The sequence below is a fragment of the Narcine bancroftii genome, unplaced genomic scaffold (genome assembly GCF_036971445.1).
Source record: "Narcine bancroftii isolate sNarBan1 unplaced genomic scaffold, sNarBan1.hap1 Scaffold_260, whole genome shotgun sequence".
NCBI classification, from domain to species: Eukaryota; Metazoa; Chordata; class Chondrichthyes; order Torpediniformes; family Narcinidae; genus Narcine; species Narcine bancroftii.
This window is the reverse complement of record NW_027211995.1, coordinates 73,706-145,794: the sequence shown is the minus strand read 5'-3', so window position 1 is coordinate 145,794 and position 72,089 is coordinate 73,706. Positions and strand designations below refer to the sequence as shown.

Genomic DNA, 72,089 nt, shown 5'->3' with positions numbered 1-72,089 from the left:
AGCCTCATTAAGAATTGTACAATTCAATTTATAACTTTCACCATTATTCCCTTCGTTCTATAACTAAAATAGCAAAATAACATACACCAGAATTACCACTCCTTTCACCTTAAAGTTAAAGAAAAAATATTTAAAAAAAACTTATCCATCCCATTCACATTTAAATTTCAAATATTCCTTATCTACTGAATAAACTTTACAAAAAAAACCACATGAATTTTTAGTTTTTTAAACAATCAAATACTTTCTTATGCTTTTTTTTATAAACACAAAAGAAAACCCTTAACTCTTTAATCTAATAATACAAAAAAAGGAAAAAAAAAACAGGTAGGAGGTTAAAAATACCCCCTCCCGTCTAAACCGCGCAATGCGGTAACTCCCAAAAAAATGGGTGTGAGATAACACACACGTAGCAGATGACTTTCAGGAAATAGTGCCCATCCAGTTCTCTCCCCCAACTCTCACTTCATCTTAATCTAACATCATCATTATTTAATATTTAAAAAAAAATTAAAAAAAAAGAACAACTCTTCTTTTAATCAGCTCCAACTGCCGAGTCACCATTACAACCATTCCTTCTTGGAGCACGGCTCTTTTCTTCCATCTCTTGTCTCCTTAGAGATCGCGGTGGACTAAGTCTCTGTTGAAACCGAGTAATTGGCAGCTCTTGAGCAAATGCTATAGCTTCCTTTGGAGAATCAAAGAACTTTGGTTGGCAACCATCTTGAAAAACCTTCAAAACAGCTGGATATCTAAAGGTTGCCTTATAACCTTTCTTCCACAACAACTCTTTAGCAGAATTGAATTCCCGTCATTGGAACATAACTTCTTGACTCAAATCCGCATAGAAGAAAACTCGATTATTTTGAATCATCAAGGGTGATTTTCTCTGTTGTGCATTTCTAATAGCCACTCGTAAAATTATTTCTTGTCGTAATAATTCAAGCAATGAACCAAAACAGGTCTTGGACTTTGACCTGAAATAGGTCTTCTACGCAAGCCTCTGTGAGCACGTTCCAGTATTATACCTTCCAGGAAATGTTCTTGACCCAGCACCTGCAGAATCCATTCAGTAAAAAATTTTCTTGGGACTGGTCCCTCCATTCCTTCCGGCAAACCAATAATCTTTATATTGTTCCGTCTGGATTGGTTTTCCAAATAATCAATCTTTTTCACCAAATTTTTATTTTGAGTTTGTAAGTCTTTGACCATTTTGGTCACATCTGAAACATGATCTCGTATTTCGTCTATATCTTCTTCACACGAATTAAATTTATCTCTCACTTCAAGCTTAAAAGCTCCAAACTCAGCCATCTGTTGAGAATGTATTTTCACCACAGAGTATTAAACCTAGTACCAAGTTCAGTCATAATCTTGGATAATCCCTGCATTGTATAAGATCATTTAGATTCAAGATTCACAAGAATCTTTTCAATTGGAAGAGATTCTGGCTCAACAGATTCCTGCTTCTTCTGCATAACCAAAGGGTCTTCTTTTGCTTCCTTCATTCTGGTTGCCTTCCTTGTAGTATAGCTGCGTGTGGAAACCCCAGCCACAGCCTCTCCAGCAATGACTGGAGGACGCTGGCCGGGGTTTTCCCCAGTCCATCAAGTTGTATAGGTTCTTTTATCTCAAAAGGTGCAGTTTGCAGTGCCACCGCTACAGTTGACAAATGCCTTTCCCCAGCCGGTACTTCAACTGATGTTACTACAAGTGGTTCATTCATAACATTGCCGTCAGATGGTACTGCACATGTGCGAACCTGAGTAACTCTTTGTTCTAAAGGCTGTTTGGCGCCCACTTTAGAGGGCTCTACCGATGTAATATTGAACTCTACATCCGAAAGCTGTACCTTTCTCCTGGGATCCATTTCAGGCTGAGTCTCGATGTTTTTCCTGTAGGTAGGCTCCAAAACTTGAACTTTTGGAAAATGTAGTTTTTTGATAATCTGTTGTCGTTTTTTTTGCTCTTTTCCACCAATTTTACCATCATAAGTTAAATTAACATCACTGAAGTTATCTAAACTTTTAAAGAATTTTAACGGGCATTTCTAGACAAAACATTAAGATAGAGTCAGGAGAGGACTGGAAGGCATGTCTGATCCTTACACCATCTTGCCACGCCCCCCCCCCCCCGTGGCACACATCATGCGGAGAAAGGTAAAGACATTACCTGGGACAAAAGGATTTGAAGGCGTTCCAGAAGGCCAAGGACGCACTGGCCAACACAACCCTTGTGGTACACGCCAGGCCAGAGACACCCACCACTCTCACAGTAGATGCTTCCTGCACAGCAGTAGGGGGTGCACTGGAGCAATTCATCAAAGGGGAATGGCAGCCCCTGTCCTTCTTTAGCAGACATCTCTGGCCACCTGAACTCAAATACAGCATCTTTGACTGAGAGCAATTGGTGCTGTACCTGGCAGTCAGGCACTTAAGGTATTTTTGGAAGGTAGACAATTCAGTGTCTTCATGGACCAGAAGCCATTAACTTTTGCCTTCCATAAAGTGTTGGACCTGTGGTCGGCCAAGCAGCAGCGACTCCTCTCATATGAGTCTGAGTTCACTACCGACATTCAACACATCATGGGTGACGCACTGCCCCATCCCCGCAATCAAGTCTATCCAGGCCCTGTCCCAGTGAATAGACTACTTAGCCCTCGGCAGGGGACAGCAGGATGACCCTGAGATCCTTGCAAGCAAGAGAGCAGTGTCCAGGCTCAGGCTGGAGGATGTTAACATCGATCCTGGTAAGTAGACGCTCCTCTGCGACATTCCAATGGCAAACCCCACCTCATCGTGCCGACAGCATTGAGATGGCAGTTTTATGATGAGGTGCACAATCTGACGCACCCAGCCATCAGTACTGTCAAAATGGTGGTCAATCGGTTGGTCTTGCTGAGCCTTCAAAAACAGGTTGTCAGTGGGCCAAGGCCTGCACACTCTGCCAGATGACCAAAAGACAGACATACGTGAAGGCACCATGCCAGACATTCGAGCCAGCACCACATAGGTTCAGCCACATCTACAATGACATTGTAGGGTCACTACCGGCCTCCCGCGGGATGAGTTACCTTCTCACCAAGATTGCCTGCTCCATGAGGTTCCCCGAGGCGGTCCAGCTGGCTGACACAACCACTTGTGTCCTCCATTAAATTGGAAGCGGTAATAAATATAAAGGAAAGTTTGATAATAAATAGTCTCGCTTGCAGTTGGGGTACAATGTATTTCTTGAGATCAGAGGAATCCTGGAGCCAAGACAAAGTGATCCTGTGTTTCCCAAGGATTAGATTGAGTTGTTGGGGTAGTTGTAAGTGGAAGGGCCGAAAGGTCTCCTGCTCCTTCCACTGCCTTTGATTTCTGTCTTGCGATGCTGATTGGGTTCACCTGTGTGTTCGCTCGCTCGCTGATTGGTTGCTTCAGTTGCGCGAGCCAATGGGTTGATTGGGTGAGGCCGCTATGGGATTGGACGCTAAAGTCGGGTTGGATTGATGGGCGGTTTCGCGGGCTGATTGGCTCTTGCTGTGAGGAGGCTGGACGTTGGTGGCGGCGTCGTCTGCTCGGGGTCCGTCGCGTCGCCGCGGGCGCGAATGGGATGAAGTTGGCGGCAGCACCGGGACTTTCCTCAGCCGCGCAAGCGGGCGACCTGCAGCCCGCCGGGCCCCACCCAGGAGTGGCCGGTACCAGCGGGGTGTTTGGGTGGAGCCGAGGGGTCGGTGCAGGGGGCGGGGAGGGGATGGGGATGAGGGAGAGGGAGGGGGATGGGAGGGGCGGGAGCCCGGAGGGGGCGGGGCAGGTGAATGAGGGGAGGGGGCGGGGGCGGTGAATGAGGGGAGGGGGCGGAGCCAGGCAGGGGTAAGGGGGAGGGTGAAGGGGGAGTTGTAGGGCGAGGGGGAGGCTGGGCATCCAGAGAACTTGGAAGAAGGAGAAGTGAGATTGAACCTTGAACCAAAGAACTTTTCTTAAATTTATACACATTACAAACATGTGTGCTTAGAATTAGAAGGGGGTTCATTTGGATTAGTTAAGTATAGAGTTAATTTAAAGTTTCATTCTAATTTCATGTTTAAATTTGATTAAAAATAACTTCTGTTTTAAAAACCACTTGTCTTGGTGAATGTCTCTTGCTGCTGGGTTTTGGGATCCTATGGGCTCTTAACAATATGTGCTTGGATATTGACATTGGGCCTGTTCAAAGTAGGAAATGGCTTCTACCAGCAGCAGTTTCTGTTTGACAAAAAATATTGATAGGTGGCTGGCCACGTACGTTTCCTAAAAATTAATACCCTCACCCTCCCTAAACCACATTCAGCCCCGTGACATCTTTCTACGTTGCATTACTGGGACCACCAAGGACCTGACCCATTTCCCATCTCTCCTTGCAATGCCAATATGGCAGTTGCCATTAAGAACTGACAAATCACATTTTAATTCAGCAAGATGAAAATCATCCTGACATCCGCTTAAAAAGAAGGGGAAACAAACCTTCCTAATCTTGTCCCTTCATTTTTATTTCGATTCCCACGGAGCATTAGCAAAAAATGTCCCATCCATTTGCTCACCAAATTATGAGTAAAATCATGATCCCTGTTCAAGAAAACCCATAACATTCAATGTTAGACAGATAATCTAGGAAGAATTCTGTAATAAAGGTGAATGAAACATTGAAAGAATTTCCCCCTTATAAACGCTGAGGCCAAATCGCTGCAACACTTGGATAGTCCAAGATGGCACGAACTCCCCTTCACTGCCGAGAAGGAGCCCACTCCTAGCACCATGTATGGGCTGAGGAACCCTACACTTCCGCATAGCGGCATCCAGCTGGAGAGTGACACCACGACACAATGACGTAAAGCTGGAAGTCGGGGAGTACGTCACCAGAAGTGGGTGGGCCAGCGAGCACACATGGGGAATTTAAAACAGTATGTGGTAGCGCTGCCACAGCGGATGCTACAAGGCGATAACTTCTTACTTGCTGCAACCAAACAGGTCTGCAAGATACACCAACCTAAATAGAAAACATGACGAGAAATCCCAGAGATCATAAATTCAAAAGGATTAGTGAAATCTTTACTCTGTATTATTAACACCAAAGTCCCTATATTTTTAAGGCATTCGGACAAGTAACTGAGAAACATTGCATTTTAAACACATGGTACGTCAGGATCAGAAGGATTGGAGCATTATTGTTCAGGTGACACAACTTTAAAAAATAACATCTAACTTTATGAAGAATGTGATGCTACAACAGGAACAACGGATGGAATCAGACACATTCTATGAGCATTGGGAAACAAAGAACAATGGATTTGTGAGAAGTGGCTTCACGTTCACAAAATCTGCTCGAGACAAAAGTTGAGAACAAAGAACATTTATTTACATTTACAACATTGCAAGGTTTGATATCTCCCCCTACCTCGGGAAAGTACACCGAGGGCGGGAAGCTTCTTTGTTTTTATACATTTTTCAATTCACCTCCCCTTACATTTTTCCTACATTTATCCTTCTTGCATTGGTTTGGCACTTTTCTCTATTCGCCTGACTCTTGACTGACTCCGACTTTCTCCTATCCCGTACTCACACCTCCTTTCCCCACCCCCTATTAAACAAGCTCTTTGTGTGTGTACGTGCATATTTCTTAAATTCTTCTGTTATCTTGTTTACTCTGTTCTGCTGTTTTTCATGCGCCATTTTACACAAAGAACATTTTAGCTTTTTATTTGCTTTTTCTTTCTACCTTCTATAACTGTTTCAGAACTCCTAACATTAAAATAATAACTGTTTCTAAACTCCTAACATTAAAATAATAACTATCTCTAAACTCCTTCAGATTTGTTTTCCATCCCTTCCTAAGCGACCCAATGACCCCTGACAGGTCCTCCCCGACTTGCGACCGTAATGAAACCCGAAAGGTCCCACAATGGACGCAAGTCGGAGATTTGCCCCTGTGCGAGGAGCCCTGAAGTCTTAGAGACTATTTTTAAAATCAAACGAGAACAGAGACACAGGGCACGTACGACCCAAAATATGCAGATTGATTTTGTGACTCAGTTTCTCAGGGTCCATCGGCTGGGGGCAGCCATCTTAATTTCAGTGCGCATGCGCGACTTGTTAGTTGGCGCTTCCACAAAGACTTTACTGAGTGGCCCTCAGTCGGCACGTGCGTATCAGCCGCACATGCGCGAACCCAACTTCAAGTCGCAAATCCACAGCGCATGCGCCAACCAGACTTCCAAAACTTCACCAGTATGGAGGAACATAATCAGGTTGCCAGGCAGGGAAATAACTTATTCCCACAGGCCCACAGGTTGACAATGTAATGTCAGTTGAATGGGTCCGTCGAATGAAAAGGTTGAGAGGGATATGGTTTGTTTGCAAGCAGCTTGGCCAGCAGAAAAGAAGGAGCGAAAGGACTGTTTCAGAGTTGTCTATTTGGACCAGTCATTTGAGTTGAATCTTTAAAAAATTCATGACAGGCTGGACTATCATTTTAGATGGAGATTTTAGATTGACACCTGCAGCCCGGGAACAGGCCCTTTCAGTCTATGAGCCACAACCACTCAATTACACCAATGACCTACAACCCCCGGTACGTTTTAAATGGTGGAAGGACCAGGAGCAACTGGTGGAAACCCACGCAGACATGGGAAAAACGTACAACTCCCCAGAGACAGTGTCAAATTTGAACCCGGCTCGCAGGCCCCTTAAAAGCGTTGTTCTAACCGCGACGCTAACCTCGCCACTCTCAATGGTTCCCAGGGTTCTTCCTCCTACTTTCCATGAGCTGTGATTGCTTCAAATTCCAGTGCCCTTGTTTCCCTGAGGCTCTGACCCCTGCCCAGTGACTCTGTCCCCAATGCTTCTTCCTGGCCAGATGATCATCGCTCTCTTTCCCGGCTCTCACCCAAACTTTCTTACCCCATTTCCACCACCTACATCCCCCCTGTCATGTCCCACCCACTCACCCACAGGGCCAAGGGTAATGAGGTGGGGGAAGGTCCAGGCTGTAGTCACACAGCTTGTCGAAGGACAAGTGAGAGCAGGAGTCCTGGGGCAAATGGTGAAGGGTAGGGTGTACTGTAGCAGCCAGCTACAGGGGCACAGCCTCCAGTGTGGGGGGGGGGGGGTGGAAAGAGGACTGGCTCAGATGGGACAGATGTCCCAGTGCCAGGGGTCAGGGAATTCCCCAGCTCAGTGAAGGTCTGGAATGCTGCCACCGGCAAGTTGACTGGACCACTGCTCTCCCCACATCTCCACCGTCTGGGGGTCCCTGGAGCAACAGGTTCCAAGTCCTGTCAGTGGGGGAAGGGGGAGGTTCAGTAACTGGGGTGGGGCAGTTCCGGTGCGTGATCGATTGGAGATGGGCCTAGTGAGAGGATCGGTCCAGAGGGAGGTCAGACATGATGGGGAATGGGCCTTTGGGGCAGGCCCAGTGGAGGGCTGGGGCTTCAGGATGTGTCTAGTGGGGAGGCGGGGGCTTTGGACACCAGCCAGTGGGGGACAATGGCTTTGGGAATGGACCTGGTGGGGGTCAGGGGCTTTGGGGAGGGTCCAGTGGGGAATTGTGTTTGTGGGAGGACCTGTCAGGCAAAATAATTAGTGACAGGCCAAGTTGGGAACTGTACTGGGGACGGAATCGGTTGGAGTTGGGAGGTCCCGGTGGGGATGCGATTGGGAATGGATCCAGTGGGGGATGGTATTGGGGTCTGATCTGGTGGGGGACGGTATTCGGGTTGGATGCAGTGGGGGAATGGATTGGGGATGGACGCAGCGGAGGACGGGATTAGGGACGGACTCATCGGGAGACGGGATTTTGGATGGAACCGGCGGGGACAGGATTGGGGATGGTCCCGGCGGGGGGTGGGATTGGGGATGGACTCGTCGGGAGACAGGATTTTGGATGGAACCGGCGGAGACAGGATTGGGGATGGAACCAGCGGGGGACGGTATTCGGGTTGGACCCAGTGGGGATGTGATTGGTGGTGGACCCGGCGAGGGATAATATTGAGGATGGACCTGGTGGAGGAGAATTTTGGAGATGGACCCGGTGGGGGATGGACCCAGCAGGGGACTGCCCATTAACTCACTCTTCAATGCCTCACACCATCTTTGCCGAATGATCACAGCCAGATGATCACAGCTCTCTTTCCCAGGTCTCACCCAAACTTTCCTACCCCAATTCCACCACCTACAACCCCGTCGTCATGTCCCACCCATTCACCCACAGGGTAATGAGGATGGGGCAGCTCCTGGCTGTGGTCACATAGCTCATTGAAGGACAAGTGGGAGCAGGAGTCCTGGGGCAAGAGGTGAAGGGCAGCGTGTACTGTAGCAGCCAGATGAACTGGGCCACATTCTCCAAGGTGGAGGGAGAGAAAGGACTGGCTCAGATGGGACAGATATCCCTGTGCAAAGGGTCAGGGGATTCCCCAGCTTGGTGAAGGTATGGGACGCTTCCACCGGGAAGGAGATGGACCACTACCCTCCCCACATCTCCATTGTCTGGAGGTCCCAGGAACAGCTCATATTCCAAGGCCTGTGGGTGGCAGAAGGGGGAGATTCAAGAACTGGGGTGGACAAGTTGTGATGGGTGATTGATTGGAGAGGGTTCCATTGAGGGAATGGGTCTGGTGGGTGGACAGACCTGATGGGGATGGGCTTTTGGGTACAGGCAAATAGGTGAGGGGGGATGGGATGGGGACTTTTGGCTGGGCATGTTGGGGGACAGGGGCTGGGTGAAGGCACTGGTGGGAGTCAGGAGCTCTGGGAACAGTCCAAGCAATGGGTGGAGCATTGGGGACGGGCCCAGTGGGGGACAGAGGCCTTGGGGACGATCTCAGCAGGGGGAGGGGTTTGGGGATGGGCCTGGTGGGAGATGGGGGCTTTGGGGATGGGCCTGGTGGGTGACAGGGGACAGTATTGGGGATGGAGCCAGAGGAAGGAGACCACCCCTGGAGCTCCAGTTCGCCATTGGGTCACTCACCTTGGCCCATGGACGTACTTTGATCTGCGGGAACTTGAATTCGGTGCACTTGGGGTTCATCTCTCGGATCTGCTCCCTGGTTGAGGCCCCCAACACCTATTGGAACAGAAACCACCTTCACTACTGGCTCAAGGTGAGGGGAGCAGGAGGGTGACAAGGGGAGGGGATGCAGTGTATGCGTACCAGGTCAGGGACATGGGACGAGCCCAAGAACTGGGGTGGTGGTGAAGGCTGAAATCTTAGGGGCATTTAAGAGGCTCTGAGTCACATGGATGTAAGAAGAATGGAGGGTTATGAGGGAGGAAGGGGTTAGTTATTTTTATTTTGGTAGGAATACATCAGTCGGCACAACATCGAGGGCTGAACTGCTTGTACTGTGCTCTCGTGTTCTATGTTAAAACCTGTCAGTCTTTCAGTGAGCGGAGATGTTGTGGAGGGAACGCTGCTGACTGGGACATTCCAGGCTGCAGGAGTACATGATGAGGAATGGGTGGAGACTTGGCGCTGCCAACACGAAGGCACTATAGGAATCGATCATAACCCTCCCATTACTGGGCACTGAGAGGCTGAGACCAAGGGGAACTCCTCCAACAGCAGAGGGGGGCAGTAACCACATGGTATCAAAATGGTGGCAATGAAGATAAACAGAGACGTATACAGCAATGTGCAGTGAAGGGAATATCTGGATTCAACAGGAGGAGGAGAAAGGACTTGCAACGGTCTTCCTCTTTGGAAATATTTTCTGAATAATGTCAATTTTGTGGGGGGCGGGGGTTAGGGAAGAGAAAAGCCCTACTCAGTCAACTTTGCTTCATGAGATACATTCCCCGATCCAGGAAATCTCTTCTGCACCTGCTCCAAAGTACAAGGTCAAATTTATTACCATTGGATAACACAAGTACGACCTGATGAAACAGCGTTCTTGGGGTAAACACATGTAAACACACAACCAAGCCCTCACACTAACAGACAAATGATACATGTGCAGCACGTCCAGTAAAATAACTCCATATTGTTGAATAAATAGCAGAGTTGAGTATTTGTATGAGCAGCACATGAATCGTTCCACATTCTGCCTGCTTGGAAGAAGCAGCTGTTCCTGGGCCTGGTGGTACCGGCTCTGAAATTCCTGGATCTCTTTCCCGACGGGAATAGCTGGATGATGCTGTTGGCCGGGTGAAGGGGTCCTCGATGATTTTGTCAATGATCGTAGTGGTTCACATTGATATTTGGGGTGGTGGGGGGCAGGAGGGTGTCCCCAGTTACTCTAGGCCTCTTCAGGTCCCGTGGATTGACCTCTGATCATTTAAAAAATATATTATTTATAAATTAAATACACAAAAAATTAACACAATTAATAATAATACAAATGAAATACAAATATATGTGATATATATAAAAGAAAGAATAAAGAAATCCCCCCATAAACCACCTCATGCCCCCTCCATCTGGACATTAGCAAACTGGCCTCTACTCAGCCCCCACGACACAGATATAGGTGACCAAAAGCAGCAAACAGTGCTCTAATCACTGGTTCTGGGGAGGTGGGGGATCATGCTAACTGGGAATCCACCCTATACACAAGATGGTTGATGAACGTGGTGACCGCACAGAGTCCACGGGGACCAACAACATTCATCCCAGGGGACAACCCACACGGAAGGAATCAACAAGGACAGGAATACTGACCAATCGGAGGCCGGCGCGAATGTGACATCACTCCTGTCGACAGCAGCGGGGAGAGAATAGAAGTAGAGCTATCAGTGTAATGAAGCATCTTTAACTTTGATTGCTTGAGTGTGTGTCCTCCTTTCCACCCTTCACAGTAGCGCGAACACTCCAATTTCACATCGGGAGTCACGTGTCCAGTTTCCTTATATGAAGAATGAGAAGTGCATACATATTGTCAAATTTGTTTCTGGGATGTTTTAACCGGGTGATAGGAGGAAAGTTTGAATATGGATCTCTTTGTCATTGGAAAAAATGGAGATGACCTTACAACATTATGAGAGGACACAGCAGCAGGGATCGAGAGACGATAATGCAAAGGAGCCGAACACCAAGTGTCACAATTTCCCAATAACCGATCGGCTGCTTAGATGTCTTAAATGAAAATGAAATATCCTTGGAATTCTCTACCCTATTGAAGGTTCATTTGAAATTGGGATCCATGGACTTGTGATGAATTTATTGGCGGACACATTCGTAGAGGGATCATATGCATTTAACTTAGATGCAGATACTTTGAAAAAATTAACAGACATTAAATTGGAAGCGGTAATAAATTTGGAGGAAAGATTGAGAATAAATAGTCTCCCTTGTAGTTGGGGTACAATGTATTTCTTGGGATCAGAGGGATCTTGGAGCCAAGACAAAGTGATCCTATGAAATCTAAGGATTTGATTGAGTTGTTGGGGTAGCTGGAAATGGAAGGGCCGAAGGGTCTCCTGCTCCTTCGACTGCCTGTCTTCTGTCTTGCGATGCTGAGTGGGTGCGCATTTGTGTTCGATCGCTCGCTGATTGGTTGCTTCAGTTGCGCGAGCCAATGGGCTGATTCGGTGAGGCCGCTATTTGATTGGACGCTGAAGTCGGGTTGGATTGATAGGCGGATTCGCGAGCTGATTGGCTCGTGCTGTGGGAAGGCGGTACGTTTGTGGCGGCATCGTCTGCTCAGGGTCCGTCGTGTCCCCGCTGGCCCAACGGGAAGAAATTGGCGGCGGCGCCGGGATCCTCAGCCGCGCGGTCCAGGGAAAACGGGCGACCAGCAGCCCGGTGGGACCCACCCGGGAGCGGCCGGTATCGGCGGGGTGTTTGGATGGAGCCCAGGCGTCGGTGCGAGGCCTGATGACGCCGACAGGGCGAGGCTGGAGGACGCGGGGTAACTTGCAGCGGGAGTTGGCGGGGGCAGGAGATTGGCAAGTCTGGTTGGCACATGCGTGGTGAGTTCGTGCATATGTTGCAGATACGCATGTGCCGATTGAGGGCCACGAAGCGAAACATTTGCGCAAGCGCCAACTGATGACTGGCGCATGCGCACAGAAATTAAGATGGCTGCCCCCATCCAATGGACCCTCAGTCACAAAGTCAATCCGGACATTTTGGGTCTTTTGTGTCCTGTGTCTCTGTTCTCGTTTGTCAAATCATTTGATTTTAAAAATAGGCTCTAAGGCTTCAGGGCTCTTCGCACAGGGTCAAAACATCGATTTGCGACCATCGTGGGACCTTTGAACTCCACTACGGTCACAGGTCGGGGAGGACGTGTCGGGGTCATTGGGTCGCTTCGGAAGGGATGGAAAACCAATCCATTTTTCTTTGCTTCCCAATGCTAATAGAATGTGTCTGATTCCATCTGTTTTTCCTGTTGTAGTATCACATTCTTCATCAAGTTAGATGTTATTTTTTTAAAGTTGACGTACCATGTGTTTAAAATGCAATGTTTCTCAGTTACTTGTCCAAATGCCTTAAAAATATAGGGACTTTGGTGTTAACAATACAGAGTCAAGATTTCACCAATCCTTTTGTGAGAGATGGGAAAACTGATCTAAAATTATGAACATGAAGGAAACTAAAATTCATATATCAGTTAATGGCTGTAACCAGTACAAACAGGATGAGTTTGGGAATTAGGATGCAGGAAAGCAGAGTCAGCACGATTAACATAAGAATCTTCTAGTCTTTGTGACAAGAGCCACCATAAGACTAAGATAAGGAGTGGTAAGGAACAATAGAATGTAGGAAGTTGAGGTAGTCTGGATCAGATAAGGGTCTCCTAGCCCTGGACAGAAGTACCAAGTCCTACATATCTAATTAGCTAACCTTACACAGATTTATACATATTAAATTAGCCAACCCTAGACAGGATGAGCCAACTCTGCATATCAAGAGACTGTAGCCCCGAGAATCAGGAAGGTGTGAATAAGGACAATAACATGAAGGGACACCGACAGGATACCCCCTGGTCCTCGAAGTATACTGAAATTGCACGTAGGCAGGAAGGATTGCCTAATGCCAAACCTCTCCAGCAGGAGGCAGAAGAATGTAAGGGGGAGGGTATTCCTATACTGAAATCAACTGTATAAAAGTTGGGTGAGCCCCAGTGTATGTGTGTATTCCCAGGGTAAGGGGAAGCACCCAACTTTGCATTGTTGCTGTAATAAATGTTCTTTGTTCTCAATTTTTGTCTCGAGCAATTTCTTTAAAGGTACTTCGATTTCTGACACATTTGAATTTATGATCTCTGGGATTTCTGGTCATGTTTTCTATTTTGGTTGGTGTATCTTGCAGACCTGTTTGGTTGCAGCAAGTAAGAAGTTATCGATTTGTAGCATCGGCTGCAGCAGCGCTACCAAATAAAGAGACGTCCCCACAAGGTGAGTGTAAAACAAAGACTGGCTTTACTGGTTTAAATTCCCCACGTGTGCTCACTGGCCCGCCCACTTCTGGTGACGTGCCCCTGACTTCCAGCAGTGACGTCATTGCATTGTGGCATCACTCTCCAGCTGGCTGGTCGCTACGCGGAAGTCAGGGGCATCTCAGCCCGCACATGGTGCTAGGCCCAGGCTCCTTCTCAGTGGTAAAGGGGACTCTGTGCCATCTTGGACTGTCCAGGTGTTGCAGTGATTTGGCCTTTTTTGCTTGCCCAGTTGCCTGGTGCGCTACAATATCAGCGTTGATAAGGGGGAAATTCTTTCAATGTTTTATTCACTTTTATTACAGAATTCTTCCTTGATTATCTGTGTAACATTGAAAGTTATGGGTTTTCATGAACAGGGATCATGATTTTACTCATAATTTGGTGAGCCAAATTATGATAGGACAGTTTTTGCTAATGCCCCATGGGAAGCAAAATAAAAATGAAGTGACAAAATTAGGACGGCTTGTTGACCCTTCCTTTTAAGCAGGATGTCAGGATAACCTTCATGTTACTTGCTGAATTAAAATGTGATTTGTCAGTTCTTATGGCAGCTGCCATATTGGCATTGCAAGGAGAGATGGGAAATGGGTCAGGTCCTTGGTGGTCCCAGTAATGCAACATAGAAAGATGTCACGGGGCTGAATGTGGTTTAGTGAGGGAGAGGGTATTAATTTTTAGGAAACATATTTGGCCAGCCACCTATCAATATTTTTTTTTTATCAAATAGAAATTCCTGCTGGTAGAAGCCATTTCCTACTTTGAACAGGCCCAATATCATTATCCAAACAGATATTGTTAAGAGCGCAAAGGATCCCAAAACCCAGCAGCAAGAGACATTCACCAAGACAAGTGGTCTTTAAAACAGAAGTTATTTTTAATCAAATGTAATCATGAAAATAGAATCAAACTTTAACTTAACTCTATACTTAACAAACCCCAATTAACCCCCTTTTAATTCTAAGTGCACATGTTTGTAATGCGTTTAAATTTAAGAAAAGTTATTTGGTTCATAGTTCAATCTCACTTCTCCTTCTTCCAAGTTCTCTGGATGCAGGCAATTCTGCTGTGCACAGAATGGAATGTGAATAAATTTCACCAGGATTTGGTGCTCAAAAGGTAAATGTTTACCGCTCAGGATAGGTCTTGTAGGGTTTTTAGAGAGAGATTTGTTGTTCCAGGATTTCCACAACTGAGGTACCACCATTAGTCACCTCAGTGTCTCACTGATGAACCTTGCCCAATTAGGGTTTTCCAGATGGTACCGTCTTTCTGCAAGCTACTACAGAGTTCCATTCCTCTTATTCCAAACAACAGGAATTCTTTCTTCTGGTTAACCTAGTGTTAGATAAACAAAACCCAGGTGTGACTTTCCTCTAAGCACCCTGCAGAAAAGTACTTGTAGCCATCCTGGCTCCATTTTCAAACAATGGTCATTCATTTTATGACATCAGTTCGCTTAACACCTACTTGTGAATGTGAATAACATTCTCCAGAGATCTTCAATATTTCTTCAGTCTTTCAAATAAGATGTTTTAAAATGTATGTGTGTGTGTATGTATGTAACCTACTCTAAATCTTACCAAAATCCCAAATATACCAAATTCTTCAAATATATTTATCCATTACAATATCACATAAGGAGCATTTAATAGACTCTTAGACAGGCATACATAGGTGAAATAAAAACAGGGTTGTAGCGGATGCACAGCGCAGTATTACAAACCACCACCATCAGTTCACAGACTTACCTGACACATCGCGGGCTAACAGTGCTGGGCACCAAAGTACAGTGAGTGGAACAGATGAAGCCCCTGCCTAAAGGCACGGGGCACTAATGGCTCCTAGCTTTAACCTGCTGGTCCTGTGGACCGGAAGGTGTTTACTAATATTCTCATTGACAGGCAGGGAATAAAAGGTCTGTGTATGTCTGCAATAAACCAGTCTTGAATTGACCACCTTTGTATGTGTTTGCCTTTATTTCGCATCTATCTCAGTAGCTCCTACAGGGTATTATTTTTTTGTTAGAAATATCAAGATCAACACAACATCGTGGGCCAAAGGGCTTGTACCGTGCTGTAATATTCTGTTATTTCTATTATTGCTTGATTTTGAATATCTGTTATAAGTGTCACATTTGTGGCCCGAAATGTGAAGTTAATAAAACATCAAACACAAGTTTTATCAGGTAAACTTCTCAGTGTCTTTATCTTCCAGTTTCCTTTGTTCTCCTGCTTGTGCTCTTATCTCCCTCTCATACCACGTGATTTCCGGTACATCTCATACATATTCATTATCATGACAGTAAGCTCTGTGAGACTTCAATAATGTAGCAAATTTGCACAACAACATTGCAATCAGAAGTTTATATCTCCTGGTTGACTTGAGCTTTTCTCATTTTTACACAATGCTTTATAGTTCTGGTCAGTAAGAAAATAAATATTGTGCATGTTGAAGATGTCATTATGTCTGAAAGTAACACTGGAACAGAGTCATTAACACCAAGGTAAATATCACCCTTTAGTGGCTGGTGAAGTATCCTGATGGGCACAAGTTATCCCTCAGTGGCTACAGTGATGTGAAAATGTGGGTAAATTATTTTGTATATGATTTATACATATTAAAATTAGCTGTTGTTTGTTCCAATTTCAGGTAGGTGTGGTTGCAAAGTGGGTAAGGATAGAAAATACTTGGGGATAAAAAACTGGGGCTTGCATTTGATGGTGTGAAAGTCAAAATGGAAACTCAGAATAAGGCTCATCTGATTTAGCAAGCCACTGGCTCTTATACTTCCACCAGAAGAGAATCTAGAATTGAATTTTGAGTCATTTACGGTGGGTAACTTCAAAGTCTGTTGATTGCAAGACTAAATTAAGAGCCCTTTTGCCCCTGGCTGTGCTGAAAGATTGTTTTGTTTATCAACTAAATCTTTCTGAGAGGGAGAATAGAGTGAAGCTGCTTTCCTTCTCATTGGTGATGAATCTTACAGTAAGATCTTTCAAATAATTACAGATTACTAATTCCTCCCAGTCCTCAGGCATTTTCTCCTGCAATCTACATCAGTTACCACCATCCAGGGATTCTCATGCAGGGTAATGTTTCACATTCACCTCCTCCAACCATGTCCGTGCCCTCTGTGGCAGGAAACCCAATCCAGAGTAAATGACAGATTGACTGAATGCCTCCACTTGGATCACAATGGCCATCTTGGCTCATGGTCGCAAGCTGTTTTAAGTTCCATTCCATTCCCACTCTGACCTTTGTCTTCTGCCTCCTCCATTGTCTGGGTGATGTCAAATCCAGAGGAACCATCTCTTATTGCATTTGTGAATCGATGGTATGAATATGGAATTTTCCAAGTTCATGTAACCTGCCCACACCCCCCCATATTTTTCTCTCTCTCCTGTTAATTCACCCAGTTCCCCTCGTATTTTCCCTTCCAAACCAGATGACTTATAAATGTGGGCAGAGAAATGGCAGATGGAGTTTAATCGAGACAAGTGCCATGCACTTTGAGAGGACTTGTAGTAGTGTTGCAATGAGGGATCTTGGGGTGCAAGCGCGAGCTCCTTGAAAGTGGCAACACAAGTGTAGAGCGTTAAAGAAATTATTCTTCATTGAGCAGGGCATGAAGTATAAATGTGGTTAGGCCACATTTTGAGTGTTTTCTGCAATTCTAGTTGCTGCATGACAAAAGGAGTTTATCAGGGGGTTGCTTGGGATAGAGCATTGGCTCTGAGGAGTGATTGGACAAATTTGGATAGTTTTCTCTGGAGCATTGGAAGCTGAGTGATGGCCTGGTTGAAATTTATCCAATTATTGTAGTCCTGGAGAAGGTAGATTTCTTCTTCCCCCGCCCCCGTGGGAGATGTAAAAATACTACGATGCCTATATTGAACATGAGAGGGGGAAAAGGAGAAAAGTGAGGCAGGTTTGTGCACAGTGCGGTGGGGGTAGGGCCCACACAGCCAGGATAGTGGTGAAATCGCCATAATTTAAGAGGCATTTGGTTGGGCACATGAACAAGAAGGAATGGGTGATGTGTATGGACCATGTGCTGACAGATGGGATTAATTTAAATGAGCATCATGGTCACCACAGATATTGTTCACCAAATGGCCTATTCCTGGGCTGCTCTGTTGGGTGATGATTCATCTCTTTTCAAGGATTGTTGCCAATGGGCAGTAAACTTTTCACAGAGGTCTATCTCCAATGAATGTATTTAGAACATTTCCATGAGTTAATTCCCTGTAGAAACAGCAGTTTATCATTCAAGCTGTGTAGCCACAGCAATAATGCAAAGTTTGAAGGCCATCATTACGGAATCCATTTTAATCAGCCTTCACCTTGTACAATGTTCAGTTGAGACAACAAAATCAAAATGCAAATTTTAACCTCTAGGAAAGATTAGTTACCCTCTGCACCACAGAATTATTGCTGAAAAAATATATGGAAAATTTTGTGAATTCAGCTTCCAAAGAGGTGATGAAGAGGAGCCACAACGAGATTTTAAAAAATTAAACCCAGAACATTTATTAGAAGCCGTTCATCACAATAAACATGTTCAGGTTCAGTTATGATCGATTCTGGAATGGCATGTGGCAGTAATAAAAAGAATGCAGGATAGATATATTCCAAGGAAAAAGGAATTAATGATTTGGATTGTGGTTTAAATGGTTTTGTGGCCAAATTTGCGGAGGTCCCCAAGATTGGGGACAGAGTAGGAAGTGTAGAAACCGTAAAGTTGCAGAAGGATATAAACAGATTAGGAAACTGGGCAAAATGATGGCAGATGAGATTTAACACCGAGAAATGTACAGTTGTACATTTTGGCAGTGGAAATAAACAGGAAGCATACTATTTGGATGAGATGAAAATTCAGACCTTGGATGTGCAAGGAAACCTAAAAATTAATGACCAGGTGAAATTTGTAATGAAGAAAGCGAATGCTATGTGGGCATTCAAATCAAGAGAAATAGTGTACAAGCGTAAAGAGGTGTTAATGAAGCTCTATGGGGCACAGGTGGGATCTCATTTTGAGTACTGGGTTCAGTTTTGGGCCCCCTATCTGAGAAAGGATGTGACGTTTTTGGAGAGGGTGCAGAGGAGAATGATGAGGATGATTCCCAGAATGCAAAATATAATGTATGAGGAGTCTTTGACAGCGCTTGGGTTGTATTCATTGGGGTATCGGAAATTAAAGAAGAAAGCTCATGGAGACATTTTGTATTTTGAAAGGTTTAGACAGGGTGGATGCGGGTAAGATGTATCCCTTGGTGGGTGAATCGAGGACAAGAACATTAGAGGTTATCCATCCAAAACAGAGATTGGGAAGAACTTCTGTCACCAGAGTGTCATGGAGCTGTGGAACCGCTGCCTCATACAGCAGTGGAAGCCAGATCACTGGGAGTATTTAAACAAGAAATAGACAAGTATCTCATTAGTGAGGGCATGAAGGGATATGGGGAAAAGGCTGGAAATTGGGAGGAGTGTAGAGTAGCTCAGTGTGTATTTGTGGAGCAGACTCAATGGGCCTGGTGGCCTGGTTCTGTTCTTTTGTCTTGGGATCTTGTTCTCATTTGAGAGAGATTATCGAAGGCAACTGAGGAAAATGGAAACAATTCGAGGCAATTGTTGGAGTAGGTAATTTGTTTGCCATCTCTATGTAAAACTCCAAAATTATCTGTCACTTTGGAGTGGTGCCAGTCCCTCCAACCCCTGAGGAACATAGTCTTTCTAATATGTCATGTGTTCTTTCAGCTACAAATGATTCTCTTTTTCAAACATGGCCACAGGTTACTCATGCTTCATTTCTGTCTTGCAATGTTTTTGGGTGGCTTTTCAGATGTAAATGTGGCAAATTCCATTTTGGGAGTGGATTTCTTGTCACATTTTTCGGTGATGTATTTGAAAAAACGTTGTTGTGTGGACTGCAGCTCTTGAATGCAAGTGAGCTGCATTTGTTGTCCTTCCAATGCCATCTGCTGCCTAACAAGCCTTCAACCCCTGATTGCTGCCCTTTCCAAGCCTTGCTCGTGTTTTCCTCGCCTCGTGACCCCATTCTATTTTAGCAAATACATATTTGCCGTGGAGGTTTGCTGAGAAGTCTTGTAAATTTGGAATATTGTATCAGTCAGGCACGGTGGAATTGTTCAGGGGACGATCATCTCTGCAAGGCCGCCAATCCCTAGTTTTTATCAGAACCATATGCAACCTTGAAGCCCAGCAGCAGTCAAATCTGTGGACTACGCCCAACTCTTGCCAATCCAATCTTGAAAGGTACAGCTTTCGGATGTAGAGTTCAATATTACATCGGTAGAGCCCACTAAAGAGGGCGCCAAACAGCCTTTAGTAAAAAGAGTTACTCAGGTTCGCACATGTGCAGTAACATCTGACGGCAATGTTATGAATGAACCACTTGTAGTAACATCAGTTGAAGTACCGGCTGGGGAAAGGCATTTGTCAACTGTAGCGGTGGCACTGCAAACTGCACCTTTTGAGATAAAAGAACCTATACAACTTGATGGATGGGGAAAACCCCGGCCAGCGTCCTCCAGTCATTGCTGGAGAGGCTGTGGCAGGGGTTTCCACACGCAGCTATACTACAAGGAAGGCAACCAGAATGAAGGAAGCAAAAGAAGACCCTTTGGTTATGCAGAAGAAGCAGGAATCTGTTGAGCCAGAATCTCTTCCAATTGAAAAGATTCTTGTGAATCTTGAATCTAAATGATCTTATACAATGCAGGGATTATCCAAGATTATGACTGAACTTGGTACTAGGTTTAATACTCTGTGGTGAAAATACATTCTCAACAGATGGCTGAGTTTGGAGCTTTTAAGCTTGAAGTGAGAGATAAATTTAATTCGTGTGAAGAAGATATATACGAAATACGAGATCATGTTTCAGATGTGACCAAAATGGTCAAAGACTTACAAACTCAAAATAAAGATTTGGTGAAAAAGATTGATTATTTGGAAAACCAATCCAGACGGAACAATATAAAGATTATTGGTTTGCCGGAAGGAATGGAGGGACCAGACCCAAGAAAATGTTTTACTGAATGGATTCCGCAGGTGCTGGGTCAAGAACATTTCCCGGAAGATATAATACTGGAACGTGCTCACAGAGCCTTGCGTAGAAGACCTATTTCAGGTCAAAGTCCAAGACCTGTTTTGGTTTGTTGGTTGAATTATTACGACAGAGAAATAATTTTACGAGTGGCAATTAGAAATGCACAACAGAGAAAATCACCCTTGATGATTCAAAATAATCGAGTTTTCTTCTATGCAGATTTGAGTCAAGAAGTTATGTTCCAATGACGGGAATTCTGCTAAAGAGTTGTTGTGGAAGAAAGGTTATAAGGCAACCTTTAGATATCCAGCTGTTTTGAAGGTTTTTCAAGATGGTTGCCAACCAAATTTCTTTGATTCTCCAAAGGAAGCTATAGCATTTGCTCAAGAGCTGCCAATTACTCGGTTTCAACAGAGACGTAGTCGCCGCGATCTCTAAGGAGACAAGAGATGGAAGAAAAGAGCCGTGCTCCAAGAAGGAATGGTTGTAATGGTGACTCGGCAGTTGGAGCTGATTAAAAGAAGAGTTGTTCTTTTTTTTAAATTTTTTTTTAAAAAAGGAATATTAAATAATGATGATGTTAGTTTAAGATGAAGTGAGAGTTGGGGGAGAGAACTGGATGGGCACTATTTCCTGAAAGTCATCTGCTACGTGTGAGTTATCTCACACCCATTTTTTTTGGGAGTTACCGCATTGCGTGGTTTAGACGGGAGGGGGTATTTTTAACCTGCTACCTGTTATTTTTCCTTTTTTTGTATTATTAGATTAAAGAGTTAAGGGTTTTCTTTTGTGTTTATAAAAAAAAGCATAAGTAAGTATTTGATTGTTTAAAAAACTAAAAATTCATGTGGTTTTTTTTGTAAAGTTTATTCAGTAGATCAGGAATATTTGAAATTTAAATGTGAATGGGATGGATAAGTTTTTTTTAAATATTTTTTCTTTAACTTTAAGGTGAAAGGAGTGGTAATTCAGGTGCATATTATTTTGCTATTTTAGTTATAGAACGAAGGGAATAATGGTGAAAGTTATAAATTGAATTGTACAATTCTTAATGAGGCTTGAATTTTGTTTGTGGCTTATGCTCTATTTGTTGAAGATATAGATTTCGTTGAAGATGTATTTTTATTATTTGGATATCTGAATTTTAACGTAATGATTGGGGATATTTAAATGTGGTATTGGAGCTTTTATTGGGTAATTATTCAAGGTTAAAAGGGAAAAATGGTGGAAGAGTACCAAATTTGAATTCTACAATGTTTAATGAGGTTGGAATTTTGTTTTAAGATGGCAGTTTATGTGACTAATATGATGTTAGATGTGAAGTTAGTTGATATTTGGTGAAGGTTTATCTCTATAGAGAAAGTTTTATTGTTCATCTTTTTTTTTCTCATGCTACAATTTTTTTTAAAGAATTGATTATTGTTTCAGAATTTTTGATAGACAATGTTACTAATTTTACTAATTTTTTATTTTAAGTTTATTAATTATATGTTTCATCTTAACTCTGTTAAATATATGCATTTAAGTTTGATTTAAATATGTTTTTTAAGTCTGATATCTTAGTATTAATTACTTTTCTTTTTGTTAGTATTTTAATCGGTTATGTTTTTGGTTTTTTTTGTAAGTGGGTTTTTTTCTCACATATATTATTAACTTTATTAATTCTTCACTCTTTATATTGGGGGGAAGGGGGGGTTGGACTAATTTGAGTTGGGTTATTAATGTGTAATAATTATTGGGGAGGGTATACTTTATTTAGATTACTGATACTGTATTGTAATTTTATTATTTTGTTCTTAATTTTTAAATGTAATTCTATATGTTATTCATGTTATAAAATCTTAAATAAAGTTTAAAAACAAAAAAAATGATGTTGGCCACTACCGGTATGAATCGGTGATAAAAATTAATCGTACCAGTGAATTCTTGCAGCCCCTTCATTATGTGGGGTTTGAGGAAGCACTTAACAAACTCTATCTTTTCAAGCAGGGTTTAGTTCCGTGCCTGTTGATTTGACCCCCAAGGAAGTCGAACGTTTCCAACCTGAACTAGCACTTAGCAAGGTTTATATAGTAAGTCCAAATTCCCGCAGCCAGGCGCACAGTCACATTAGATGGTCTCTGTTTAGCTTCATTGCCACCACTTTGACATATTGTGGTTACTGCCACCCTCTGCTGTTGGAGAATATCCTCCTTGGTCTCAGCCCCTAAATGTAACTAAGAACCCCTAAAATGCCCCTAATGTTTTGGCCTTCATCACTACTCCTGGCAAGGCATTCTTGACACCCACAAATCTGGGTAAAAGAAAATACCCCTGATATCTCCCCTAAATCTTCCTCCCTTTGCTTTAGACAGATGTCTTCTAGTGTTTGCTACTCCGATCTGGGTTTCAGGCAAACTGAAGGGCATCTTTCACTGAGTTTCTGGTTTTCCAGCAGTTCTGGATGTCTGTCTCTGGATGCTCTGCTCCGTGGACCACCCCGCAGTATCCCATCTAGTCCTAGAGTCTCTGTGTCAGACATTCTCTGCTGACCACTGCCTGATGGCTTTGTGGTCAAATGTGTTTGTCTATGAAACCGTTCCCAGGAAGGTAAAGGGGCAAAGTCTTGCTGACTGGAACATTGTGCAGCACCAGGGCCAGGCCAATCTTTCGCAACACCTAAGTCAGGTAGAACCTCAGCACATAGCAGCATTTGGTGCCCTTGCACTTTGGTTGCAAGCACAGCCACACACAATTATGGCCATGCTGGTTACACCCTTGTCCCCATTGATTGACGATGTACACGGTCCTTCTCCAGACTCTATCCATTTTGGACCCTCACATGAATAGGAAATTTGTTTTGGGAATTGACAGGGTGGTGGTGTGGGGATGGGCCAAACCTGGCTCACGTGCAGCAGGACCGAAAGTTCCTTGCACATTGCACCTGATAATCAGGTTTTACCCGAATGACAGAGATGGGTATCTCTGTGGTTCTCCCTGTCTCCTGGACCTGGGGGCCTTTGTACTGCTCCCCATCTCCTTAAGTTGGTGCTTTGTTCTCCACCACCCCCACAAGAAATCCAAGACCCCTGGATGGAGGGCAGAGGCGCAGAGAGATCAGTGAGAACACGGGTAGTTTCAACAGGGTGGGGTCCATCCAGGCGCCTGATAACAGGAGGAACCAAGTGGGAAGGAGGATGCAGGGCATTCGATAGCAGGACATTGCGAGAGAGTGGATTCCTCGAACTCTTGAGGGGAGAAGGCGCTGGTCGATCCAGCGGTTTAGGTGGGGCAGGGTATAGACATGGCAGCTGACTGGAATTGTCAGCGGGTTACTGAGACCTGGGAAAGGAGGGGAAGGAGGGTGCAGTAGTGTTCTGAGAGTGCTGAGGGAGAGGCAACATGGGTGCCACCTCAAGGCAATGGTCCCCTGATTGATTGCAGGGATGGGCTCTGTAAATAGACTCATAGATATCCAGCACAGAGCATCTTTGTCGCCCTGCCATCAGGAAGGAGATATGGAGGAATAAAAGCAGAGCAGCCAGGGAGGGAAATAGCTTCTTCCCACAGGCCGTGCGATTGACAAGGCAACATGAGCTGGATGGGAGCTAAGAATGAAAAGGGTGAGAGGAATATGGACTGATTACAACAGCTCAGCTAGCAGGAGAGAGGGGCTGAAGGGCCTGTTTCTGTTTTGTCTATCTGGACCAGCTTTTGAGTTCAAGCTTTAAAAAACCCAATCATTTTTAAATTTAATATCAACGGTACAGAATGAATCAAGAGACAAGATGGTCCAGCAGCAAGCGTCGAAGGCACTTCCTGAAACGGAGGCTCTGAAACCACAGGGAGGTTCTGGACGGAAAGAGGCCCAGCTTCTTCTGGAAGGAGGAGAGGAGAGGCAGGGGAAATGCGGGGGAAGGGAAGGGGAGGGGAGGGGCTAGGGATGCCGTCCACCGTTCACCTCCCCTTTCCTCTACCCCGTTCCCCTCCCCTTTCCACTGCCCGTTCCCCTCCCACATCGCCTCCCCCTTCCAGTCCCCAGTTCCCGTCCCCCGCTCGCCTCCCCCATTCCCCTCCCCCTTCCCTTCCTCCTACTCCTAACCCTAACCCCTAACAAAATCCTAAACCTAACCTTAACACTACCGATACCCCCTACCACCACTCCACATCCCCTAACTCTACCCCCACCCCATCCACTAACCCTAACTTTATTCCTACGCCTATGCCACCCCCTAACCCCAACCCTAATGCTACCCACCATCCCCTAACCCCAAACCTCACTCCTCCTCTACCCCACTGCTCCTACCCCCTTCCCCTATACCTAACACAAGCCCACTTCCCTGAACTATAGACCTAACCATAAACCAAGATATAGCCCTACCCCATGTCTCCTAACACTAACCCTAACTCTACCCAACTTCCCCAACCCTAAACTAAACCCTATCCCTATCCCTTACAACCTACCTCCTTCCCCTAACCTCCTACCCCTTCCCATACCCGCACCCCCTACAACTATCCCCTTCCCCTAACCATACCTCCTACACCTTCCCCATACCCACACCCCCTACAACTACCCCCTACCCTATCCCTCACAACCTACCCCCTTCCCCTAACCCTACCCCTTCCCCATACCTGCACCCCCTACCACTATCCCTACCCTATACCTTACAACCTACCCACTTCATCTAACCCTACCTCCTACCCCTTCCCCATCCCCGCACCCACTACCACTACCCCCTACCCTACCCCTTACCACAACCCCTACCCTTACCCCCTTCCACTCTCCTACCCCCTTCCCCTCCCCCTCCTTCCCCTAGGTTAGGGGTAGGAAGGGGAAAGGGAAGGGGGAGGGGAAGGGGAGGAGGAGAAATGGAGGGGAAGGGGGAGGGTTAGGGGAGGGGATGGGGGAGAGGAAGGGGAGGGGGAAAGGGGAAGGGAAGGGCGGAGGGGAAGGGGGAGGTGAAGAGTGGAGGGCTGGGGTTAGGGCATAGGTGTGAGGGCAGGAGAAGGGGAAGGTGAGCGGGAGGGGGTTGGGATGGAGGAGGGGTAGAGGAGAAGAGGGGAAGTGGGTGAAGGGACATGGAAGAGGCAGGGAATGGGGTTGGCAGGGCCAGAGGGATACGACGGGGAGGGGTTCAGGCCATCATGATGTTGTCCGTCCTCTGTTCAGCTGGGATGCGAGGTTCTCTGGACTCGTGTCTTGTCTCTGAGATCGCTCCTTCTCCTGGGAAGAGAAATACGAGTGATAGAGATACTGCCTCTGAGGCCTGATCACAATGACTTTGGAGGGTCCCAACTCTTTCCCCATCATCCCCCCTACCGCTGAACACTGGAGCCTTTCCCCTTCCTCTGCTTTACCTGAGGAAGTCTGTTTTGGCGAAAACCACGATCTCTCTCTGCAGAGCTCAGAGCAACGTGTGTCCATCAGGCAACACCCTGGTTCTCCACGATATGGCAGCAAGATGTTAGACAATCATGGATGGATCAGTCGAGACCATTCAGCTGATCCATCTGAACCTACCCCACAACAATGTTACCCTCCCCTCCCTCACACCAGTACTCTCCATTTTTCTTGAATTCCTGTCCATATTAAAATCCTTTTCATGCCTTTTTTGGACCAGCCTCCGCTACTACCCCAACAATGCATTCCAGCCACCCACTACATTCTGTGTGAATAAAATGTACCCCTCACGTCTTGCCTAAATTTCCCTCAGCTCACCTTATTTAGACGTCCTCTGGTATTCTCGCCCCAGGAATGCACACAATATTCCAAGTGTGGTCTGACGAGAATTTTATACATCTGCAACGATACCTCTTGGTTTTTGAACTCAATCCACTGACTCCTGAAGGCCAGCACACAATACACCATCTTAAACTCCCTCTCAATTTGCACAGCAACTTTGAGCGATTTATGGCGCAGGATCTAAATATATCTCAGTCCTGCACACTGTTCATAATCCTGCCATTAACCAAGTGCTCTGCCCACACATTCTTGTAATCCGCATTCAATGAAGATATTGGTGTATATGAAGCTACTTTTAATGGGTCTCCAACCATCTTTGGAATAACTGTTATTCGTGCCCTTGAAAATTACTCTGGAAATAAACCTGGACCAGTTGCTTATTTAAGTACATCTGATTTACAGGATTGAACTCCATCTGTCACTTCTCTGCAAACTGGATGACCTATGACAACCTTCTACACTGTCTACAACATCTCTACCTCTGTGTGATCCCCTGACGTACCCACCCTTCCACTCCCATCATCATTCATAAAAATCACAAAGAGCAGGGGTCCCAGAGCAGATCCCTTTGGAGAGCCACTAGTCATTGTTCCATCTACTACTACCCTCTGTTTTCTGCAGACAAGCCAATTCTGAATCCACACAGCCAAGGGTCCATGGATCCCATGCCTCCAGACTTTCTGAATGAGGCCTCCGTGGGGACCTTGTCAAGCACCTTACTAAAATCCTCGTGCAGCACATACAGACTTTGACCTTCATCTATTTCCGTTGACACGTCCTCGAAAAACTCAATTTGACTCGTGAAGCAGGACCTGCTCCTCACAAAACTATCCATGAGTTTCCCCAGCATGTTTGGGCATTGCCCTCGGCCCCAGCATCTGCAGACTTCCTGGCCAGTCCCTCCCTTACCCCTTCCCAGAGCTTCCGCATCCATTAGAACATCAAGCATTGCTGCCCAGTACAGGCCCTTTGGCCCATAAAGGCTGTACTGACCTTTGTAAATGTTCTCCACAACCTTTACCTGTACCACACCCATAGGAACATAGGAAGTGGGAACAGGAGTAGGACAAAAATGGCCTATCGAGCCTGCTCCGCCATTCAATACGATCATGGCTGATCTAATTTATGACCTAACTCGACCTACCCTGCCTTCTTGCCATATCCCCAAATTCCTCTATCATGTAAAAATTCTGTTCCCTTACATCCACATGCTCGTCTCAGAGACTTTTATATGTACCTATTCTACCAACCACTCCCACTTTCTCCGGTGACGCATTCAAAGCTCTCACAACTTTCTGCATAAAAAAAATCTCCCCTCACCTGAAGCGGATGCTCTCTGAGATTTGCACCTGACACTTTAGGGAAGGTTTCTGGCTGTTCATTCCATCAAAGCCCCCCACAATCTTATTTAGAATAAGTTATTAAGCTGTGGAAGGGGCAAGTTGGGAGAGGGAGGAGGGTAGAGAGCTGGTGGGGGAGGGGTGAGAGCTGGTGGGGAGGGGACAAGGCCGTGTTGGGGAGAGGGATCAGGACTGCGTTGAGGTGGTGAACGGGCAGACACGGGTAGATCTACCTGCCGAAATAAAGGAGCAATAAGAAGGCCATCTCGGGATCTACCAGCATCTTCTGGGGCTTGATGTCTCAATGGAAAACCCCCTGAGGATGGTAGTAGGCCATGCTCTGCTACAGCTGGTACATGAACATCTGGCAACACAACGATATAACATGACCCACTCTGCCTCCACACTGGCCGGGTCTGGATCCTGAGGGTAAGGGGAGGTGGGTGAAGGGCCCCTCCCTGCCAATCAACATCCATCCTCATCATCCTCTCCACCCCTCTCCCCTCACTACCCTTTCTCTCCTCACCAATACCCATTGAGACCCTCATGCACCCTTCATCGATATCCAGTCCCCAGCGAGACTTAGCCAGTAAACTCCTTCATATCCTCCAACCCCACCATCCAAGCTTGCCCCAGTGGACAACTTGACCACCCAGACCCACAACCACCTGATGTAGATCATGGGAATGGGCTGCTTGGCCTTGTTGAAGTGCTGGGCCATGTAGTGAACCGTCTCGGGAACATAGTCCAGACCCAGATTCAAATAAACCTCCTCTTTCTCTTGGACACAATACACACATGTCAGCTGGATTTACCCTCCAACACCCCGTGCCTTTCCCAACTGGAGTGCCAGCCCCTCCTGCTCTCTGTTGGCCTGATGCCCCCACTGCTCAACACAACATGGCATGAATCCAAGGGCTCAGCGAGCAGAGCGTCAACAGGCCGTAGTGGACCCGTCTGCTGCCCCATCATTCGGCTTCTGGTGAGGCTGCACAAAATGTGCAGCTCTGACCGCCCTCCCTAGTGAGGCAAGGATTCACCGGGACAGAAAAACCATTGACGTTTCAAGATGAGACATGTTTGCAGCCGGGTGTTGGCTGGGGTCGAACATGTGGAGGCTGAGTTGTTGGGACGATTCAGAGCAGGCGTTGATTTGGAAGGGCACCAAAAGGTTCTGTGGAAGTGAGTTATGGGGGAAAATACATTCGTGAAATGAATTGGGGAAACAGACTGGAGGGGCTGAGTGGCCGAATTTGGCGACTTTGTCTTGTGGTCTTGGCTGCTGCTGTCTGGAATTGAAATGGCAAGAGGTCATGAGTTAATGGGTGAGGAGCAGGGCAGCCAGCGTCAAAGAGTCGGCACTGGTCAGAGGGGCAGGATGGAGGCAACAGAGAGGCTGCACCGAGACAGATCAATTGAAGGAAAGGGGAAGGTAGCAGCAAATGAAATGCATCAGAGTGGGGGTGGGGTGGGTGCAGGTGGATCTTACCTTGACTACAGAGGAGTAGAAGTTGAGAAGAGCGACGATGATGGTGTGATCCAACTTTCGCACGATCTGCAGTTTGCGGTTCTATGGCGAGAGAGGAACATCAGCAAGGCTGGGCGATGGGTCGGGGCCCTGAGGGGCGACTTGTCCAAGTTGAGGGGGGAGGCGGGGAGGAGATTCGTCAAGAGGTCAGAGGTTGGGAACTCCTAGGGAGGCCGAAGTGGGGGACTTTTCGAGAGTCAGTGGGGGGGACTTTTCGTGTCGCTGGAGTGGGGACTCATCAGGGGGTTCAATGAAGTATCATTTCAGTTTTTATGATTATTTTCCCAGCTTCTACTAAACAATTAATTTGCAGAAAATCTCTGATATTTGCCAGCTGTGTGTGTGTGTGTGTGTGTGTGTGTGTGTGTGTGTGTGTGTGTGTGTGTGTGTGTGTGTGTGTGTGGGGTGGGGGGTTGTGTGTGGGGAGGGGGGTGCTGTTGTAGGTTTGTGTGACTTTCGCTGTTTCCAAACCCCATGGCTGCCTTGGTCTCTGTCAGATGCTCCTCTTTCCACCCACCCTTCAAAAATGTGTTTGGGGTGTTTGTCAATTGGGTGTAATTGTGTGAAACAGGCTCATGTGTCGCAAGGGCCTGTGAACGTGCTGTAGGCCTAAAGTTAAATATCAGGGATTTCCATTTCCACACAACTGCTCCTCCCCCTCACCTTGAATCTCTTGTCCTGCAAGATCTTCTTGATGGCAATCAGCTCTCCGGAGTCCACCAGCCTTGCCTGGTACACCCCACCGAAAGATCCATTGTCGATGATTTTATCATCTGTGCAGGACACCACCTTGGGGACGTTGGGTCCATGACACGGTGTGGCCACCTCTGTTGTGACCTTATTGCCATGTCCTCTGGGGCAGAAGCAGCAGCATTTACACACCCAGAGGGTACACAACAGGTCATTTATCCCAACCCAGCCTTGCTGTCCAAGTTAGTCTCTACCCCTCCCTCTAACTCCCTTCCAAGGATCACCTAAATGTCAGAATTGATCCTCTGGTGGTTCTTTCCAGCCTCTCAGTAGAAATATTGCCACCCCAGGTCCCTCTTTGATCACTCTCCTCAGACTGAGGCCAGTTCCGCAGCCGTTCACTTTGTCTACAACCCTCCCTCCATGAGAGCACATCCCGGGGAGATGAAGCACTCTGAACCCCACCACGGGTTTAGCAGAAGCCCTCCACATTCCCAGAAGCTCAGCAACACCGTGATCTTCCATGATGCAAGCGAGACCTCGTCGCATGAGGGAGCAGGTGGTGCGGAGATAGACCCATGCTTCGTCACTCAACTCTGTTGGGTCCGCCGCAGCAGAAACACTTTCTAGCACCTTGATCCAGGTCCACTGGGGGAAAGAATCCTATCCCGGTTTGGGGGGTGTGGGGGTGTATGCAAGGGTGGAAGGGATCTTGTAACCCTGGGGGGGTGGGGGTGGGTGGAGGAGCGGTCCTGTCTCTCAGTGGACAGATCCCATTCCAGGTGGAGGGGGAGCTCTGTCCCATTTCTGTTGAAAGGTCTACCTTCCATCCCCCTCGCAACTTCTCTTCTCCCTCAGACACCTCACACTCTCCCCTGCCCCGATTCCTCTACCACACTCTGATCCCCCACCCAACACCACCCCCATGGTTTCCCCAGTGCCTTCCGTCCCCTCGCACCCCATCCCCCCAGCTCAACCCTATGTCCCATACCTCTGATCCAATCACCCTTGACATTAGCCCCTGATGAAATCCCATTCCTTCGTTCTCCCCTCCACTCCGATAGACCCCATCCCTGTATCCCCTCACATGCCATTGTTCTCCCCTCCCCAGTCCCCTCCAGCTGCCTCATAAAGTGCCCTGCACTCAGGATGGGGATAGGGGATTAAATGCAGCCTCCATTCTCTCCGCCCACACTGGGTGAAGGATGGTGCCAGAGGAGGCTCTGTCCCAGTAGGGGAGCCTGTAACAGGCTCTTTATCTCACCCATTGGTGCAGGGTGCTTCCAAACACAACTCTGTTGATCAGAGGGTCTCTGGCATGAGACAGAGTCCTACTCCGACATGCAGGCCAGAATCCCCTTCCAGGAGAGGCATCTTTCGCATATTGCTGTGCCATGGCACGACTCAGCTATGGCTGCCCCATGCAGTGACATCATCACCCCCTCTGTGTCATCATCTCCCCCCTCTGTGACACCTCCCCTCTCTGTGACACCACTAGTGTAATGGGCAGGGACATCCAACCATTTAAATCCTCCTCAATTTCCCCAAGCAAGGGGAGAATAATTCAGCTGGTCTAAATTACTCGTTGTTATCTATTCTAACTCCTAGATATTTGATTCCATTTTTCCTCCACATTTGTTGACTATTTTCTTGACATTGGCTCTAATCCCCCTTCCTAAGTGACATGATTTTGCACATATCCCAAAAGAACTTACACCCAGAGATCTCCCCATAGTCCTCCAGGGTGGAGCACAACTTGGGCAATGAGTGTGTCGGGTCTGTCAGATATATCAGAACAACTTCTGCAAATAAATTGATTTCATGCTCTTCCTGGCCTGTTCTGAAACCTTTAATGCCTGAATCCTGGGAAATGGCCTCGGCTAATCGCTCCATGGCCAGTACAAACTCACTCACTGGGGGTGTGGGGGGTGGGGAGTCTGACCTTGATCGGCATGCCTGTTGGCTACCTCTGTCCCTCTCATCTCGACATCAGTGGCTCAGGTTGGGGGAGTCTGTGCTGCCTCCTGCAGTGCACAGCAGCACTGCTGGACCACCTTTATCTCCTTATTTTCCTGGGCCCTCTCCAAATCTTTCCTTTCTATGATCTCACATTGGTTTCTCAGGAGAAACACTGGCAGTCAAAAGGCACCCTCTGATTCCCCTTAAATTTTGGGAACCCTGACTTCTTGAAGTGGGACAACACGTGGTGACCTATTTTCTCAAGATGTGGATCCAGGAGCTTGGACCAGTCTACCAGTTTGCCGTGGTCCGCCAGCATGCTTGCCAAGCTCCCCAACCCTGCACCCATGTCAGTCCACCCGCAGTTCTTGTTCTCCCTGCCTGCACTAGATTTCCTGTCCCGATTCCAAAGCATCTCCACTGCAGCTGTGTTCAGTCAGAACTCAAAGGACCCTGCTCACTGCACCAATTATTATGTGTGTGAAACTGATTCGAGGGGTCCCAAGGGTGGAGAATTTGAACACAGTTGTCTTTTATTGACATGTAGTGAAGTCGCATGAGGAGTAAAAGACACACACAGACACAAACTCGCTGGATTAATCGATACACTTGCAACCACTCGTGGAGAGAAGACTTGACAATCAACTTGTCACATACGATACCTTGAACAGGTCATTCATTCACTCATTGATCTTGGATGCCTGTGGGTGGTAGGGGATATGCAGGTGGCCCCAAATACTTGGCGTCACCACCCATTGCTGGTCGGACGTTACCCGATAGGGTATTCCACATATGGAGCACGCTTAAATGGTGCTTGATTGGCCCGCTGGCAAGATATCCGAGTATGTGCTGACCATCGTGAGAACATATCACTTTTTATTTTGGCAGGGGAGAGGCCTGATATGGTCAATTTATCAGACTTGGCCAGCTCCCGAACCCCAGCGAATGTGGCCCTTGGTTTTAATTGCTGACAAATAGGGCATATGGCCATCACAGTTCTTGCAACATCATGAGACCCCCAGATCCTCTGTCCATCATAGTTCCCCCATATGCCCACATTTATGATGCACCAAGGCTGCCAAGGCTCCGGGGTCACTCTGCTTGGGGAAAATAGTGGCAGAGCATATTTGAGCAGCTCAGTCCACAGTGGCATCGCGTCAACTTCAGCGGTTTTCCTAGACGTGTGTCCATCCACGTGATGGACCCTGACTATTCTTTTGTTGTTCCACCTCTCAGAAGATCTGCCAGTGCTGTTGTCCTCAGAGCAGGCATCCATGGATCTGCCTCCCTGTTTCCTGCCGCCGACCCATCCACACTGACGTGCTGTTTGGCACAGCCCAGAAATCCTGTGGCACTAATCGGAAAAGAGGCTCCTGGGCCCGCCTGGTTGTCCCTTTTCGGATCAGTGCCACAGTTGCCAGCTTGGACAGTTGGCTCTCCCCTCCACCTCACCCTCTTGTGTCAGTACTTTATCTGTGGTGGGCTGGAGCGCTCCCACCTTACACCGCTGTTTTTCGCACCTCCATCAGCCGGAGCCCTCAGTAAACCAAGCTTTTTCCTGCTGTCCAGCATTGAGGATGTTGAACGGTTTGCCCCAGGCCATGGTGCTAAGCTCTTCTCGGGGTCATTCAGGTGGGAGGCTGTCACTTTCGGGCAGGACATGATCTGTTCTTGCAAGTGGCTCAGCCATTCGGGCCCGGCCTCTGTGCGGTCTGCCATGTACCACTTCTTTGGTCCGCTGTGAGTGGCATCCGCAGATTTAACCCATCACATGTTGGGGAAGTGTGGCTGAAGTGTGACTGTCTCTGCTGCCATCTGGTTCTCTGTGGTGAGCAGGCGAGCATCTGACACTCAGATGGGGAGTCGCGGGAGGCAGCTTCCAGGAGGGAATTGAACCAGAAGCTGTGTGGGACTCGGCGACCTTGCCTCTTTTGCTCGAGGCTCCACTAGGCCATTGTCTTCATGGCAGAGACAAGTCATTCAAAGGGTCTTCCAGTTTTGAGGGGTTGGGGGGTGCTTGTGGTCAGTGGCAGTGGTGTTCAACAGTGTGTTTTGCCATTTAAGAAGCCATTTGTTGTTCAGGTCTTCAATGAAGCGGAGAGTTTTTTTTCTGGGCAACATTGTACAGTAGATGGAGGGGCAGGGTGAAATGGGGAATATGTTGGCACCAGTAACCCAAAAGACCCACAAACCTTTGTGCCTCAACTTGTTGGTGGGCACCGCAATGAGGATTTTGCTTTGAGCAACCATTGATATTTCTCTGCTGCCTGGATGCTCAGGAAAAAGACTGTTGGACAAGGACCCTGGACCTTTTCCAGGTGGTGCCTCCCTGGTTCCAGTGTCTGTGGTGTTGCTACTGGTGTTCAAGACATCCTAAAGTGGGCCAGAGTTTGTGGTACATGGAGATACCAATGACATAGGGAGGAAGAGGGAAAAGTTCCTGAAAAGTGGGTCCAGGGCATTTGGTGAGAGCTGAAAAGAAATAGAACAAAGGGAGTCATGTTGGGCTGACTGTCTGGGCCATGTGACAGTGAGAGCAGGAACAGAATGAGGTGGAGGATGAAGGCGTGGGCTGAAGGTGCGGGTTAAGAGCTCCTTGAGGGCATCCTATTTGCCTTGCTCGGGAGGCTGATGTCGGAAGTCGATGAGCCTTGCTGCCATGTCCTGATGAGCAAGAACATCATGGAGGAGTAATGGATGTCATCAGCGGTGATCTCCTGGAGGTGGAACTGGTCCTTGGCCTGTTTGAACCCCACGTGTGGCTGCGACATCCAGAACGTTGACAGCTTCAACCAAACCATCTGAAGAGCCGCCTGGACCGTGATCTTCACGTCCAACTGAAGGGCTGGGTCCTGCTGAGGTCACCACTGTAGCAGGCGCGCTCCCGCTAAGTCTGGAAAGACTGACATGCACCCAAGAAGTGGAAGTGGAAGATAAGTTGCTTGAACAGGCAGCTTCAGCATCGGGTTGGAAGGCGATCCTCCCGTTGCTCATTGTTTCCCACCATGTGGGTCGTCCCCTGGGATGAAGGGCATTGGCCCCAACGGGGTCTGCGCTGTCAGCGTGTTTGTCGGCTCTCTAGTGTAGTGGCTCGTGTCTCGGTTAACAGGCCACTCCAACTTGATATGTCAGAAGAATATGGAGCCCATATTTACCAAGGGTGGGTGTGGATATTTACATGAAACCCTGACACACCCCTTCACCTGAAGGCCTCCGTTTATTCAATGAAACTTTAAAGTAACAGACACTTCTGTTGAGGCGAGAAGGGGAGGGGTTAGGATATTGGGGATGGGGGTGGGGTGTGGTGTCTTTATTCTTTCTTTTATAGATGCCACACATTAGATGAACATTATTATTAATAGTGTGAATTTGTTGTGGTTTTAAGTTTATAAATTTTTTTTTTAAATGATCAACAGGACCACGAGTGGCAGATAGGATCATGGGGACTCTCTCCCCCCAACCCACCCATCCCAAATATCAATGGGATAAACCAGGTTCATTGTCAACGTCGTCGAGGATCCCTTCCACCTGCCCACAGCATTTGGCAGCTCTTCTCATCAGGAAAGAGGTCGAGGAATATCGGAGCCAGGAGCACCAGGCCCAGAAACAGATTCTTCCTGCGAGCAGTGAGAATGGAGAATGATGGATGATCGGCTCAGTCAAAGACTCCATGACTCTGCTATTGATTCAACAGAATTTATTTCTTTTTTGGGAGGGACTGCACGTGTATCATTTGTCTCTCTGTGCGTAGGTCCAGTTGTGTGTTTGCAGAGGTTTCCACCATGAATACAGTTTCCTCGGGTTCAATTTGAACGGGTACAGAGGAGCTTTCCTGGATAGGAGAATGTATCTCATGAAACAAAGGTGACTGAGTTCGGGCTTTTCTCTTTTTCACCCCAAAATTAACTTTATTCTAAAATTATTGACCAAGAGGACAACTGTTCCATGTCTTTTCTCATCCTCGTGTTGCATGCCTATATTCCCTTCACTGCACACGTTCTCTGTTTAGCGTCATTCCACCACTTTGACACCTTGTGGTTACTCCCTGCACTCTGTGGTTGAAGGGGTTCCCCTTAGTCTCCGCCCCTCAAGACCCGGAGGATTAGAGTCCTTACCCACAGCTCCCTCGTGTTGGCTGCGCCAAGCCTCAGTGCATCTCTCAGCAACCTGGAATAGGCCGGTGGGCAGCGTTCCCTCACCCACATCTCCATGTCCTAAAAGACCAGCAGGTTAACGTCGAACAGTTATGCCCTTCGGACCTCGATGTTGTGCTGACCTATCAATTCCAAGCAAAATAAAAACTAGACCCTTCCTCCTTCATAAACCTCCATTCTTGCTATGGAGGGAGTGCAGAGGGGATTCACCAGGCTGATACCAGGAATGGCAGGAATGACTTATGAGGAAAGATTGCGGAAATTGGGATTGTACTCGCTGGAGTTTAGAAGATTGAGAGGGGATCTCATAGAGACATATAAAATTCTGGCAGTACTGGACAGAATGGATGCAGATGGGATGTTTCCAAGGATGGGAAAATCCAGAACCTGGGGCCATGATTTGAGGATAATACGCAAACCATTTAGGAACGAGATGAGGAGGAATTTCTTTACCCAGAGGGTGGTGAATCTGTGGAATTCATTGCCACAGAGGGCAGTAGAGGCAGGTTCATTAAATATATTTAAGAGGGAATTAGATATATTTCTTCAGTATAAGGGTATTAAAGGTTACGGAGAGAAGGCGGGGATGGGGTACTGAACTTTAAGATCAGCCATGATCTCGTTGAATGGCGGAGCAGGCTCGAAGGGTCGAATGACCTACTCCTGCTCCTATCTTCTATGTTTCCTTCATTCATGTGTCCAAGAAGCCCTTAAATGCCGCTAATATTTCAGCCTTCATCACCACTCCTGGCAAGTCATTCCTGGCACCCACAACTCTGTGTAAAAACAAGTACCCCTGATATTGCCCCTAAAGCTTCCTCCCTTTGCTTTGGGCTTCTAGTGTTTGCTTCTCTTATCTGGGTTTCAGGCAGACCAAAGGGCATCTTTCACTGAGTTTCTGGTCTTCCAGCAGTTCTGGATGTCTGTCTCTCGATGCTCTGCTCAGGGGACCACCCCACAGTATCTCATCAAGTCCCAGTCTCTGTGTCAGCAGGAATTCCATGCTGACCACTGCCTGATGGCCCTGTGGTCAATAGTGTTTGTCTATGCAAGCATTCCCATGAAGCTGATGGGCCAAATTCCTGCTGACTAGGACATTGTGTGGCATCAGGGCCAGACCAATCTTTCGCAACACCTGAGCCAGGTCGAACCTCAGCACATAGCGGTTTTTGGTGCCCTTGCACTTTGTTTCCAAGCACAGCCATGCACAATAGCCATGCTGGTTAGGGTTATGCCCCCATTGATTGACGACGTACATGGTCCTCCAGACCCTATCCATTTTGGACTCCCACATGAATAGGAAATGTGTTTTGGGAATTGACAGGGTGGAGGTGTGGGGATGGCCACACCTGCCCCACATGCAGCAGTACCGAGAGCTCCTTACACCTGATGACCAGGTTCTACCCAATTGACTGAGTTGGGCATCTCTGTGGTTCTCCCTGTCTCCTGGAACTGGAGGTCTCCTTACTGCTCACCATCCCCACAAGACAACCAAGACTCCTGGATGGAGGGCAGAGGTGCAGAGAGATCAGTGAGAATACAGGTAGTTTCAACAGGGTGGGGTCCATCCTGATGCCTGATAACAGGAGGAAACCAATGGCGAAGGAGGATGCAGGGCATTCGATAGCAGGTGGGGGAGGGTGTAGACATGGCAGCTGTCTGGAATTGTCAGCGGGATACTGAGACATGGCAGAGGAGGGGAAGGAGGGTACAGTTGTGTTTTGACGAGAGAGTGCTGAGGGAGAGGCAACATGGGTGGAACCTCAAGGTAGGGGACCCCTGATTTTTTGCAGGGATGGGCTCTGAAAATAGACTCACAGATATCCAGCACAGAGCATCTTTGTCCCCCTGCCATCAGGAAGGAGATATGGAGGAATAAAAGCAGAGAAGCCAGGGAGGGAAATAGCTTCTTCCCACAGGCCGTAAGATTGACAAGGCAACATGAGCTGGATGGGATCTAAGAATGAAAAGGGGGAGAGGAAAATGGACTGATTACAAAAGCTCAGCCAGCAGGAGAGAGGGGCAGAAGGGCCTTTTTCTATGTTGTCTATCTGAACCAGCCTTTTGAGTTCAAGCTTTGAAAGACCAAACCATTTGTAAATTTAATATCAATGGCATAGAATGAATCAAGAGACAAGATGTCTGTCCAGCGGCAAGCGTCGAAGGCACATCCTGAAACGGAGGCTCTGAAACCACAGGGAGGTTCTGGCCGAATGAGGCCTGGCTTCCTCTGGAAGGAGAGGAGAGGCAGGGATAATGTGGGGGAAGGGGTGGGAAGGGGAGGGGGTAGGGATGCCTTCCTCCGTTCAACTCGCATTTCCTCTACACCGTACCCCTCCTCATTCCCCTGCCAATTCCCTTCCCTATCACCTCCCCATTTTCCGTGCCTCGCTCGCCTCCCCCGCTCCCCTCCCCAACCTAACCCTAACCCCTAACAAACCCTAACCTTAACCTTAACACTACCGATACCCTTAAACACTACACCATGTCCCCAACCCTAACTCTTATTTCCATCCTGTCCCCTAAGCCTATCCCTATGCTGTCCCCTAAACCCAACCCTAATCCTACCCACCTTCCCCTAACCCCAACTCACACCCCACCTCTACCTCCTCCTCCTACCCCCTTCCCCTAAACCTAACACAAGCCCACTTCCCCGAACTCTAAACCTAACCATAAACCTCGACCTAACCTGAGCCCACATCTCCTAACCCTAAACCTAACTGTACCTCTACCTGTCCCTGACCCTTATCTTAATTCTAAGTTAGGGGTAGGAAGGGGAGGGGAGGGGAAAGGGAAGAGGGGAAGGGGAGGAGGGGAAGGGGAGGATGGGATGGGGAGGAGGGGAAGGGGAGGAGGGGAAGGGTAGGAGGGGAAGGGGAGGAGGGGAAGGGGAGGCAAAGGGGAGGAGGGGAAGGGGAGGAGGGGAAGAGGAGGGGAAGGGGAGGTGAAGGGAGGAGGGCTGAGGTTAGGGCATAGGTGTGAGGGTATGTGATGGGGAAGGTGAGCGGGAGGGGGTTGGAATGGAGGAGAGGTAGGGGAGAAATGGGGGGGGGAAGTGGGTGAAGGGATATGGAAGAGGTGGGGAATGGATTTGGCAGGGCCAGAGGGAGAAGCAGGGGAGGGCTTCAGGTCATCATGATGTTGTCCGTCCTCTGTTCAGCTGGGATGCGAGGTTCTTCTGGACTCGTGTCTTGTCTCTGAGATCGCTCCTTCTCCTGGGAAGAGAAATACAAGTGATAGAGATGCCGTCTCCGAGGCCTGGTCACGATGACTTTAGAGGGCCCCAACTCTTCCCCCATCACTCCCCTCCCTACCCCTGCACACTAGGGCCTTTCCCTTCCTCTGCTCTACCTGAGGAAGTGTGTTATGGAGAAAACCACAATCTATATCTGCAGAGCTCGGAATCACGTATCTCCATCAGGCAACACACTGGTTCACCATGACATGGCAGCAAGATGTTGGACAAATCATGGATGGATCAGTCGAGTCCCTTCAGCTGACCCATCTGAACCTACCCCACAACAATATTACTCTTCCCTCCCTCTCACCAGTACCTTCTGTTTTTCTTTTATTCCTGTCCCTATATTAAAATCATTTTCATGCCTTTTTTGAGACCAGCCTCCACTACTACCCCTGGCAATGCATTCCAGCCACCCACTACATTCTGTGTGAATAAAATGTCCCCCTCACATCTTGCCTAAAGTTCCCTCCTCTCACCTTATTTAGACATCCTCTGGTATTCTCGCCCCAGAAATGCACACAATATTCCAAGTGTGGTCTGACTAGAATTTTATACATCTGCAACGTTACCTCTCAGTTCTTGAACTCAACTCCCTGACTCCTGAACTCCAGCACACAATTCACCATCTTAAACTCCCTCTCAATTTGCACAGCAACCTTGAGTGATTTATGGAGCAGGATCTAAATATATCTTTGTCCTGCCCACTGTTCATATTCCTGCCATTAACCAAGTGCTCATCCCTCACGTTCTTGTAATCCGCATTCAATAAAGATATTGGTCTATATGAAGCTAATTTTAATGGGTCTCCAACCTTTTTTGGAATAACTTTTATTCGTGCCCTTCAAAATGACTCTGGAAATTAACCTGTACCAGTTGCTTGTTTAAGTACATCTGTATTTACAGGATTCAACTCCATCTGTCACTTCTCTGCAAACTGGATTACCTATGACAACCTTCTACTCTGTCTAAAACATCTCTACCTCTGTGTCATCCCCTGACATACCCACCCTTCCACTCCCATCATCATTCATAAAAATCACAAAGAGCAGGGGTCCCAGAGCAGATCCATTTTGAGCGCCACTAGTCATTGTTCCATCTACTACTACCCTCTGTTTACTGCAGACAAGCCAATTCTGAATCCACACAGCCCGGGCTCCATGGATCCCATGCCTCCCGACGGTCTGAATGAGGCCACCGTGACGACCTTGTCAAGCACCTTACTAAATCTTCGTGCAGCACATACAGACCTTGACCTTCATCTATTTCCTTTGACACCTCCTTGAAATACTCAATTTGACTGGTGATGCAGGACCTGCTCCTGACAAAACTATCCATGAGTTTCCCCAGCATGTTTGTCATTGCCCTCGGACTCAGCATCTGCAGACTTCCTGGCCAGTCCCTCCCTTACCCCTTCCCAGAGCTTCCGCATCCATTACAACATTAAGCATTGCTGCCCAGTACTGCCCAGTACAGACCTTTGTAAACGTTCTCCACAACCAACTAACCCTTACCCGTACCACACCCATAACTATGGGTGGATTAAATATCCAATTAACTTCTTTCTAAAATAATGCATCATTAATTTGATGTTGATTCCAATTTTGAATAACTTTTCATAATTCTCGTTCAGCTCCTTTAAAGTTAGATCCATTATCAGAACATAATTCTTTTACTTGACCACGTCTAGGAATAAAACGCCGAAGAACATTAATAAAAGAGTCTGTATCAAGCAATGACGCTACTTCAATATGAATTGCTCTCATAGTCAAACAAGTGAAAATAACTCCATATCATTTTTCAACACTTCGTCCTCACTTTAATTGCAAAGGACCAAAATAATCAACTTCCACGGATGTAAATGGGAATTCATCAGGTGAAACTCTGTCCTGTGGTAAATCTGCCATTTGTTGTTGTCCAGGTTTTCATTCTCTCTGTTAGTCACAAAGAGATGAAACCTCATGATTTCATTATTAATATATTTAAGCACTGATGTTCTATCAGTCCAAAACACAGGATCTTCTAACTCCATCTGTAATTCTCTTCTTAACATAGCGTCCATTTTGCTCGCCATAATAGCAGCAGTCAATTCCATTCAAGGTCTGGTGACTGACTTTAATGGAGCCACTCTGGCTTTTCCCATTACAAATCCACCATCTACTCGCACTTGATTATTTCACAGGACTCAGTAACTGATAGGATCAAAACCACCTTCACTTACATCAGAAAAATGGTGTAACTGAGCAAATGTGGCCACTCCAAAGTCTGTTGACGTCAAAACTTCCAAGTATTTGAAGACACTCAATCTAATTTTTCCAATCCTGCGCAATGGATTCTGGATTAGTTTCATCCCATCCAAATTTTCTTCTGCACAAAACTGGTATTTGGCCGCGCTGATCTTTAGGCTGAATTCGGCCAGTCGGGAGAAGAGGGTGTGCAGGTGAGACTTGTGTTGTGCCCAGTCTCTGCTGGCGACAAGAATGTCATACAGATAAATGAACACGAAATTCAAATCCCTGCGCACCGTATCCATGAGGTGCTGGAAGGTCTGGGCGGTGTTCATGAGCCTGAAAGGCATGCATAAAAATTCGGACAAGCCGAAGGGGGTGATGATGGCCGTTTTGGGGATGTCCTCGGGGTGCAATGGCATTTGATTATACACGCACACCAGATCGACCTTGGAGAATACTCTCACACCATGCAGATTGGCCATAAAGTCCTGAATGTGAGGGATGGGGTAACGGTCAGGTACTGTCATGTCATTAAGCCGTCGATAATCTTCGCAGGGGCACCAGCCATCGGAGGCTTTTGGGACCAGGTGGAGCGGAGAGGCCAAAGGACTGTTGGAGCAACGAATGATCCCCAGTTCCTGCAGATGTGAGAACTCCTATTTCGCTATCTGGAGCTTATATGGCGGGTTTAACAGTAATGTACGATAAACTGTATCAGACACTGTGACACCAGGTTCACAGTTGGGAGAATATTTAACGCTGATATACAGTAGACTTTGGCAGATACTGTGACACCAAGTTTTCAGTAGTGAGAAGGTTTAACAGTAATGCATGATAAGCTGTGGTAGATACTGTGATACTAGGTACACAGTTGGAAGAAGGTTTTATGGTGATGTAATATTAACTGTGGCAGATAAAGTGACACCAGGTTCACATTGGGGAGAAGTTTATGGTGATGTACAGAAGACTGACGCAGATATGGTGACACCACATTCACAATGAGGAGAAGGTATATCAGTGATGTACAATAAACTGTGGAATATACTGTGACTCCAAGTTTATAGCGGGGAGAAGGCTGAACTGTGATGTACGATAAATGGTGGCAAAAACAGTGAAAAATGGGTCAACGTGGGGAGAATGTTTATCGGTGATGCACAGTCGACTTGGTAGATACTGTGACACTGTATTCACAGTACTGAGAAGGTTTAACAGAGATGTATGGTAGAATAAGGCAGATTCTGTGACTCCATGTTAACAGTAGTGAGAAGGTTTAAAAATGATGTACAATAAACTGTGGCAGATACAGTAAAACCGGTCTCACAATGGGGAGAAGGTTTAATGGTGATGTGTGGTAAACTTAGGCTGATATTTTAACACCAAGTTAACAGGGGGAGAAGGTTTAACGATGATTAACGGTAGATTGAGGCAGAAGCTGAGAGACAGCATTCACAGTAATGTGAAGGTTTAACAGTGATTTACTATAAACTGTGTCAGATCCTGTGACAAGATGGCGCAGAGGGTAGATGTGTGGTTCCACCCTTCCCCAGTTAGACTATTAAATGTTCGATTTTAAAAGTTGTAAAAGTGATTAAAAATACTATTTATAGACTTTGGAATAGTGGAGGATCGAAATAGCTACTAATGTGAAAAAATTGAAAACTCGGTTCCAGAAGAAATTACTTTACAAAAGTGTTGAAGAATTGTGGCCAAGTTCAAGTTGAAGCAATGGAGTCGTCGACTGGAGTCTCCAAGCCTCAGAGGACTCCTGCCCGGCTAAGTATTTAGTCGGCACCACTTGCGCTATCTCAAGATGACGACAGCTCAGTGATGAGTTCAGCGGTTTTGACTCGTGCACTCATGAACACAGACGTGAGGGTGGGCCAGCTGAGCGAGGACTGGCCCGTGAGCCTGCAGCATTGCCTGGTGGTCAGGGGAGGTACAGTGTAGCATCAGAAGACACACCTGCGCAGTCGGTGGCCCTACCGGGCATGCACAGTGCGTCGGGGGTCCACAAACCTTTGGAGAAGGTGTGGGCTGTGGGGGAGCCTGAGCGACGGTGAACTGACGAGGTCGGCACACTGTTGTCGGGTGTCCAGACCTGCAGCAGCACCGGAAGAGGACCTATTGCTATGGAGGAAGAAGATGCTCAACTTCATTAGAATTTGAAGAACTGGGGACTGCGGCAAAAGAAGGTCAGCCTCAAATGTAGGTGATGGATCCTGGACTGGATTTCTGTGTTTCCAATTCTGGAAGGGATTGCTCAACTCATGGAAGATATGTCAAATATGTCAATGCAGATGATTCATCAGATTTTCGGAAATGAAAACTAAAATGAACACTGTGTGTGAAGAAATAACTTTTATGAAGCAAGATATTAATGTAGTTAAGAGTGATGTTACGAGATGGACACGATCAGTGGATACTGTGCTAGATCATTTTAAAAAGATTGAGGAGGCTTTCTTGAAAGCAAGAGTCAAGTGGAGCGTAATAGAGAAAAAAATGGAAAAGTGGAAGATCCTTTTGTAGATTGGGGGATTCAGAAGAAGGAATTATTGAAGAAGTTTGACTCATTAGAAAACCAAAGTCGTAGAAATAATGTTAAGATAGTAGATCTTCCGGAAGATATGGAAGGTTCGGATCCGGTGAAGGTTTTGAAGAAATGGATCCCAGACGTGTAGGGCAGGTAATTCTTTCAAGAAGGACTGGAATTAAATCGAGCGAATAGAGCGTTAAGGAAGAAACCGTTTCCAGGCCAATTACCACGAGCAGTTTTGATTCGCTGTTTTAAATATCAAGACAGAGAGATGATCCTCCGATTGGTGGTGCAGAAAACATGGCAAAATCAGGCTCCAATTATGGTTCAAAATAATAGGGTTTTTTAAATGCAGATCTGAGTCAAGAAATTATCAGAAGAGTCCGAGAATTTAATTCAGTCGATTAAGTATTGTGGCAAAAGGGATATAAATTTGCTTTTCGTTATTCGGCAGTATTGGAAGATTTTTATGGGAATTTTCAATCTCAGTTTATTGAAAATGACCATGATGCTTTAATATTTGCTAATTCATTGCCAGATGTACGAGGAAATGGGCGAATGTCACCATTGTCACAGAAGGGAAGGGTCAATGGGAATGGAAATGGGAAGATTGGAAAATATGGAAAGAATGGGAAAAAAAGTTGAATTGACGCAAAGTCTTCTCGATGTTGAAGATCCGGAACAATCATTGGGACTGGAATCACTGGGTTGAATGTTTTTGTTTCAGGACTTTGTGAAAGTCTGACTGGGGGTGGGTGACACTGAGTCCTTTAGTCACCCGCCACTTGTGGACTTCACCACACCCAGATTTTTAGGGGTCTACTACTTTTGAGTAGCTTGTTTTGGGATTGATTTTTCTCCTTTTTTTGGAATTTTTAAAATAGGTGGGGATTAGAATACTGTGAGACTTAGAAGGGGAGCATTATTTTATAGTAGGATTCACATTTGTGAGAAGGATTAACAGTGATATACTATGAACTGTGTCTGATACTGTGACACCAGGTTCACAGAGGGTGAAGGTTTAACAGTGATGTAGGGTATGTTGAGGTAGATAATTTGACACCAGGAGTAAAGTGGGGATCAGGTTTAACAGTGATGTACAGTAGACTGAGACAGTTACTGTGACACTGGGTTCACAGAAGTGAGAAAGTTGAAAAGTAATGACCGATAAACTGTGTCAGATACTGTGACACCAGGTTCACATGGGGAGAAGGTTTAACGGTGATGTACGGTATGTTGAGGTAGATAAAGTGACACCAGGTGCACAGTGGGGATAAAGTTCAACGATGATGTACAGTAGACTGAGACAGTTACTGTGATGCTGGGTTCACAGAAGCGAAAATGTTTAACAGTAATCTACGATGAACTGTGTCAGATACTGTGACACCAGGTTCACAGTGGGGAGAAGGTTTAACAGTGATGTACGATAAACTGTGTCAGATACAGTGACACCTGGTTCACAGTGGGGAGAAGGTTTAACAGTGATGTACAATAAACTGTGTCAGATATAATGACACCCATTCACAGATGTGTAAAGGTTTAACGATGATGTATGGTAGACTGATAAGAGATACTGAGACAATGGGTTCACAACATTAACAAGGTGTAACAGTATTGTACGATAAACTGTGAGATACTGTGACACCAGGTTCACAGTGGGGAGAAGGTTTAACAGTCATGTACGATAAACTGTGTCAGATACAGTGACACCAGGTTCACAGTGGGGAGAAGGTTTAACAGTCATGTACGATAAACTGTGTCAGATACAGTGACACCAGGTTCACAGTGGGGAGAAGGTTTAACAGTAATGTACGATAAACTGTGTCAGATACAGTGACACCAGGTTCATAGTGGGGAGAAGGTTTAACAGTCATGTACGATAAACTGTGTCAGATACAGTGACACCAGGTTCACAGTGGGGAGAAGGTTTAACAGTAATGTACGATAAACTGTGTCAGATACAGTGACACCAGGTTCATAGTGGGGAGAAGGTTTAACAGTCATGTACGATAAACTGTGTCAGATACAGTGACACCAGGTTCACAGTGGGGAGAAGGTTTAACAGTAATGTACGATAAACTGTGTCAGATACTGTGACACCAGGTTCACAGTGGGGAGAAGGTTTAACAGTCATGTACGATAAACTGTGTCAGATACAGTGACACCAGGTTCACAGCGGGGAGAAGGTTTAACAGTAATGTACGATAAACTGTGTCAGATACTGTGACACCAGGTTCACATGGGGAGAAGGTTTAACGGTGATGTACGGTATGTTGAGGTAGATAATGTGACACCAGGTTCACAGTGGGGAGAAGGTTTAACAGTAATGTACGATAAACTGTGTCAGATACAGTGACACCAGTTTCACAGTGGGGAGAAGGTTTAACAGTCATGTACGATAAACTGTGTCAGATACAGTGACACCAGGTTCACAGTGGGGAGAAGGTTTAACAGTAATGTACGATAAACTGTGTCAGATACTGTGACACCAGGTTCACATGGGGAGAAGGTTTAACGGTGATGTACGGTATGTTGAGGTAGATAATGTGACACCAGGTGCACAGTGGGGATAAGGTTCAACGATTATGTATGGGAGACTGAGACAGTTACTGTGACGCTGGATTCACAGCAGTGAAAAGGTTTAACAGTAATCTATGATGAACTGTGTCAGATACAGTGAGACCAGGTTTGCAGTGAGGAGAAGGTTTAACAGTGATGTACCATAAACTGTGTCAGATACAGTGACACCCATTCACAGATGTGTAAAGATTTAACGATGATGTATGGTAGACTGATAAGAGATACTGAGACAATGGGTTCACAACATTAACAAGGTTTAACAGTCATGTACGATAGACTGTGTGAGATACTGCGACACCAGTTTCAGAGTGGGGAGATGTTTTAACGGTAGAGTACAGTAGACTTTGGCATATTCTGTGACGCTGAGTTCAGGGCAGTAAGAAGGCTTAATGGTGATGTGCGTTAAACTGAGGCAGGTACTTTAACACCAGGTTCACAGGAGGAAAAGGTTTAATGTTTATGAACGGTAGACTGAGGCCGAAAATGTGAGATGGATTCCACAGTAGTAAGAAGGTTTAACAGTGATTTACTATAAACTGTGTCAGATACTGTGACACCATGTTCATATTGGGGAGAACGTTTAATAGTGATGTACGGTAAATTGAAATGGATACCGTGACACTGGGTGCACAGTGGGGAGGAGGTTTATCAGTGATGTACGGTAGACTGAGACCAATACTGTGACACCAAGTTCACAGTAGTGAGAAGGTTTAACGGTGATGTACGGTAAATTGAGATATATACCAAGACACCATGTTCATAGTAGGGAGAAGGTTTAACGGTGATGGACGGTAGACTGATGCAGATTCTATTACACCAGGTTCACAGGGGGAAAAAGTTTAACGTTGATGTACGATAGACTGAGGCAGAAACTTTGAGACAGGATTCACATTCGTGAGAAGGTTTAACATTGATGTACGATTAACAGTGTCAGATACTTTGACATCAGGTTCATATTGGGGAGAAGGTTTAACGGTGATGTACGGTAGAGGGAGGCAGATACTGTGACACCAAGCTCATTGTATTGTTCATTTATCTTAATTACAACATCTAATTTATATCTCCGTTTTTTTGTGACAACTTCCAAACATTCCATAAAACTTCTATTCTTATCAGATTTTGTTCATTTTAATACGTCACCACTAAAAGCCCAAATCGTTTGGTCTCTTAAGTACACAGCACAAAATTAAATTCTTAACCTAGGTTTGGTTCAACGGCACTTCAGTCTCCTTCATTATTTTTTCAGACCCTCATTTTGTGCTTTATGCTTTGCCCAGCCGATTCACCAAATGGGCATCCAACTCTGTCTTCTCAACTTTACCCAACGTCTCCTCTGTAAACTTAAGCAAACCAAGAAGACTAAAGTTAAAATTTTCACATTGGCATTTTCAAACACAAAAATGACACTGTGATTTGCAATTTCACATCAAAATCCCACTTGCTAAACTTGCAAGCAACTGAATCGCATCCTACAGCTGGAAAATTGCAAGAGAACTGCTTGGTTAAAGCAAAGATTCCACCCAGTCACCCCATTAAAGGCCTCCAAGTTAACAACAGATAGCAACCTGAAAGTTAAATACAAAGATATGTATCAGGAATATTAACGGGCTTTAAAAAAAAACATTTCCACTATTGAAAGAAAACTCCTCAGGGAACATCAGGCTCTTGTTGAACATTTCCTGTTGTATTCCTCAAAATGGTTTGAATCTTGATTTCAAGCAGAGTCATTTGGTGAGATTGTTGGTCCAGAACAAACCCTGCCCACACACTCCCTTAAATACCTGCAAAGTCGTGGCTCAGCTCTGCTCTATGCTAAAGCTATCAGAGCTTTTCTGAAGAGATAACGGACTTCAGATGCTGGTACGTTGAGTCACCAAAACACCAATGATTCCCTGAACAACACACCTCTATCTGAAAACCAACAAGAACCTTCCCGAGTGGTAAATATCAACAAGACATAATATCATGTAACCGTTGTGTTTGTGTCGTTGGAGAATTCTCTTTCCATTCAATCAGAATTAGAGTTTTTGGTGCCGTATTTGAGAAAAGATGTGTTGGTGTTGGAGAAGGTCAGAGATGATTTACTGGAATGATATCAGGAATGAAAGGGTTAGTGTATGAGGAACAATTGTCGACTCTTCGACTGTACTAGTTGGAGTACAGAAGGATAAGGGGGACCTCAGAGGCATTTCAAATGCTGGAAGGCTTGGACAGAGTACATATGGCAAAGATGTTTCCCATGGTAGGGGATTCTAGGACAGGAGAGCATAATTTCAGGATAAAAGGGTGTCAATTTAAAACAAATGTGGAAAAATTGATTTTGTCAGTGGGTCATTGGGTGTATTTAGGGCAGAGATTAACAGGTATTTGATACATCAAGAAATTAAGGGTAATGGGGAGAGAGCTGGGGAGTGGGGGTGAGTGGAAGAATGGTGGAGCAGACTCGATGGGCCTACTTCTGCTCCTATATCTTGTGATCTATATCCTGCTGGAGACCTAGACAACCCTCCTCATGTATTCCATTCTTAGAAAACATTCTGCATCATGGTTTTATGTCACATGAACCCATTTCCAATTGAATCCCATGTTACAAGTGACCCAATGCAAATTCTGCATTGAGAGGACTGAAGCTTCCTCATTTTAAAAATTGTTATGGAGCAGCTCAAATGAGAATTATTGCTTCCTTTTTTGAAAGGGTTAAAATAGAATCAAATAAAATAGGAGAGTACATAAAAAACAAAGAATTTGAAATTGATTTGGAGGATGCACAAAAAAGATTTGTTAAGATAGCTCTTGCTGTAGCAAAAAAATGTATTATGTCAACCTGGAAATTGGAAGATAATTTGAAAATACAACAATGGTATATAGAAATGAATAAATGTATTCCATTAGAAAAAATAACATATAGTTTAAGAAATAATATTGAAATATTTGAACAATATGGGAGCCTTACATTAAATACAATAGCGAAAACCTAGTGGGGACAATCATTACCTAAGTTAACGGAAGGAAAAGGAAATGAAAAGAATGGACTCAGTAGAATTTCTGGTGTATTTTTCTTGAATGACAACATTGTCTGACTGGTTTAATGTATCCTAGATTGTATACCTTAAATGGATGGGAGGGGGGAGGTAGGGAGGGTGGGATGGGAGGAGGGAGGAACAAATGGCACTGTATATGTGTGAACAGGAAAAAGTGTGTGTCATGGTTAATGTGATTTATGGTGTGAAAAATAAAAAACTAAAAAAAATAAAATAAAATAAAATAGGAGAGTGAAAAGCACAAAAATTTATGTACAAGTGGGAATCAAAATTAATGGTTGGTGATAAAGATACACAATTGTTGAAACAGAATGGCTTTGATTCAAAATCCTCATATATTTTTTCAAAGGATCATCAATTTCTGGATAGCGGGTTTCGTAAGGGGATTATAAATGTTGAAGATTGTTATGAAAGGGGTCAATTAATGTTATTTGAACAACTGAGAAATAAATAACGTATAACTCATCGCAATTTTTTTTTTGCTATTTCCAACTAAGAGCATATTTGAAGGATAAGTTAGGACCAACCATGTTGTACTGAAATAGAAATTCCTTATAAGAGGAATTGTTAAAAAAATTATTTGATGATGTCCTCTTTATTACAAGTAGGAACTTTTAAATGAGAAGTTCATAAGTTGAGACAAAGGTGGGAAATGGATCTGAATATTGTAATTGATTGGCAAATATGGGGAGATCCATATAAGGCTCTCAATGCAAGATATAAATTAGTTCAGTATAATTGTTTTTACATCAGTCATGTAGCAGATGTCAGCAAGGATTTTATCTGAATCCTGCACCTGGAGTCAGGTGACTCAGGCTGTTGGATGTGAAAACCTCCTCAGGAAGCTGATATGGCAATAGAGATCAAATGATCCAGGGGAGTTGTATTAATTCACTTCAACGCAGCATTTTGGATCTATTGACCAGAGTTCCACACTGCAGCAGTGAAGAAGGAATTCACAACTAGTTTATTTTCTACATTTACTTCTTACACCAGTGAAATTCAATAGAATAAAATCAGAATTATCAGATCAATGTTTTAGGTGTGGTTAAGATGTCACAACTTTCTTGCATTCATCTTATCTTTGTCCTAATGCAAGATGTTTTTGGGGAGAATTACAATATTTATGGAACACGTTATAGGACATGTTTTTCCACAGAATCTGACCTTATTTTTCATATGAAATATTGAAGGAACAAGGCCCAAATTAAATCTATTAATATATCAATTGAAATTTGTTAAATTAACGTTAGCGGTGATGAGGACATGTATTGCACTTACTTGGAAATCAGATATATATATATTTTTAGGGATGCCAAGATGACATGCAAAAATTCAACGATGTATTCCTTTGGAAAAAATTACATATAGCTTGAGAAACATCTACTCTTTACTTTTGCAAATTTGGCACCTGAATATACAAATATCAGGCTTCAATTTGTAATAATGCCCCTTCCATCCCTCTAGACATGTGAGATTCTCCTCTTAGTTAATTTTTTAAAATTTAGATTTGTTAGGTTTCCTCGCCACCGTGAATTCTGCGGAAGCGGTCGACTAGTGCAGGGCACCAGAAAACAGAAAGACCACACTCCACCAACATCTCAGAAGCAGAGGATTCAATCCACGGGTCAGTGACCAAGGAAGCCGACCAGTGAGGGGATCTGCAGCTGAAACACCCACATAGGTGGCAGGCTGTTGGTGACTTGAGGAGAGAAACCCACGCACGCTGCAGGCTTCTGGACAAAGCAGTCAAGGAACCCACACCAGGCTGTGGATTGCTAGAGACTGGGTCAAAACTGGCTAAAAGGGTGTCAGGTATCAGACCTGGGATACGAGTGAGTGCTAAATGGTTCCTAATTATGTCAGAGGTTCAAAACTGGAGCTCACATTGCCAATGACTTGGATTGGTCTGTGAGCATTGAAAGAGAATCCACAGACCCTCAGTGACTTAGCCCAGGGTTTGGGGTGGTGGGGGTGGGGGGGAGCACTCAGTCTTTCTCTGACTGCAAGAGGCATTTCAGGCAATATCTGCCAGAGTGGGGAGAGTCTGTTTGTCTTACAGCAGAAAAAAAACAATTTTGTGTGATATGACACTTTTTAATTACATGACAGTAAATTGTCTCCTGAAATAGAGATAGAGGTTCAAGTTTCAAACTATTACAAACTCCACTCAACAGATTATACCTCTTCCCACTTTTTTTTCGCAAGGACACCATTGATTTGATCACAACTCCTCTGCTGCATCTGTCCTGTGACAGATTATTTATTTTACATTGTACATAGACATGTTTTTGAAAGAGATGGATTATAGGAGTTGTGTAGGTTACAAACAAACATATACACTTCACAAACAGCTCTTATTTAAAATGCAAGAGCTTTGCTGAGAGTGAGTCATTCAGGCGCCGAGAGCCTTTGCAAAGACGAAACAAGGAGACTGTTTTGCTAAAGAATTTCAAAAGCAGGTGTAAATGGATTATTGTTTTTAAAGCAACAGATGAATGGACTCAGAAGTTTGGGTCTGGTGGAGTAATCTGGCTGGTTCCAGTTTGCTTTTCTAAGAAGGTCATGTGGTTTTGCAAGCAGAGAGGAGAGACCAAATAGGCTTTTTCTAACACAGAGAGAGAGAGAGAGAGAGAGAGAGAGAGAGAGAGAGAGAGAGAGAGAGAGAGAGAGGGCAAGCTGGCATCTTGTTTTGAAGACGAGTTGCGAGTTCTCAGTTCAGCCTGTTGAAGAACTTTGTTGTCCATACAAGAGGAAATGGCTTGCGAGAAATTATGTTTTACCTGAAATAAGGGAAACAAAAGGAAATCAATGGTGACCTGCAGAAGAGGTTATCATTTGGAAAACCCTGATGGGTCAAGTTTCTTTGGCAAGACCCCAAGGTGGCTGATCAGAGGGAATCAGTTTATGTGTGTCCAATGAGCAGGAAATCCCTCTCTGAAACCAACAAGAATCTTCCTGGAGGGTAAACATTTACTTTTAATCACCAGAGCTTATCATTCATATTCAAATTCATAAATGTTGAATTCTATGCACAGTATAAGAATTGATAGACACCGGTGAACTTGGAGTTGTGTCAAAGAACTTTATGCACATTAAATACACCAGCACTTTGAATTAGAAGGGGGTAATGGAAGGCTGTTAATAGTGATGTTAAAGTTTGATCCTGTTTTTTTTTAAAGAAAATTTAAAACAATGTTTGTTTAAGAATGAATGGTGTTATTGTTTAAAATCTGCCTGTGATGGAAAGTATTCTTGGACTGAATAGACATCTGGGCCAAATGGCTATTTAAGGACAATCTGTACATGATTGTACATCCTAAAGTACAATGACTACTTCTATCCACTAAAGATTGTTAAAGAGCAAGAATAGACAATACAATCACATAAAATTCCCATCCATACAGCACACGTATTAATACACAGAACGATCACACCTCCTTATCGGTCAGGAAGGGCCTACACTTCCCAAGGAGCCTGAGAAAGTCAAGGCTAATGGCTCTCATCCTGAGATTTTACAGGAGCGCAGTTGAGTCTCGACCTTTGGATGGTCTAGTTGCTGTATAGCATCAGACAGGAATGATGCAGAGTAGTGAGGATCACTGGGGTCTCCCTTTTTCTGTAGATGACATTTACTGGGAGTGTTGTTCAAATTGGGCTCAAGGAATAGTACAAAGGCCATTTTGATCTAGTGAACAGCATCTTTAACCACGTCCATCATCAAAATCAGGACTTACATGCTGGGGAATAGCATCTTCCCACAGGCTGTGAGATGGATGAAAAGAATCCTGTAAGTGTGATCATCCTCCCAAATATTTATATATGTAGCGTCTACTTCGATAGAGCTACTAAAGCAACACACACACACACACACACACACACACACACACACACACACACACACACACACACACACACACACATATACACACACACACACACACACATACCAGGTTAGTCAACAGAAGATTGCTTTATTCATTATTTACAAGCTTCTTCTATTTACAGCGTGTCCCGGGCTCCATGGGTCAAGGTGTGACATCATTTGTGAGTTTGCTGCAGATCCACGGGACCACAGGTTTAAATTAAGCCCTGTGAGTGTCCTGTACCTTCCGGCAGGGGAAATCACAGATCAACGTGCCATTCTTCGACACGCAGGACCACGTCCATGCGGTCAATTAAATGGATGAGTTTCCATCTGTCTGCCTAATGATTTTATGTGCCCGCCAAAGAACCTTGCCCTCTCGGCCCGCTACACAGCTGATACACGCCCCCCCAGAACCGTCGCCAGAAAGTAAAACACCAGCTGCATGCAGCTTAGGTGGACACCCTCATCGTCTGGGCTGGGGGCACTGAATGGGTGAAGCGGGATCCACATGGGCAGGCTTTTGTCTGTTCCAACTAAACAGCTGTGAATGTCCCCCAATGTGCAAAGTATACTCAAACCCATCCTTCTTCACCATGCGGAAAAGGCCCACATGCGGTCGTTGTAACAGCACTCCTGGGTCCTGTCTGCGCACAAATATAAAATCAGTGTCCAGGAGTGGTGGGACACATTCTGTTAAGGGGATCCAAGCCAATGGGTAGGAAAAGCTTTGCTGATTACGATACCATGTCGAAGCTGTGGAAGGATGTTCAGATCATAGTTGGTTGTGAAATGAATGTCCTATGAAACTGTAAGGACTGTACCATAAACCATCTCTGCTTTACTTTGGAGCTGTGCGCACTCCCAAAAGAACGCATGGTAACTCATCAATCTAATTGAGGATGGAGCAGAGACAACGCTGGTGGAAGCATTCTAGGAGATAAAACACAGTTACATAATTCCAAGAAAGTGGTGTCACATGACGGCAAGGTTCTAAAGACAGCTTTTGTCATCTTGGCCTTCATTAATTAACATACTGAAAATAGGATTTGAGAAGTTATGGTGAGGTTGTATCAGATGTTGGTGAGCCCACATTTGGAGTATTGTGTGCAGTTCTGGTCGCCTAGCTACAGGAAGGGTATTAGTAAGATTGAAAGAGTGCAGAGAAGATTTACTAGGAAGCTGCCAGGTCTTCAGGAGTTGAGCTACAGGGAAAGGTTGAACAGGTTGGGACTTTATTCCTTGGAGTGTTGAAAAATGAGTAAGAGATTGCTTAAAGTGGCATATGAATGGGAAAAAAGGCTGAGAAAGACTGCAGTCGACCCAATTGTGAAGGAAAATTTTGCTTGAGAAAAATTGTCATTTGCCCATTTCCTCTGGAGTTATGAAACCACTCACAGAACAAGTCAATGACGTACGATTAAAACAGAGGTTTTCAAACTTTTTCTTTCCAATCTTAAGTAATCCCTTACTAATAGAGCACTTCTGACACAAGGATTAAGTGGAAAATGATCCGGGGGGTGGGGGTGGGGGTGTGGAGGAGGAGTTTGAAAATCACTGCTCCAGATGAAAAGGTTTCTCCATCTCCTTTTTAGGCAGACATCCTTTTATTCTGAGGTTGTGCCAGCTGGTCATAAACTCTCCCAGTACTGGCAAAATCCTCTCTATCCAGCCCTTTCACTATTCATCAGATTTCAATGAGGTCCTGCCTCATCCTTCTAAACTCGGGCGAGTCCAGGCCCAGAACCATCAAATGCTCCTCAAACATTATTCCTCTCATCCCCAGGATCATTCTTGTAAACCACCTCTGGGCCATCACATCCTCTCTTAGAAATGGGGCCTAAAATTGCTTACAACACTAACAAGATCAGGACAACCAGAAGGTGGTAATGTGAGGGGAAGCCAGCTGCAGGACTGCCTCGAGTCCCTGGATTGGATGGGGTTCAAGGATTCAGCTGAGGGGAGGTGGAGGGGGGGGGGTCGTGGAAAGATGGCATCGGAAAATGACGTGAGAAGACACCTCTCCCTGACTGAACTGTTCAATACTCGAACTGTAATGACTTTTTTGACTTTATCAATGTTTTGAACAGTAATTTACTACAGTAGGATTCTGGAAATGAAGAAAGGAAAAAAGCAGTGTTGGGCATGACCAGTTGGCCCAATAATCACAGAGACAAAGACTGAGGTGAACGATAGGCTTTATTACACACAAGACTGGAGGCCCGCGCCCAAGCTAGGTAACTGAAGGGATGGAAGAGGTGGCTCAACCTTTATGGCCCAGGTTCAAGTGAGGGAAGTGAAGGCCAGGGTCACAGGGGAGGAGTCCAGGGAGGTGTCTCGGAGAGGATGTCATCAGGAGGGTGGGCCAGCCCATGCCTGTACTGGTCAGTTCATACAATACCATTTCATTACCAGCAACTTAGAAAAAACCTAGGTTTTCAACCTGTGAAAAGTGCAGAAGAAGCAAGGCCGACCTTCCAGAAGGAACCTCAGGAGCAGTTATAGATAGATCCAAATCCTCAACGTGGAACTCAAGAGAAGATGGAAGAAACGTCCGCATTCTCTGCGCCTCCAGGGATGCAAGATGTCACCAAGGTCTTTGGTCTGGCGGCGGGCCAGGAGAACCGCGAGCATGGAATCCGACCCAAGCCTGGCTTGACTAAGGAGAGCGGGGTGTGGGTGCCCGAATGTGAGCGCGAGTTCGCAGGAAGGCGAATGACTGTATGCAGCGGCCCATCTGGAGATGCTCCTCTGGTGCTACTGAGCTTCTCAGCATGGATGGATGTTCTCACACGCAGGAAATCTATAATAGGGCTGCCAGGTATGAGGTGGAGGAGGACAACTCAGAAATTCGAGAAGAAGAGCAAGAATGACTATTTGCTGCAGTTGGACTCACTGAAGGAAGCCCTTAAGCTTAAAGAACATCTCCTTCTCCAATGAAAGCTGTTGTTTAACCACAGACACCTTCCCCAGTCTTCAAGGCCCCTGTAACAGGGATGGAAGTCAACTTCATGTCTACAGAACTGATCCAACCAAATGAAAAGATGATGTCTTCTATGACCTAAAATTTTGAAACTTTAAATGATCAATTTGCTGGTATGAAGGAAATAATGGCTGGTATGTGTGAAGAAATTACATTTATTCAAGTTGATATTAATAAGAGTTTAACAGCAGTGGACACTGGACAAGATCAATTTAAGAAGATAGAAGATGTTTTTATTGACTCTAAGGACAGTGAGGACCATTATGCAGAGAGGATGGATCATTATTGAGGATTTGTTTACAGGCTGGGATGTCCAGAAGAGAGATTTGTTAAAAAACATTGATTCGTTAGAAAATCAAAGTTGTCGTAATAATATTAAGATAGTTGGTCTGCCGGAAGATATTGATGGTTCAGATCCTGTAAATTTATTTCTGGAAATGGATTCCAGAGATGTTTGGAGTCGAGTCTTTTTAGATTGGCCTTATAGGGCGTTAAGGAGAAAACTTTTTCCGGGTCAAATGCCAAGAGCGGTTCTTTTAAGATGCTTGTGATATCAGGATAGAGAAATTATATTGCGGCTTGCAGTTCAGAAAGCTCGCCTTGATCAAACCCCAATGATGGTTCAAGGAAATAGGGTTTTATTTTATGCTGATTTAAGTCAGGAGATTATTAAGTGACAGAAAGAGTTTAATCTGCTCAAAGCAGTGCTGTGGAAGAAAGGGTATAAGTTTACTTTTCGACATCTTACGATATTTAAGGTGAATTATGGACTAGATCAGTCTCAATGTTTTGAGAGTCCTTATGGTGCATTATCTTTTGCAAATTCCTTCCCAGATTTTAAGGAATTGATAGGGAAAATGCCCGAGATTAAAATTGAGAAGGGAACAGGGAAAAGAATTGGAATCAGAATTGGTGAGTGATGTTGAAGTTGAAGCTCAAGCTCAATGTGGGTGTTATCACTGGGATGACTGATGGGTTTTAATGTTCAGTTGGGGGGTGGTGGTTGACTATACTACTTCTAAAGTCATCTGTCAAATGTGGTATTAACTGCAGCTGGACCACAGAGGGGGGTCCTCGGCTCTTAGGTTTTTACATTTTTTACAGAGGTTTCTTATTGTTTGAAAGGGGGGTTTGGGTGTTATAAAATATGTAATTGCTGTGTGAAGTGTCAATCTCAAGAGGAAATTAAGTTATGGCTCATTTAAATTTTGTGACCTTCAATGTTAAAGGACTTAATAATCTGATGAAAAGGAAAGGGAATATTGGCATATATAAAGAAAATGAAGGTTGATGTTGCCTTTTTGCAAGAAACCCATTTGTCTGAGAAAGAACATATGAAATTGATGATAGATTGTGTAGGACATGTTTTTGCATCTGCATTTAATTTGAAAGCTAGAGGTGAGTTGCAACTTTGGTTCATAAGAAGATACCGTTTCAGTTGGAATCATTCTCTGCCACATCGGGTCGAGAGCTGTCGGTGAATTGTAAAATTTTTGCTGAAGCATGGACTTTGATGAATGTTTATCCACCCAATGAAAATAATGAAGATATTATTTCTGAAACTTTTTTGAATCTGGGTCAAGCTAATGAAAATATTTTGGTTGGTGGGGATTTTAATTATGTGTTGGATAAATTTCCAAAAACTGTACAAAGAACCAAAATGGCAAAATGGATTTTAGACTCAATGAAAGATTTGAATTTGGTGGAAATGTGGAGGATGTTAATTCTGACAGAAAAAGACTTTTCTTTTTATTCACCCAGACATGATCCTTTTTTGAGTATCGACTTTTGCTTCACATCAGCACAATTACAGGGTAGATTTATACATGCAGAGTATAAGAGTAGGATTTTATCGGATCATTCCTCATTGTTAAGTAGAAGTACACAGTGCTTTTTCGAGACATCTAAAATCCGGAAAGCTCCCAACATCAGCAATTGGGGAGAGAGATGGCAGCGCGAGTCAGGCAGGTGAGATGTGGGGTGGGGGGGGGGAATGGCAGTGTGACTGGAAGGGAGTAGGGGTGGATACAGCAGCATAATTTGTGTGGGCTTAAATCTGGCTTTCCGAAATCCAGAAAAATCTGAAATTTGGAACACAGTGACCCACCCCCAAGGGTTCTGGATAAAGGATTGTGCACCTGCACATGTTCTGGTTTGCATAATGTAGAGACCCCTTATCGGTGAAGATTTAATGGGATGTTATTGAAGCAACCAAAGTTTCTAAGTTATATCAAAGTCCATATTCAGTCTTATTTGCCAATTAATACATATTCAGTACAAAGTAAATTTGTTTTGTGGGATGCTTGAAAAGCTTATTTAAGAGGTCTGATAATCAATTATTCTGCAAGAATTAAGACACAGCATTTGGCAGAGAGGCAAAATTTGGAGAAGGAAATAACAATGTTAGAAAAGAAATTCCAATGAAATTCGACTGTGGATAAAAGACTTTTTTGATTCAGTTGAAACTGTTATAATATAATGCAAACATATTAATATGAAAAATTAATACAATGATCCAAATAGCATTACTATGAGTAAGGAGAAAGAGTGCATAAGGTTTTAGCTCAGCAATTAAAGACTGAACAGGCATCAGGGACAATAAATGCGATAAGAAATAATTCAGGAATCACTTTTAAACCTCAGGAAATGAATGATGAATTTCACTCATTTTACCAGAATTTATATTCTTTTGAAGTAAGTCAGGATGAGGAACGTGTTAAGTCTTTTTTAGGTCGTTTGGACTTATCGGTTTTGGACGATAAAGATAGGGCAGAAATTCCTTTCAGTGATTTAGAAATTGAAGAAGCTATATTGAATATCACCTGGAGAAGATGGGTTTACAGGAGGGTTTTAGAAAGAATTTTATGAAGTCTTGTCTCCTGTTTTGATGGATGTTCTTAAACAAGCTACAGAAGAGCAAAACCATTTCCAGAAACCTTTTCTAGACCTAGACTTAGTTATTGCAAAAAAGAAAGAGCCCCAATGAAAGTTGCCTCATATCGACCAATATCTTTATAAGATGTAGTTTATAAGATAGTAGCTAAGGTATTGGCCAATAGACTTGCGAAGTATTTATCATGTTTAATACATGTTTATCAAGCAGGTTTTATTAAGAATAGATTTTCTTCTGAAAATATTGTTCGACTGTGACGTTGATTAATGGATCAAGATATTGTTTGAATCAATCAATGATAGCGGCATTAGATGCGGGAAAAGCCTTTGATCGAGTTGAAAGGTACTTTTTATTTAAATACTTGAAAGATTTAGTTTGGACCTTTTTTACCTGGTTGGGTTAAAGACTTGTATAAAATTCCCTTGGCGAGGATGGTGATGAATGGACAAATTTCAGATACGTTTAATTTAACACGCTCCACAAGGCAAGGTTGTCCTTTGTCACCATTGGTGATAGAACCGCTGGCCCAAGCTATAAGACAAAATGATAAAATTAGTGGGATTAAAATAAATGAAAAGAATATAAAATTCATTTGTTTGCAGATGACGTACTAGTATATTTAACAAATCCTCAGTAATTGTTATGACATCTGCAAACCTGTTTGGATCAATATGGAGAAATGTCTGGTTATCAGGTTAATCGGGATAAGAGGAACATATTACCAATTACACAGGAAGATTATACTGCTTGTAAACAGATCACACAGCTTAGATGGACGAAGAATATTAAATATTTAGAGGTCATGGTTGATGCGGATTATCAACATTTGTGTAAGTTGAACTATGTTTCTCTATTGATAAAATTAAAGCTGATTTAATTAAATGGAAAAATCTTCCTTTGACATAAATGGCACATGTAAATTGTGTTGAAATGAATATTTTTCCTTGTATTCAATATCTTTTTCAATCAATTCCATGTTCGCTTCCAAAGATATTTTTTAAAGAGATATGCAGCCATCAGAATATTTTTATAAAAAGGTATTTTGGCTAGAGTATTGTTGCAAACATTGACATGGAAATATGCATTAGCATCTACAATGTCCTTATTTTCAGAATTATTCATTAAATTATTAGTTAATTATCAGTTAAAATTTATGAATATGATGTTCAAAATTAATCAACCTCCTCACTTGTCTAAAGTGGAATTAGCACAGATTTCTCATTCTATTATACATCAATGTATATTTTGATGGATTCCTCATCTTTTGCATTATTATAATTTGCCAGTATTATGACATTTATGTGATATTTGGTATAAAAGAAATCAGGCAATAGGAACTGGAGATAAGGTTTCATTTCAAATTCCATTATATCAGGATAAGTTCATATCCTTCTCGATGAATGATCTCAGTATTTAAAGATTTGCCAAATGAAAGGTATTCAAGTGTTAGCAGATTGTTTTAAAATGGGATAACTCTTTCTTTTGATAGGCTTGGGGAAAAAAATTGAGGTACCGTTAAATTCTTTGCTTGCATATTTTCAAGTACGTGCTCCAGTAGTGAAGAATTTTGGGTGGCAATTTAAGATACCTAAGTTAACTAAATTTAAAAATGTAATTGAAAATGGGGCAGAAAGGGATTTATTTCAGAAATGTATTCTTTGTTGCAAGAGAAAATGGCCAAACTGGATTTAGATAAATCAAATATTAAATGGGAGAAAGATTTATCCTTAGAATTATCCCAAGAAGAATGGACTACTATGTGTGAAGATAGTATGACTAAATTTAGTGAACTATAATTTTATACATCAGTTGTATTAAACACCAGAAAAGTTAAAAAGATATGGATTTACTCATTTGGATTTATGCTTCCTGAGATTTTACAGGAGCACAGTTGAGTCTCCTGTCTGGCTACGTCATTGGACGCTCCAGTAGCTGTAAAGCATCAGACAGGAATGATGCAGAGTTGTGAGGATCACTGGGGTCTCACTTTCTTCTGCAGATGACATTTACTGGGAATGTTGTTCAAATAGGGCTCAAGGAACTGTAAAAAGACCATTTCCATCCAGTGCACAGCATCTTTCACCACATCCATCATCAAAATCAGGACTGCCAGGCTGGGGAATAGCTTCTTCCCACAGGCTGTGAGATGGATGAAAAGTATCCTTTAAATGGGATAGTTACCCTAAATATTTATATATGTCGTCAACACAAGACTGCTTTATTCAGCCTTTGCAGGCTTCTTTTATTTACCGTGTGTCCTGGGCTCCATGGGAGAAGGTGGGACATCATTATGAGTTTGCTACTGATCCACAGAACCACAGGTTTAAATTAAGCCCTGTGAGTGTCCTGCGCCTTGTCAGGAGAATCCACAGATCAACGTGTCGATCCTTGACACGCAGAACCACGCGCGTGTGGTCTATTAAATGGACAGCTGTCTGAGTTATGCTTTCATGCACCCGCCAAAGAATTGTGCCCATTCAGCCCACTACACAGCTGTTACCCTCCCCCCCCCCAAGAACTGTCACCAGAAACTAAAGCACCAGCTGCATCGACCTTAGGTGGACCCCCTCATCATCTGTGCTGGGGGCACTGAAAGTGTGAAGCGGGATCCACATGGGCAGGCTTGCATCTGTCCACACTAAACAGCTGTGAATGCCCCCCAATGTCCAAAGTATACACAACCCCATCCTTCTTCATCACGCGGAAAGGGCCCTTATACGGTCATTGTAATGGTGCTCCTGGGACCTGTCTGTGCACAAAAACATAATCAGTGTCCAGGGGTTTTGGGGGCACATTCTGTTTAGGGGAACCATACCAGTGGGTAGGAAAAGATTTGCTGATCACAACACCATGTCGAAGCTGCTGAAGGACGTTCAGATCAGAGTTGGTGTGAAATGAATGTCCCATGAAACTGTAAGGACTGTACCATAAACCATCTCTGCGGACAATGCAGACATCTTCCTTTGGAGCCGTGCACACTCCCAATAGAACCCATGGCAATTCATCGACTAAATTGAGACCGGTGAGTAGGGCCTTCAGTTGCCGATGGAAACATTCCACAAGGCCGTTGGACTGTGGGTGAATTGTGGTGCGTGGTCTGATGCAATGTGGGTCGGGAAACCAAATCTAGCCATCCAATTAATGATGAATGCTATGGCCCTTGTTTCAGTGTCACTAGATGGAAACGAGATGGCCCCTGGCCAGAGTGTGAAACGTTCTACGACTGTTAGAATGTATCTCATGTTTTGAGATTTTGGCAATGGTCCGAGCAGATCCACATGCACATGTTCCAACCGTGTGTGTACCATCGGGAAAGGTTGAAGAAGTGCCTTAGTGTGCCGTTGAATTTTGGCAGTCTGGCATGAGGTACATGTGCAGACCAATTGCGCGACGTCTCGTGTACTGGTTTTCTGCCAGGGGATTAGCAACAAATTCTCTTCTTCGACATGCTTTAGCAGCATCCAATGCACCTACTATGTACCAGAATTTCATGTCCTCTGCCATTATGACACAAGACAAAACTAAGTTTCAGCCTTGGTTGATGGGTCTGGAAAGGAGGCAAGTGAAGTCCTAACATCGATTGGGAAACACAGTCAGTGAGAGGTCAGGATGGCTTAGAGTTTAGACAACGTGTTCAGGACTGTTTTTTGCAGCAGTATGTGGAGATGCTCATGAGATGGAGGGCAGTGTTTGATCTGTGGTTAGGGAATGAAATGGGGCAGGTGGCGGAGGTGAGCATTGGGAAGAACTTCAGATCCAGTGATCATGGGTTAATTAGATTTAGCTTAATTATGGAAAGGGATAGGTCAGGTCTGAAGTCGAAGGTCTTCGAGTGGGGGAAGGCCAGATTTGCAGAGAGTTGTGTGGGCTGATCTTTTAGCCGGAAATGATGAAGAGGAAAATTGGAGGGTATTTAAAGGTGAGATTTTGAGAGTATAGGATCATTATGTTCCAGATCGGCAGAAATGCAAGACTAGAAGTTCAAGGGAGCTGTGGATTTCTAGAAAAATTATGAATGACTCAGGATAAGAGGGAGGCCCATGCTCAATATAAGAAACAAAAGATTGATGAGATATATGATCCTTACTTATATTGAAGAAAGAACCTAAAAAGGGAAATTAGAAAGGCAAAAAGAAGATATGAAGTATCCATAGCTAATAAGGTGAAAGTGAGTCCTTCGGGTTTTTACAGATACGTGAACAGTCAAAGAGGGTTAAGGATAGAGTACGTCCACTGGAAAATGGGAACGTGTAAGTGAGAAGCTGTATGAGATGGGGGAGATATTGAACAATTTTTTTTCTTTTCTGTATTCACGAGCGAAAGGGACACTGGACTATGTGAGAAAAATGAGGTGAATAGCTTAGTTACGGAAAGGATAGGGATTAGTAAAGAGAGGGATTTGGAGCTTCTAGGATCAATAGAGTTGGATGTCTCCTGGTCCTGATGGGATTTTCCCAAGGACATTAAGGGAGGTCAGGGAGCAAATAGCCGGGGCTCTGACAATGGTGTTTCAAACATCACTGGAGGAGGGTGTGGTGTCGCGGGATTGGAGGGTTGCAAATGTTGTTCCACTGTTTAAAAAAAGCAGAAGGTGCAGGCCAAGTAATTATCGGTCAGTAAGTTTTATTTTGGTGGTGGCAAAAGTTATGGAGGGTATTCTTAGAGATAGTATGTACAAATATCTGGATAGGCAGGGAATGATCAGGGGCACCCAGAATGGGTTTATGAAGAGAAAATCATTTTAATGAATCTTGTTGAATGTTTTGAAGATGTGACAAGGAAAGTGGCTGAAGGTAGGGCGGCTGACGATATCTATTTGAATTTTTGTAAGGCTTTTGATAAAGTTCCGCATGTAAAGTTAGTTAGGAAGGTTCAGTCACTAGGGATTAATAGATAGTGAGATGGGTTCAGAGGTGGCTGTAAAACAGACAGCAGAGACTCATGGTGGACAACTGTCTGTGAGGATAGAAGCCTGTGACGAGCGGTGTGACTCAGGGATTGGTGCTGGGTCCCCTGATGTTTATCATTTATTTTCATGATTTCCATGAGGCAGTGGTTAACTGGGTAATCAAATATGCAGACGATACAAAAATAGGGGGACTGGTGGAATGTGAGGAAGGTTTTCTTGGATTACAGGATTTGGTTTGTTTGGAAAAGTGGACTGAAAGATGGCAGATGTAATTTAATGTTGACAAGTGTGAGGTGCTGCATTCTGGAAAAAATAATCTTAATATTTACATATGCAGTTCAGGGATGGGCATCGAGGAAGGCAGAGGAACAGAGGGACCTTGAGTTATGGTACAGATTTCCTTGAAGGTGGTTTCCCATGTAGACAGGGTAGTTAAGAAGGCATGTGACATGCTGGCCTTCATAAATCATAGCATAGACTTTCTTTGGCTTGGCTTCGCGGACGAAGATTTATGGAGGGGGTAAATGTCCACGTCAGCTGCAGGCTCGTTTGTGGCTGACAAGTCCGATGTGGGACAGGCAGACACGGTTGCAGCGGTTGCGGGGGAAAATTGGTTGGTTGGGGTTGGGTGTTGGGTTTTTCCTCCTTTGTCTTTTGTCAGTGAGGTGGGGCATAGACTAGAGTATAGCTGTTTAAGGCATTGGTGAGGCCATGTGCAGAGAAGATTTACAAAAATGTTGCCTGACTTACAACATCTAGAGTGCAGAAGAAGATGAAGGAGACAGCGACTTTATTCATTGGAACGTAGACGGTTGAAGGGGGTTATGATAGAGGTATTTAAAATTAGGAAGGGAATAGATAGGCAAGACATGAGTAGACTCTTTCCACTGAGGGCAGGGGAGGCTGGAACAAGAGGACATGAGTTAGGGGTAAGGGGGAAAAACTTCAGGAGAAATGTTAGAGGATACTTCTTCACTCAGAGAGTGGTGGCAGAATGGAATGATCTTCCAGAAGAGATAGTTGCGGCAGGGTCCTTTCTGTCATTGAAGAGAATGTTGGATGTGTACATGGATATGAGGGGGTTGGAGGATATGGGCAGAGTGTGGAAAAGGGCTGGGGAATGGTTAGGGAGTGGAGTGGTTCATGTGAAATGGCATGCACTCGAAAGGCTGATATGGCCTGTTTCCATGCTGTAAATTGTCATATGGTTATATGTGCCGGGCTCCACGAGACAAGGTGGGACATATTGAAGTGTTTGCTGCCGGCAGGTTTAAATTAAGTCCCGTGAGTATCCCACACTTTCTGGCAGGAGTCTCCACAGATCAACGTGCCATTCCTCGGCCCGCTGCACCATGTGCAGTCCATTAAATGGGTGAGAACACAGCTGTCTGTCTTATGTTTTCGTGCACCCACTGAACAACTCTTATTCTGCCTTGTCTCAGTGACGAGCATCCAGTCCAGAGACCTCCATTCCCCTCATATCCCTGAACTTGTCCAAATTCTTCAATGCTAATATTGAGCTCATATTTCCTCATGCAGCTGGCAGCTTGTTCCACTCTCCCACCACCTTGTGTGGAGAAGCTCCCCCTCATGTTTCATCTAAACTTTTCCTCTTTCATCCCTGGCCCATGTATTAAGGACTTTTCCAAGAGGCGGAGTCTGAAGAAAACAACCTCTATCCTCAAGGACCCTCACCACCCAGGCCAGGCTTTCTTCACCCTGCTATCACCAGGGAAACAGGTCCAGGAGCCTGAAGACGAACACCCAATGGTACAAACACAGCTTCTCCCCCTCTGCCATCAGATTTCTCAATGGACAAGGAACCACAGTCACTCTCTCACTTACTCTTCATTTTGCACAAATAGATTTCTTTTTTAAAAATGTAATTTCTAGCAATATTTGCACCTGTATTGTTGCCACAAAATGACAAATATTGTGACATGTTCATCATAATAAATTTTTAATTCTGAACACTGCGTGTACATCAGAAAATGGTCATAGCTCAGAAATCAATTTGAAAAGATGAATTAACTATTTCCATGCACCCTTCCCTTTTACGTCTATTTTTCTAAATCCACTCCATAATCGAGACATCTCCACTTAACCCAACCGACATTTCTTCAACTATTTAAAGCACTCAGTAATACAGCAAGGCAGTAAAATAAAAATTCAACGCTGGAAATACTCGGCAGGCCATCTACTGGAAAAATAATCGGCCTTAAAACCCTCAGGTTGATAACCTTTCACTGGGATTCAAAAAGATGATCAAACAAACCTGATTCTCTTTGCTGAGAAAAAGAGGAGAGATAACAAACTGAACAAGTGGGATGAAAAGCCCGAGCAGCAGAATTGGCTGCTGGATGAGTGAAGTCGACTCATTGATCAACACATCTGTCTGGATGGAGGGGTAAAGGATAAACAAGACAACATGATGCCGTCACTATGAGGTACAATACGACAGCTGAAGGAATGGTGAAAATACTTGTTTTTGGATCAATGTGACAAAATTTGACCTGACAAAAGAAAACAAAATTCCTTTGCTCTGCCAGATCAAGGGACACAATAAAATAATCCAAAAGCCAACGATATGAAATTGAACAGCCAATTTATAGAAATTGGTAGCAAGAGATAAAACACAGTTACATAATTCCATGAAAGTGGTGTCACAGGAAGAGAGGGTTCTAAAGACAGCTTTTGTCATCTTGGCCTTCATTAATTAAAATGTTAAAAATAGGAGTTGGGAAGTTATGGTGAGGTTGTATAAGATGTTGGTGAGGCCAAATTTGGAGTATTGTGTGCAGTTCTGGTCACCTAGCTACAGGAAGGGTATTAGTAAGATTGATAGAGTGCAGAGAAGATTTACTTGCACGCTGCCAGGTCTTCCTGAGTTAAGCTCCAGGGAAAGGTTGAACAGGATTGGACTTTATTCCTTGGAGTCTCGAAAAATAAGTAAGAGATTGCTTAAAGTGGCACTTGAATGGGAAAATAGGGTGAGAAAGACTGCCGAAGACCCAATTGTGAAAGAAAGATTTTGCTTGAGATAAATTGTCATTGGCCCATTTCCTCTGGAGTTATGAAACCACGCACAGAACAAGTCAATGTCATACGATTAAAACAGTGGTTTTCAAACTTTTTTTCCCCAATCACATAGCTCATTAAGTAATTCCTTACTAACAGAGCACTTCTGGCAAAGGGATTAAGTGGAATATGATCCAGGCGGTGGGGGTGTGGAGGAGGAGTTTGAAAATCACTGCTCTAGATGAAAAGATTTCTCCATCTCCGTTTTAAGCAGACATCCTTTTATTCTGAGGTTGTGCCCACTGGTCCTAAACTCTCCCAGTACTGGCAAAATCCTCTCTATCCAGCCCTTTCACTATTCATCAGATTTCAATGAGGTCCTGCCTCATCCTTATCAACTCGGGCGAGTCCAGGCCCAGAACCATCAAATGCTCCTCAAACATTATTCCTCTCATCCCCAGGGTCATTCTTGTAAAACAAGTCTGGGCCATCACATCCTCTCTTAGAAATGGGGCCTAAAATTGCTCACAACCCTTACGAGATCAGGACAACCAGAAGGTGGTCACGTGAGGGGGAAGACAGCTGCGGGTCTGCCTAGAGTCCATGGATTGGATGGTGTTCAAGGAGTCAGCTGAGGTGGGGGGGGGGGGTCTCGTGGCAAGATGGCGTAGGAAAAAGAAGTTCGAAGACACCTCTCCCTGACTGAACTGTTCAATACTCGAACTGTAATGTCTTGTTTGACTTTATCAATGTTTTGAACAATAATTTTCTACTGTAGAATTCTGGAAATGAAGAAAGGAAAAAGAAACAGTGTTGGGCATGATCAGTTGCCCCAATTATCACAGAGACAATGACTGAGGGGAACGATAGGCTTTATTACACACAAGACTGCAGGCCCGGGTCCAAGTGAGGGAAGTGAAGGCCTGGATCACAGGGGAGGAGTCCAGGGAGGAGTCCAGGAGAGGATGTCATCAGGAGGAGGCGGGGTGCCAGCCCGTGCTTGTACTGGTCAGTACATACAATATCATTTCATTACAAGCAACTTAGAAAAAACCTAGGTTGTCAACCTGTGAAAAGTGCAGAAGAAGCAAGGATGACCTTCCAGAAGGAACCTCAGGACAAGTTAGACATGGATCTGAATCCTCAACGTGCAAGTCGGGAGCAGCTGGAAGAAATGTCTGAAACCTCCGCACATCCGGCGATGAAAGATGGCGCCAAGATTTTTGGCCGGGCCAGGAAGAGCGCAAGTAAGGAATTCGACACGAGCCGGGCTTGACCAAGGAGAGTGGGGGGTGAATGCCCGAATGTGAGCTCTAGATACCGGGAAGGGGACTTCCTGTTTGCAGCGGAGCATCTGGAGATGTTCTCACTTGCAGGAAATTCTGGATCCGATCTACAGTCCGGCTGCCAGGTATGATGTGGAAGAGAAGAGGTGGAGGAGGACAACTCAGAGGTTCAAGAAGAAGAAGAGCAAGAATTACTAATTGCTGCAGTTGGACTCAATGAAGGGAGGCCTAAGGCTTGAAGAACATCTCCTTCTCCAATGAAAGCTGTTGTTTCACCAGATACCTTCCCCAGACTTCAAGGCCCCTCTACAGAACTGATCCATCAAAATGAAAATATGATGTCTTTTGTGAACAAAGGTTTTGAAACTTTAAATGATCAATTTGCTGGGATGAAGGAAAAAAATGGCAGGTATGTGTGAAGAAATTACATCTATTGAAGTTGATATTAATAAGAGTTTAACAGCAGTGGACACTGGACAAGATCAATTTAAGAGGATAGAGGAAGTTTTTATTGACTGTAAGGACCGTGTGGACCATTATGCAGAGAGAATGGATCATATTGAGGATTTATTTACAGGCTGGGATGTCCAGAAGAGAGATTTGTTACAAAACATTGATTCGTTGGAAAATCAAAGTTGACGTAATAATATTAAGATAGTTGGTCTGCTGGAAGATATTGAAGATTCAGATCCTGTAAAATTATTTTTGGAAATGGATTCCAGAGATGTTGGGAGTTGAGTTTTTTTAGATCGGGCTCAGAGGGCGTTAAGGAGAAAATCTTTTCCGGGTCAAATGCCAAGAGCGGTTCTTTTAAGATGTTTGCGATATCAGGATAGAGAAATGATTTTGCGGCTTGCGGTTCAGAAAGCTCGCCTTGATCAAAGCCCTATGATGGTTCAAGGCAATAGGGTTTTATTTTATGCTGATTTAAGTCAGGAGATTATTAAGTGACGGAAAGAGATTAATCTGGCCAAAGCAGTTCTGTGGAAGAAAGGGTATAAGTTTACTTTACTTTATGGGCCAGATCAGTCTCAATGTTTTGAGAGTCCTTATGGTGCATTAACTTTTGTGAATTCCTTCCCAGATTTGAAGGAATCAATGGGGAAAATGTCTGAGGGTAAGATTGGTATGGGTATGGGGAAAAGAAGTTGGAATCAGAATTGGTGAGTGTTGTTGAAGATGAAGCTCAAGCTCAATGTGGGTGTTATCACTGGGATGACTGATGGGTTTTAATGTTCGGTTGGGGGGTGGTGGTTGACTCGACTACTTCTAAAGTCATCTGCCACTTGTGGTATTAGCTGCACCAGGTCCACAGAGGGGGATCCAACTCTTATACTCATAGGTTTTTTTACAGGATTTTCTTCTTTGAAAAGAGGGGTTTGGTTTTTTTTATAGATATATAATTGTAATTGCTGTGTTAAGTGTCAATCTCAGGAGGAAATTAAGTTTTGGCTCATTTCAATTTTGTGATCTTTAATGTTAAAGGACAATAATCCGATTGAAAGAAAGTGAATATTGGCATATATAAAGAAAATGAAGGTTGATCTTGCTTTTTTGCAAGAACCTCATTTGTCTGAGAAAGAACATATGAAATTGAAAAGAGATTGGGTCGGACATGTTTTTCATCTTCATTTAATTCGAAAGCTTGAGGTGTTGCTACTTTGGTTCATAAGAAGATACCGTTTCAGTTGGAATCATTCTCTGCCAAATCATTTTCTTGAAGACAATCAAGATAACTGACCTGTTCATGGAGCACTGTGCCTGGACTCAGATTCACAAACTCACCTGGCAAGGTCAGCATACAGCCATAGACAAGCTCTACCACTGAACATCCATGATCTGCCCTAACAGCAGTAGGCATGCGAAGGAGAACCATGGGCAAACGTTTGCTCCATGGAGATGCATCACCACCTGCTTTCGATTGTCAATGACAATGCTCAGAGAAGCTGTTGGCCCTGAAATGCTTAGCGATAATTCAGGTCGTGCCCAGAGGATCAGTGAGAGCTCGGACCAATGCTGACTCGAACTGAGACTCTTGATCTGTTGTAATAGTTTGTCCAGAACATCAAAAGATGGAATCCAATGATCCACAAAAGTCCAAGCAATTGTCTCTGCAGAGATGCCGATGATAGGAATTACATCCTGCCACCTGGTAGTCCTGTCCTCACCCGTGAGCAGATAAGTACATTGCTGACTTGGCGGAAGTGGACCTTCCAAGCCACAAGGTGCACGTGCTGGAAATGGGAATCCAAAACAACAAAATCCCCCAGCTTGAATTTCATGTGCCTGGAGACTTTAGGGCGTTGAACCAGCAAGCGAGTCCTTGCCCATAATCCAACATTCTGTTTAACATGAAACCAGATAAAATTTTCCTTAACCAGTTTGATTGATGCTCTTCTACCAGGAAGAGATAGATTGTGAAGAGAAAATCTCCTGCCACATAGCTGCCACACAAACGGCAGTGTCCTTCCTGTTGGGGGAAAAAAAATCAGAGGCCAACTTTTCACCCGATTCATCCAGGGTCACATCTTGAAGATGGAGACCAGAGTTGATCTGGTTTCACCTGATGAAATCGGCATTAGTGTGCCGTGCATGAGCCACGGCAGTGAAATCAATGGCAATTGTTGGATGTAATGTCGCGCCTGGATAGGGCACCAGCCACAGCATTCGCTTTTCCTCAGATATGCTGTGTGTCCGATGAAAATTGTATGATGAACTCCAAGTGCCAAATCTCTCTGCACAAATAGAGATGTGTGCTTCTACTTTCAGTATGCAGAAGAGACTGGTGGTCTGTACAAATTGTGTAAGAATGACCTTCCAATTAAAAGCTGAAATATTGAATTGGAAATTTGGATTTATGAGAGAATTACAAATAAATTTGTTTCAAAATTGTATCTACTATTTCAAGAGGAATCTCCAAACCCAGACTTGAATAAATCAAAAGAAAGATGGGAATTGGATTTGGGAACTGAAATTGACCCTTTTTGCTTGTCTGACATTTGTTGAGACAGTAATTAATGTTTTTGATAGAATAGTTAATTACAAATTTATCCATCAATTATATTTAATGCTATATCAATTAATTTATTGCAATTTTTTCAAATTTATGTCTTAGATGTGGCACAGAAATTGGTACGTTTATACATTCTCTCTGGTCATGTCTCAAGGTGACATCATTTTGGAAAGATGTGGGCAAGTTTTTGGAACAAATTATAATAATGTTTACTATCAACACCTGAGCATTTACTTTTGGGAAATGTATATGATTTGGAAGCCTAATTCAATTTCTCAAAGAACAATTAATTATTTTTATAAGTTGCATTTACAGTGGCCAGGAGATGTATAGCAATTCCATGGAAATCTGAATCCCATCTTAAAATTGATTGTGGGGAAATGCAAAATTGTATTCCCTTAGCAAAGGTGACGTATAATATTAACTGGGTATGATAAATTATTCAAAATATGGAAACCATATTTAGATATGGGTTTGGATATCTAATGTATTCACTTCTCCACCCCACCACCACTTTTCATTAATCTTAATGGTTGAACCTTATCATGTTGGTTTAATTCTAATATTTTTTTAATGTCCTGCCTTTCCTTTTGGGAGGGATTAGTTATCACAGGAGCTTTGAAACTAGATCTGTTTTTTTT

The 72,089-nt window shown here is 44.5% G+C and overlaps 1 protein-coding gene and 1 long non-coding RNA gene across 3 annotated transcripts; both read right to left on the bottom strand.

Moving 5' to 3' along the window:
• Window positions 1–25,180: 25,180 nt before the first annotated feature.
• LOC138750778 (glycogen synthase kinase-3 beta-like) lies at window positions 25,181–31,154 on the bottom strand. 2 transcript variants are annotated; one of them, XM_069912917.1, is made up of 4 exons: window positions 31,010–31,154; window positions 29,719–29,906; window positions 29,017–29,097; window positions 25,181–25,668 (listed from the first exon to the last, which is right to left on the bottom strand). In XM_069912917.1, the coding sequence occupies exons 1-4, from the start codon at window positions 31,011–31,013 to the stop codon at window positions 25,588–25,590; spliced, it is 354 nt and encodes a 117-aa protein (XP_069769018.1). In that variant the 5' UTR covers window positions 31,014–31,154; the 3' UTR covers window positions 25,181–25,587. The 2 variants fall into 2 exon arrangements, 1 of the variants encoding a protein (XP_069769018.1); XR_011349502.1 differs by lacking the exons at window positions 25,181–25,668; window positions 29,017–29,097 and having other exon boundaries at window positions 29,839–29,908.
• Window positions 31,155–41,262: 10,108 nt separating this feature from the next.
• LOC138750777 (uncharacterized) lies at window positions 41,263–59,749 on the bottom strand. The gene is made up of 3 exons (XR_011349501.1): window positions 59,613–59,749; window positions 47,640–47,780; window positions 41,263–41,564 (listed from the first exon to the last, which is right to left on the bottom strand). It is a non-coding gene; the product is annotated as an uncharacterized lncRNA (long non-coding RNA).
• Between the last annotated feature and the right edge of the window lie 12,340 nt (window positions 59,750–72,089).

Coding starts and splice junctions, on each gene's coding strand:
- LOC138750778 (XM_069912917.1), bottom strand. Junction 29,098..29,718: donor TGCAGGACAAGAGATTCAAG/GTGAGGGGGAGG, acceptor CTCTCGCCATAG/AACCGCAAACTGCAGATCGT. Junction 25,669..29,016: donor TCTACTCCTCTGTAGTCAAG/GTAAGATCCACC, acceptor TTCTCTTCCCAG/GAGAAGGAGCGATCTCAGAG.